Raw genomic sequence first — 72,089 nt, forward strand, 5'->3', positions numbered from 1 at the left:
TGACCTCCTTCCTGAATGAAGAAAGAGTGGGAACCTGTCATAACTCCAGAGGGTGTGTATTCCAGAGTTTGGGAGAAACGTACGGGAAAACCCTTTTCCCATGTGCCTGAGGAGCAGGGCTCTGTATGTGCGGGTATCTTCCAAGGGCCTCTCCTGCTGGTCTGAATAACTGTACAGATGTAATTAGCCAGGATAGGCAAGGTTTGAGCAGACAGCTGGTAGCCCTCACCTCTCCAGACACCTTATCTCTGTGAGAAGCAAATGCCACTACTGGGAAACATGCTTCAGTGCGTCGATGGGTCTCTGAATGCTGACCACTGAGACCAGCCTTAGTGATGGGAGCAGGTATACTCACCCCACTCGACCCCCTTTAGGACTACTACTCCCCAGGAAGGTACTTGGCTCATTATTCACATTCCTTATTTCCCATTGCTACAAAGGTATGTCTGTTTTGAAACTTCAGTGAGTTGGCTTCCTCTTCCCCATGGCATCCCCTGGGATGATGCCATCAGCTGGTTTAGTGTTAAATTGTTTTCATTCATTTATATAGCTCTCATTAAGCTATGTCCTGAAGGATCCCTTTGTATTATTTGAATCACTTGTGTCTAAATAACCTCGCTTCTTATCGAGATAAATGTTTATAACAACATACAGATAAGAACATTTCAGAATCCCATGAAATGTAATGGGTATGTTTGTGACACAGGAATTACTACTTCCTTACCTTCATCCGCTCTTGTGAGTAGGTGTTCCCAAAACATATATTTAGAATCTCGGAAGATCCCTCCCGTTGCCTTATCCTATTATCAAGCCAATCTCTTTATGGTTATATCCATGCTCCTCTGTGAGAGACATTACAGAGCTTTAGCATGGGCACTGACCCTTGGTGCCCTGAGTATAAAACCTGGCACTTGCATTCGTTTCTTAGTAGTAAGGAATACCAATGAGCCAATCATCAGTTACTAATTGCTTGGCATCTCTGTCTCCCACGTATACATTTCTAAGTCAGTGTGGGGAAAATTATGTTGATTTGGTCCCATTGCTTTCCCTCTTTTCATGGGGGGAACTCAAGTGGAATGCAGAGGGGTAATTTGATAGCTCATGATCTGCCATCTATTTAAAAATGGAACAAAGGGCATTAAGTGCAGGAGAGGCCGTGCAGGTTCATGGCACCATCTCAAGAGCCCGCAAATGTCTGCGAAGGACTCGTAGGGATGTACGAAAGTCACTTACCTTTTAACGAAATGTGATTCGAGGTGGGGGGAGGCCCTCCGTCCCTCCTCCCCGAATCCTGGCTGGCTGGGTCCACGTAAAAACATTACGTGGATTTATGTACGTAAAAACATTTACGTAGCCTATCACGGTATTTTTAAAAAAATCTAGCCGTGATAGGCTACATAAATCTTTACGTAGCCTATCACTTTTTTTTTTTTTAACTGGAAATGGTGGCGGTGGCAGCTGGTCGGAAGACCGGCCGCCACAGCTGCCACCACCCAACCACCGCCGAAGTCGCCACCGCCAGGAAGATTCACCCAAGGTAAGTCCCGTCCCAGGGAGGCAGGGGGGCAGACCGTTTCGCCACTGATTTCGGGGGGCCAAATGTGCTGGCATTGTGCCTCCCTGAGATTCGTGGCAAAATCCTCTGACATCCCTACGAAGGAGCCATCTCAATTCCAGGATAAAAGCTCCATGTGAAGAAAGCCAAAGTCATGTGGATTGTACGAGTGCTTGTACGCAACCTCAAGCTGAGTCTTGAAGTCCGTTGGATAGCCATCTGAGCTTGGGACTCAGGTGAGTGTTATGCACATAGCAGATTCGACCCACAAGCCACTGAATCTCAGTGGCATCAGTAGTTTTGGGATCTGGCTCTCCAGGTCTCTGAAGGCCACTTTGAACTCCTCAGGAATTTAATGTGTTCCTTTATATCTTGAGATTTGTTTTTAAAAAAACAGGATGTTAATAATAAAGTCTAACATACACTGCTTCCTTTGTGGACCCCCACCCCCCAAATATTAATCATTTGCATATCTAACCTATACTTGAGTAGGGAAGGATGCACTTGGCACTGAAATAAAATATATCAATAACTTACCATATTACCTAAAAGGAAGCTGTCCATAGCAATGGCCCCTCGCTGCACATGGCCATAATATTTGGACGTCCGTCTGAAAGGCCATAGATTCCATTGGGCTGCGATGAGAAGCACTACTGGAAAGAGCAGGACCCCCAAACTGCTCACAGGTGATAAAGGTAGTGTGTCCAAGCATCCCATAAGTCACTGCTTGGTGCACCCTCCACAGGAATGCCTTTTGCATGGCCACGATCTTCAGGCGTCTGTCAGAATGGCCATAGGAGTGCATTGGATGCATATTAGCAGCCCTGCAGGAAACAGCAGGGGCCCTGGTGCAGCTCATGGGTGCCCCAAGGGAGTCCCCCCACCCCATATGCCAGGAAACACATTACCACACATGAATCACAGCAATGTCTTTTCCTTCCAAATGGCCACCAAGTTCAGCTGGAGTGATAAAAGGATCCCCACGGGAAATATCCCGGAATTCCTTATGGGAGTACTGAGGGTGAACACTCAAACTATCTAACGGGTTCCAATGTCACAACTCCTCTATAGCAATGGCCTTTCTTTGGCAGAGGCAGAGGAATAAGCTGTCCTTCCCATAATGGCCACAGGAATACATTGGACTGAATAAAGACCATCAAGAAGTAAAGAAATATGTATTTAATCACACTGAATCAGATAATCTAGTCAGGCAGTAGCATATGTTTTTGACTGAGAAATGCAGTTTTTGACCTTGTGTTTTTTCTTCATTTAAGCTGCATTGTGACACAGCTTCTCACACTTGCACTGAATGCAGGAAATGATAGAGCATTGCTTGCATTTGCCTGTTTTTGTGTGGCATGGTTTGCAGCTGCAATGTGGGGGCTACTAGGGATGTACGAAAGGGACTTACCTTGTCCCGCAGCTTTTTTTGCGGTGGGGGGGAGGCGCTTCGCTTCTCCCCCCGAAGTTCATGCGAGCGGGGGGTGTCTTTCCGCCTCGCCTGGCTGAAATTCGGGCCGAGGGGGAGGCTTCCCGCCTCGCCCCAGGCCAAAATTCAGGCCGGGGAGAAGTGCCCCATCTCCCTGGCCGCGAACGTCAACAGAAAAGTAAAAAAACAAAACAAAAATCCCCCCGTGATAGGCTACGTAACGATTTAGCATTACCCTTATTTTAGCGTTAATAGCTAAAACCTTATTAAACCCTTAATAGCGTTGCCCTTATTTTCGCCATAGTCTACGTAACCTTTACGTAGACTACAGAGACCAAATAAGGAACACAAATGGCGGCTCCCTATGGGGGCCGCCATTTGCGTACGTGCTTTTTTTTTTTTTAAAGTCACCCGTGTTAGGCTACGTGACGATTTACATAGCCTATCACGGCTGACTTTGCAAATCTAGCTGTGATAGGCTACGTTAATCGTCACGTAGCCTATCACGGGGGCGTTTTTTTTTTTTACTTTTCTTGGAATGGTGGCGGCGGCAGCCGGTCAAAAGACCGGCTGCTGCCCCCGCCCCTGTCGAAGCCCTGCCGAACCACCGCTTCGACCCGCTGCCGGGAGCGACATTCGGGAAAGGTAAGTCCCATCCCGGGGGGGGGGGCGGGGGGGGGGGCAGAGAATTTCTCCCCGAAACTACTTCGGGGGGCCGAATACGTTGGCACTCGGCCCCCCGAAGTTTCGGCGAGAAATTCTCTGACACCCTAGGGGCTACTCCTACCACGTGTGAGAGAGCAGAGACCCTTTCACTCCACCTTCCTCAGCATACGGGAGGTAGGATGCTATGAATGTGATGCCGTTTTATTGCTATAAGCCATGGCCTTATGGAGATAGACACTGCACTGCCCCCACCACATCTGCACTGTGGAGGACGGAGGCCAGCCTGCCAACACAGCTGATGTTGTTGCCTTTGCAGTCAGTGGGAGCACAACCACCCCACCCAAGCCCTTAGATAACAAGAAGGAAGCTGTGCTACAACCCCTGCAGGTGTGGTGAGCCCTACCTGTGAGAGACTGTTAGAGGACTTCTGCTCCCCCGGGAGAAATTCGGTGAAAAAGTTCTCCCAATTCCTGTGGCCACAAAAAGGTTGGAGAATTCTGAGAGGCCAGTTGCCCACAGCTCTCATTTTTTTTCCTGCCTGCCTGAGAGTATGAAACCTGGAAATTGCCATGCACCGTTCAGACTGGAATCATAGCTTATGAGCCCTGTTCGCCTACCCCGGATACAAGTTGTGCAGACCTGGGCAAGGTTATTGGTTATTTGAGCAATAAAACCCAAGATGGTGTCACCTACGTTCCAAGCCCTGAAGCATCAAGCACCAGCCATGCATTGTGGCCTTCAAAATGCTTGAAGCTCCAACCTCCTGTTAGGGAGGGGGAACCATAGGTTAGTGGTAGACCACATGCTTTATGGATGGAGATTTCCATGTTCAACCACCGTATGTGCAATCATGTGCAGCCAGAGGAGACAATACTGGATGAGATAGATGAATAGCCTGGCCTGTTTAAGGTAGATTCCATTGTGCTCAAGCATAGCAGCCTGGTGAACTGTTTTCATCCCAGTGCATTCCTACACATGCTGGCCTGATATGGGGCAGCTGGTAGGATGACTACAAATCATATTAATGGAGGAGGAGGTCCAGTGAGTGGAAAACAAAGAGACTGGTGGCAAGAGAGGCTGCAATGTTCCAGAGGCTGCAATGTGTGGCATAGCATCCTACACTTCCTCAAAGACTTGACTGAGATACATGATGCTTGTGATGCTGCTGAGGGAGGAGTTACTGCACCTCTGCAATGGGAGGTGACAGACAATATGCTCTGACTGCTCTATGCCAGGGATGGGAGCAGGAAGCTGCTGCAGCTTTTACACCGAGATGCGTACAGGAAGGCTGAGTGAGAGATCCAATCACATGTCAGTGTGAACTTACCGAATTCACACTTCCTAAAACGTCACAGGAATGGGGATGCTGTTACATGTCGAAACCTATGTTTCTGTCTCTTCTTCACTTTCTCAGCATCAGCCAAGCCCACACATTTCCGTTTCCATGTTTTCCATTTCAGACCATATTAATTGAGTGGCTAACAACTGTCTCCTGACATCCATTTTTGGAAGCAGCAGCAGTGAAATCCATAGTTGTGTCACTGAAGAATCAATCCCCAATGATAATGGTCTGAAATAAATACAGCAAACACAAACACATTTGACATTTCTCTCTTTCCTTATTGCAATTGTTTCCCCTTTTATCCTAATTATTGATTGATTTGATATGTACTCCACCTTTCCACCATCACCTGGCCACCATCCTGTCATGGACCTTAAGGCACCGGTGTTCACAGGGGCCAGGTGATGGCCTAGCATCCCTGTCTGCCTGTCCAGAAGGCACCACCCCTGAGGTCCCTGGACCATCTTGGGTAGTTCCAGGGTCTTCTGAGTCACCAGCTGGATATAAAGGTTTGGAGTCCTCCTCTGAAGATGATAGCAGTGGTGGCAGAACACCTGGGACCATGATAGTTGCCACTTTTCAAGGGTCCCTTCAAGGTGGACTTAGACGATGAGCATAGGGTAAGGGTAGGTACATGATGGACAGGCACTCCATCAATTACTGTGGTCCCAAGCTATGTAAAGTCAAAACCAGCACCTTGAATTGGGCTTGGGAACATACAGGTAGCCAGTGCAAGCAGGCCAGAATTGGTGTTAAATGTTCAGAATTTCCTGTCCCCATTTTGAACAAGCTGCAGCAGTCTGAACCTGTGCTGTGCCCAAAATTTTTCTGAATTTTCCCCCCCGACCATTCTCATTCAATTTGATAGAAGGGAATTGCTTTTGAAAAGATATTTAGTTCTGAAGAAATTTTGGAGAAATTCTGAAGGGTTGGGGATGGGTTTCTTGGGCTTACCTTACTTTGGTGGTGAATGAGGAATGAGCAAGAAGAAAACTTTCTGGAAATTGGAGGATAGAGCACACAGCTCTAGTCTGAACAGTCTTCAAAGGCAGCCTCATGTAGGGGGCATTGCAGGAATCTAACTTAGAGGTTACAAGAGCATAGATCACCAAAGTCAGCTTAACATTCTCCAGACAAGGAGGCAGCTGGGCCACCAAACTGCATCAGTAGAAGGCACTCCAGGAACATGAGTCCACCTGAGCCTCAAGTAGGGATGTACGAAAGTCACTTACCTTTTACGAAATTTGATTCGCGGTGGGGTGGAGGCACTCTGTCTCTCCCCTCGAAATTCTGGCCAGGGGGGAGGCACCCCATCCCTCCCGCCATGAATCCTGCCGTTTGCATCCCTGCGGTCAGCTGCGATAGGTAGCCTATCACGGCTGAGTTAAAACAAACAAAAAAAACCTGCATGTACGCAAATGGCGGCGCCCATGGGCGCCGCCATTTGCATTCCTTATTTTGGCACGTCTAGTCTACGTAAACATTTACGTAGACTATGGTGAAAATAAGGGGAACGCTATTTCCCCATGGGCGCCGCCATTTGCGTACACGCGGGTGTTTTTTTTTTTAAACTCAGCCGTGATAGGCTATGTAAACATTTAGGTAGCCTATCATGGTATTTTTTTAAATTCTAGCTGTGATAGGCTACGTAAATCTTTACGTAGCCTATCACGATTTTTTTTTTTTTAAACTTGGAAATGGCGGTGGCAGCAGCCGGTCGGAAGACCGGCCGCCGCAGCTGCCGCCGCCGAACCACCACTGAACCGCTGCCCCCGCCGCCAGGGAGATTTGCCCAAGGTAAGTCCCATCCCAGGGGGTGGCGGAGGGGTGGCGGAGGGGTGGTAGACCATTTCGCCACCGATTTGGGGGGGCTGAATGCTCTGGCATTCGGCCTCCCCAAGATTCGTGGCAAAATTCTCTGACATCCCTAGCCTCAAGTGACAAAGATGGCTACAGAAGAACCCAAACTCCATAAGCCTGCTCATTCAGGGGGAGTGCGACCCCATCCAGAAAACGTTGAGCACCCTCAATCAGCTGGTCTCTTGGCAGCTGAACCTGAGGGCTCTGGTGCTTAAAGTAGTCTGCTGAAATGTAGGGATGTTAGGGAATTCCTCCACGGACCTCAGAGTCTGTGGTGGAACAGACAACCCACCCCCACCACTCTGTGAAGTTGCTGCAGAACGGATCCTACCTGCTACCACCAGCCAGTCTGGTTCATCCACTGCCGTCCTGTCCAGGGGAAGAAAATGGCATCCAGTGTAGGGAACGCCATTTGCGTCCCTGTTCTTTGGAGTGCAGTAATAGGCTACATAAAGATTTACATAGCCTATTACTGCAAAGAACAGGGATGCAAATGGCATCCCCTACACCGGACGCCACTTGCGTCCCAGTGGCTGGAAGTCCTCCAGTGGCCGGAGTTGGCTGGCGGCTCTGCAGACTTGCCACAGAGCAGAGGTGGCCAGGGAGGATTCTGGGGGGCGGGGAGGATGGCCTTCTCCCCATGGACCACTGCGGACTCTAGGTAAGGGGGTTTCTCACATCCCTACTGAAATGCATGAACAGTCTGGGCTAATGAGGGATGGGGTTCTGAAGAGGTCAATACATGTTGTGAACTGCCCAGACAACTTTGGCTAGTCAGCTGTACAGAAATGTATTAAAATAAATGAGTTGATCAGAGTCTGTTTCCTGCCTCCCAGCTGCACAGAGCAGAGCAGAGCAGAGGAAGCTGCTCCAGCTGGTCCAGGGAATACAGAAGCAAGCAAGCTCCCAGAGAGCGAGCAATCAGAGCGAGCAAACAGGGGGAGCAAAAAGGAGTTGGCCAGGGGACTTTGGCAGGGGAGGTCAAGGGGGAGGCCCCAACACTTTTTTAAAATGTATTTGTCTTGTTTCACACACTTCCATACCAGTGGGACTCTGTGGTGGTTCCATACCTCCTCACTGGTATGGAAGTTCATACCAGTGAGGAGCCTGGTATGGAGGAACCACCATACTCAGTGGTGGTTCCATACCTCCTCACTGGAGGTTTTTTACCTCCAGTGAGGAGAGGACCAGGTGCAGGCTACTCTAGAACAACCAGGAAGCTGACTATGAGACTATGAGCTGACTAAAGAGCCTATGGAAGGAAAGGCTCTCCAGTGGTGGTGACCTACAAGGTGTGTGCCATGTTTGTTTTCTTGCCTGAGAACAACATGGGCTACACGTGCAACAAGTGCAAGTTGATCACGCTGCTGGAAGGAAAAGTAAGAGGACTGGAGTAGTGAGTCTCCACCCTCCAGGGAATAAGAGAACACATAGAATCATAGAATCATAGAATGGTAGGGTTGGAAGGGGCCTACAACTACAAGGCCATCGAGTCCAACCCCCTGCTCAATGCAGGAATCCAAGTCAGAGCATCCCTGACAGATGGCTGTCCAGTCTCATCTTGAAGGCCTCCAGTGTGGGAGAGCCCGCTACCTCCCTAGGGAATTGGTTCCATTCTCGTATTGCTCTTGCAGTCAGGAAGTTTTTCCTGATGTTCAGCCGGAATCTGGCTTCCTGTCACTTGAGCCCATTCTTCCATGTCCTGCACTCTGGGATGATGGAGAAGAGATCCTGGCCTTCCTGTCTGTGACAACCTTTCAAGTACTTGAAGAGTGCTATCATATCTCCCGTCAGTCTTCTCTTCTCAAGGCTAAACATGCCCAGTTCTTTCTGTCTTTCCTCATAGGGCTTTGTTTCCAGTCCCCCGATCATCTTCGTTGCCTTCCTCTGAACCCTCTCCAGTTTGTCTGCATCCTTCTTAAATTGTGGTGCCCAGAACTGGACACAGTACTCCAGATGAGGCCTAAGCAGCGCTGAGTAGGGGGGAACTTGTACTTCCTTGGATTTGGAAGCTCTGCTTCTATTAATGCAGCCCAAAATAGCATTTGCCTTTTTTGCAGCCACATCACATTTTTGGCTCATGTTCAGCTTGTGTTCGAGAACAATTCCAAGATCCTTCTCGCTTGCAGTGTTGTTGAGCCACATATTCCCCATCTTTTAACTGTGCATTTGGTTTCTTTTTCCTTGGTGCAGAACTTGGCATTTATCCCTATTAAATGTCATGCTGTTGTTTTCTGCCCAGCACTCCAGTCTATCAAGGTCACTTAGAATTTTGTTTCTGTCTTCCAAAGTATTAGCTATTTATTTATTTATTTATTTATTTTAAAATTTATTAAGCACCCATCTGGCTGGTCACCCAGCCACTCAGGGCGATGTACAACATACAATAAAAACAGTTTAAAACAATAAAATTCTACAATAAAAACATTTTCTAAAATACCCTAACCCACCCCAAATGCCTGCCTGAACAACAACGTTTTTAATGCATGTCGGAAGCTCGTTAAAGAGGGGGCATGATGGAGTTCCCTAGGGAGGGAGTTCCACAGAGTGGGGGCCACCAAAGAAAAGGCCCTCTCCCTCGTCTTCACCAGTCTAGCTGTCCTGGCTGATGGGGCAGAGAGAAGGCCATCCGAGGCTGATCTTGTTAAACGGCCTGTCTGGTGCTGCTGGAGGCGCTCCTTAAGATAGGCTGGGCCGGAACAATATAGGGTTTTAAAGGTCAAAACCAACACCTTGAATTTGGCCCGGAAAACAACTGGTAACCAGTGCAACTCCTTCAGCACTAGAGTGATGTGATCTTGCCGGCGGCTGCCTTTAATCAGGTGAGCCGCCGCGTTCTGTACCAGCTACAGTTTCTGAACCATCTTCAAGGGTAACCTCACGTAGAGCGCATTACAGTAGTCTAAACGAGAGGAGACCAGGGCATGTACTACCGATGGGAACAGATGGTCGGGAAGGAAGGGGCGCAGCCGCCGTATCAGATGGAGTTGATACAGCGCTGTCCAGCTCACAGCTGCCACCTGAGCCTCCATGGACAGCTGGGAGTCCAAAATGACCCCCAGGCTGTGGACCTGGTCTTTCAAGGGTAGCCGTACCCCATTCAACACCAGGTCAACATCCCCTAGCCTCCTCTTGTATCCCACCAAAAGTACCTCGGTCTTGTCAGGGTTCAGCTTCAGCCTATTCCTCCCCATCCAGCCACTCACCGTCTCCAGACATTTCGACAGGGATTCTACGGCCAACCTTGGTGAAGATTTAAATGAGAGGTAGAGCTGTGTGTCATCCGCATATTGATGACACTGCACCCCAAACCTCCTGATGATAGCCCCCAGCGGCTTCACATAGATGTTAAATTGCATCGGGGAGGGGATGGAACCCTGTGGCACCCCACAAGTAAGTGGCCACGGGTCCAAAACCTCCTCTCCCAGAGCTACCCTCTGGTACCTGCAGGAGAGGAAGGACCGGAACCACTGCAATACGGTGTCCCCAATGCCCAACCCCTCCAGGCGGTCCAGGAGGATACCGTGGTCAACGGTATCGAAAGCTGCTGAGAGGTCGAGGAGAACAAGGAAGGAGCATTCACCCCTATCCAGAGCCCTCCTCATATCATCTACCAAGGCGACCAAGGCCGTTTCTGTCCCATGCCCAGGCCTGAAGCCCGACTGAAATGGGTCTAGATAATCAGTTTCTTCCAAGTGTGCCTTCAACTGCACCGCCACCACCCGCTCAATCACCTTGCCCCCAAATGGCAGATTTGAGACTGGGCGAAAGTTGTTCAAAACTTGAGGATCCAAGGAAGGCTTCTTTAAGAGTGGTCTTATCACTGCCTCCTTGAGGGCTGATGGCATCACTCCCTCCTCAAGGGAGGCGTTCACCACCGCCTTGATCCCCTCACCCAGTCTCTCTCTGCAGCTCATAATGAGCCAAGATGGGCAAGGATCAAGTAAGCAGGTGGTCGGCCGTACCGATGAAAGCACCTTGTCCACTTAATCAGGAGGAAGAAGCTGGAACCGATCCCACAAAACCAGTTTGCCACAGGCCACCTCTTGCTCACTAACTGTATCCACAGTGTGCAGAGTAACACACCTAATCTGATCAATTTTATCTGCAAAGTGTCTTGCCAAGGCCTCACAGGAGGCCTTAGAATGCTCCAGTGGTTCCGGAGCCACAGGACCGACCAGGCTCCAGACTACTTGGAACAGCCTCCTGGGACAGCACTCTGCAGACGCGATGGAGGCAGCATAATATTCCTTTTTTGCTGCCTTCACCGCCACGTGAAGATACAGCTCTAGCCCGTGTCTGATCGTCTTTGGAGCGAGACTTCCGCCACCGGCGCTCTAGCCGTCTCACCTCCTGTTTCAGAGCTCGTAACCGCGGATTGAACCATGGTGCAGTCCGAGCCCTGTTCAGGGGGAGAGGGCGTTTCGGAGCCACCTGATCTAATGCCCCAGTGATTGCGGCATTCCAGCCACCCACCAGGGTCTCGACCGAGTGGCCGTTGGCATGCCCCAGAGAATCCCCAAGCACGTTCAGGAATCCATTTGGATCCATAAGATGCCTGGGGCGGACCATTTTAATGGGTCCTCCACCCCTGCAGAGGGGTTGTGGAACCGAGAAGTCCAACGTCACCAGATAGTGATCTGACCATGACAAGGGGGTGGTGGATATACCCCCGACTTCCAGATCACTCCCCACTTCTCCAGAAACAAACACAAGGTCTAGTGCATGACCGGCTACATAGGTGGGCCCAGTTAGAATATGGTGCAGCTCCTAGGAGGCCATGGTCTCCATGAAGTCCCGAGGTGCTCCTGTGAGGATGGCCTCCAAATGTACATTGAAGTCCCCCAACACCAGTAAGTTAGGGGACTGTACAAGCACATCAGAGACCACCTCAAGCACCTCGGCCAGGGAGTCAGTCGTGCAGCGGGGTGGACGGTACACGAGCAGAATCCCCAGACTGCCCTTCGGGCCCAACCTCCAGTACATGCACTCAGCAACCTTGGTCTCCCGGAGAGGGGGTCTGGTGAAGACCAAGGACTCTCGGTATATAACAGCCACTCCCCCTCCCCAATCCCCAGCCCTCGGCTGCTGTGCATACGAAAATCCAGCTGGACACATGGCTGCAAGGGTTGGAGCAGCAGCCTCGGCCAGCCAGGTCTCCGTAGTACAAGCCAGGTCTGCATCCTCATCCAGGATCATGTCATGGATGAGGGAGGTTTTCTGGGTAACAGACCTGGCATTGCAGAGCAGCAAACGAAGGCCAGAAGATGGGGTCATGCCTCCCCCAGCCATCCTTTGGCTCTGGACAGGCCCAGAGCAGGGGACAGATACTACACATCTCTCCTTGTTCCCCTTACCTGGCATGGCCTGCCCCTAGTGATCCGCCAGCGCCTGCCACCCAGCCTCGGTATCTTCTGGCCCCCAACATTCCCCCCACTGCCTCCATCTGTTGCACAAAATGCTAGTTTCGCCCCCTGGAGGCTAGTCCAATTTGCCCCAAAGAGGAGAGTCAACTTCAGGCTGGGTTCAACTCGATTTTATTGTTTGCAAACAGTTCGACAAAGGAGCTCACGCTCAAAGCAGAGTCGACCCTGGGCAACCTCCGCGCTACAGTTTTATCACTTAGCTTGCATTCCTCAGCCAGCGTGTTACTTTTGATTGGTTGCCAGCGGTTTGCTTAGCAACCTTATCTTAGGGTTACTGTCTGCTCATTCCAGGCATGCGCAGCTCTTACAGTACTACGTGCTGCTTAAGACACATACAATGGCTTTTAGGTTACATTTTTACTACAATTCCCCCCTCAAAAGGCTTTTCTCAAATTTATACTCTCTTTGGTCCAGTGGTGGACTACGCACTTAAAGGCGCAAACTATTATCGCTGTGGCATTGACGGTTTTCTCTAAACAGCAAGTGAGGCCTGGGACGCCCTTGTTCTAGCTACTAGAATGTTGACAACAAAAACACTTTTTTTTTGAACTTTTGGAACTCAGTTTTGTTCCGTTCATCAGGAACCCTTGAAACGAGAGCGCCCCCTTTCTGTAGAGCTACTTGAGTCCTTTTAGGGGTTCATTATTCCAACAGTGACCTTCAGGTGGGTCAGCTTCCGGTGTGACCCTCTCTGGTGCAGGTGATGCCTTTATTCAGTGTGATGAATCCACTTCTTTTCTTTGGCGACTTTCATAGCAATGGGAGTGGTAAGTAGGATCTGAAACAGACCCTTCTGCTTCTTGGTAGGTGGTTCATCTTTCTAGGACTGGATTAGCACCCAATCGCTGGGATTGAGATTATGCACTGGAGCATCTAAAGGCCAGGATTGGTGCGGTGTCGCAAACCTGTGAAAACAAAACAGACTGCAAAGCAGTAACATAACCTTGAATCTTAAAACTTTTACTTTTAAATTCACATTTAAGCTATCAGCCATAGGTAATATCCGAGGTGGGCACTTGTGGAACGTTTAAAAGGTGTCAATTTAATACTTCCCTTGGGGGCGCACCATACTCGAGTCAAGGTGATTGGCAAGGCCTGTGGCCTTTCAACTTAATCTTTAAACAAATTTTAATGAGCATTGTCTTTAAGGTGCGGTTCATCTTCTCAACTTGACTTGTAGATTGAGGTTTCCAAGGGGGGTGTAGCTTCTAGTTAGTTTGTTATGCCTGGGCCACTACTTGCGTCACTTGTCCAACAAAATGGGGCCCCTGATTTGATTCACTCTCTTTAGTAACAAGAGCTTAGGGATTACTTTTTAACAGGATCTTGGCTACTGTCTGAGCGATGCAGTCAATTGCTTTTATCATTACTAGCAGGTACCGATAGCCATGAGTCTGGGGCAACTCTGAAAAGTCAATTTGAAATCTCTGAAAAGGATAGTAAGCGCATGGGCGACTTCTCATTTGAGCTGGGGGCTCAAGCATCTTTGAATCATTTTTGAGGCACAAAGGGCAGTCAGCCACTGTTCTCAGGTCTTGATCCAACCTGAAGGAGGTGCTATCTGCCTCAGGCGCACTCAAAATTGGGGTGCTAAAGGGGGATGATCCCTTTATTAGCTAACCATAATTTTTGAACTTCTCAATGAGCAGCTTCAAGCCTGCACAGGTGGCTTTTTTCAGAGGATACTGCCTCACGCACACAGGGCTCTCCCTTTTTAAAGAAGATTTTAATTTGTGTTATGCATTTGGTCGGGCAGGGGTTCTGTCTGCCCACACACATGGATCAACATTCTCTAAAATCTCAGTCCCTTTGGCCTCTGACACAATCTTGATTGCTTGAAGGGCCATTCGATAATTTGAGCCCTGCATTGCTGGCAGCTGTACTACAATCTGATTATCACGGAAGAAGATTTTAGCTTGCAGTTTTGTTAACAAGTCCCGCCCCAAGAGGGCAACCAGGTATGCAGATGAAACTACAAAGGCATGTTCCAGTATGTTATTTCCAGTCTTCGTGAGGAGGGGCTTACACAGGGGCAATTTAGTTTTTTTTTTTTCCCCTTTAATTTCTTCTATAGTTACATGCTTTCCACTTTCTCTTGCTGGGGGGCTTCACAGGGATCATAGAAAATGTGGCTCCAGTATCTACTAGGGCTTTACAGTCCTCGCCACCAACCCTTACTTTTACCTTGGGATTCTCCCGAGCGTTTGTTCGTAGGGTGGTGGCCCTTCAGCTAGACTCCCCCCCACTGGAGGACCCTGCCAGCATTTGGCAGCCTTCAGGGTGAGTCTCTTTTCTCTTTTCTTTCAGCTCTGGACAATCTTTCTTCCAATGTCTCTTCTCTTGGCAATACGCATATTTATTGAGCCCCGGTTGGCCCTTTCCTTTTCTGCCCCCCCCCCTCTGGTCACTTCTGTGCTCTCAAGCTGCTGTTTATATCTCCGCCCATGGTGGCTGCCAGCATTGCCTTTTCCTTTTTCCAGGAATGGCACTTTTTTATGTGCTCTCATGTGCACCATAGCTCTAAAAACTTCATGATCTGGGGTCTGATAAGGCTAAAGCAGGCGGTGATATTAAGGCTTGCTTCAATTTAAGAAAAGCCTTTTTTATTTTAATTGTCCACTTCTAGTGGGTAATATTTTTGTTAAAGCTTCATACAGGGACTTCACCCCTTTTTATGGCTACTATAGCCTCCCTCTTGTAACAGGCACACTTATCTTTTGGCTTGCCTGTTCTGCAAATCATGTTTCAAATTCTCTGTGCCATGCACCAGTTTTAACTCTTTGTTTTCTCTGCAAGTTAGGCTGTTTGCCATTGCTTCGACAGAGACTCGCTTGCTTAGATCTTCAACGACACACATTTGGGATAAGCTTTCTTTCTTTTTTTAAGCCTTTTTGTCTGCTACTTTCTTCTGCCTTCTTTTATACATTTTTCATATCATTAAAATCTAACACCATGACTGGAAAACATTTGTTTTGTATAGTAGGGCATGGTGGAGCAGATCTAACCATTATACTCCTCCTCTGACTGCATGGTCAGGGCCCATCAAAATCAAGGGAAGGGCGTTCTCATATGTGGAAAGAATTCTAAGCCACCATTTTTGCATCGGCAACTCCACACTGCATGAGTTTTGGCAGAGTGTCAGGTTTGCCTCTGAGCAAATGGAACGTCAGAACAGTTCAGATTTTGAGAAAAAGCTGGAACACATGGGGCAGGAACTTTCTTAGGCTTCAGAAACACAGCTGGGCTTAGAAGTATCACGGGAGAGTGGGGGACTCTCTCTCTCTCACCTCTTAAGTTAAGAGAATTTGCTGCCCCCTTTTTAAAGGGAAACTAACTTTCGTAGTTTCTCTTTGAACTTTTTGAAGGCTGTTTCCTTTGTAGTCTATGAATCTTTAGCAGTTTGTATCTGTATGCTTCATTAGGGTAAATGAAATTAAAGCCTTGGAAATCATAGAATCATAGAATAGTAGGGTTGGAAGGGGCTTACAAGGCCATCGAGTCCAACCCCTTGCCCAGTGCAGGAATCTAAATCAGAGCATCCCTGACAGATGGCTGTCTAGCCTCGTCTTGAATGCCTGCAGGGTGGGAGAGCCCACCACCTCCCCAGGTAATTGGTTCCATTGTCGTATTGCTCTAACAGTTAGGACATTTCTCCTGACGTTCAGCTGGAATCCAGCTTCCTGTCACTTGAGCCCATTATTCCGTGTCCTGCACTCTGGGATTATTGAGAAGAGATCCTGGCCTTCCTCTCTGGGACAACCTTTTAAGTACTTGAAGAGTGCTATCAGATCTCCTCTCAGTCTTCTCTTCTCAAGGCTAAATATACCCAGTTCTTTCAGTCAAATGCAGCTTTTTATCTGAGTGTTGAAATCACAAATCAAACTGTACACTGAGCTGATCACAAACAAACACACAATCTACAACAACGGGAGTTTAAGGCTATGACAAGCCTCACAGTACTTTTTACGGCAAGTCTTTAACTGGCCAAAGTTCCAGTCCATGTGCAGAGTGCCTCTAACAAAGAAGGCTTTGGGCCATAAAGAAGGGATGCGTTTTAACAAAAGCTCTGTGTCTCTTCATCAGTTCGAATGGGGAAGGTGTAACCTTACACCTCTTCTAGATTCCTCCACAGATAAGAACAGAGCAGTGCTGCTCAGCTTTCCAGCTGTGATGCTTTTCTTGTTTGTTTTTTTTTTTTGCAAATCTCACTCTTTTGTCAGGTCCTCACAGACACCTTCCAGCCTCTCTGCTTGCTAAGGCTAAACCAGCCGCGGCGAAGGGGGGTTAGGCAAGTCTCCCTTGGCTCTGCTCTGAGCAGGCTGACAGAGATAAGCTCACACAGACCCTGATATTTTAAGAACTTGCTCTGTCTTTGTTTCTTGATTTTGCCACAGTCTTTAAGTCGTCAAACAAATCTCTTTCTTCAGAAGTTGCAACTTTTTCAACTGCTTTTGCTTCTTCTAACAAACTTGGATACGGTGGCAGACAAACTGTCTCTGGCGGGCCCCCTCCCTCCCCCAACAACCTCTCCTCCCAACCTAACAGACGGAATCAGACTGGGGGGAGCTCAGGGCACCTTGGGCAGGGTCTCCCAGTCTTCAAGCTCCTTCCGTGGGGCTTGAATCGGGGGGAACAGGGGCTTTGGGTTTCACCTCGGAGCATACCATCATGACTTTACAATATTGAACTTTATATTCAACCTTTTCTCACCTTCAGTGGATTTTGGTTGGCACTCATCCAAATGCTGATAACCTCACCTTCCCTGAGGCAAATTTATCTCTTACTACTTGATTCAGACACCACCCGGGGTCTCTTGCCCCTGTGGTCCTTTGCCAGTAACACATTTACACATTTACACTTCTGTAACTAAGGGGGATTCTTTCCGCACCAATTTAACCAACTATCAATATAGGCGAATTGATCCCATTGCCCATTATTCACCACATTTTTATATACAGCATTTACAAGATTTACACCAAAGGATCCTATGTCTGGCCAACTAATTCCAAATGCTGGCCATTCCAATTGACAGAGTGTAACCAGCTTGCCTTTCGACATCTTAGTACACGGAGTCTGACAAACCTCAGGCGCTTGACTTTGCTAAAGTTCTTTAGCATGCATCCCAAGGGAGTGGCAGAGCTTTCTAAACGGGAGCTACCCGCCTCCATTGTGCCTACCTCTGTTTGAAACCATACACGGAGCCTGACAAACCTCCGACACTTACACGGAGCCTGACAAACCTCCGACGTTTACACAGAGTCTGACAAACCTCAGACGCTCCGAAGGCAACTCAAACAGAAAGACAGAAGGGAAATCAAGTACTTACTCCGCCCAGCACCCTGGCGCTGTCTCTTCAGACCCATTCAGCCTGGTTGACTCAATCAATGGAGTCCACGCCTTTAACCTCCTGGGTGTCCCGACCCCCGTTCTCTGGTGCCGTGGCAGACCTCAAAGGCGGTCCGGCGCGCCCCACAGGCACCTTTGCCGGTTCTGTCGTTTGACCCCAGGGTGGTCCAAGGGACTCCTGCCAGCTCGCCAGTTTGTTGCACAAAATGCTAGTTTCTCCCCCTGGAGGCTAGTCCAATTTGCCCCAAAGAGGAGAGTCAACTTCAGGCTGGGTCCAACTCGATTTTATTGTTTGCAAACAGTTCGACAAAGGAGCTCACGCTCAAAGCAGAGTCGACCCTGGGCAACCTCCGCGCTACAGTTTTATCACTTAGCTTGCATTCCTCAGCCAGCGTGTTACTTTTGATTGGTTGCCAGCGGTTTGCTTAGCAACCTTATCTTAGGGTTACTGTCTGCTCATTCCAGGCATGCGTAGCTCTTACAGTACTACGTGCTGCTTAAGACACATACAATGGCTTTTAGGTTACATTTTTACTACACATCAGGTGGACACATGCCCCCTCACTCCCGCCTATCAGGCAGGCTACCCACCCCTAAAACCACACCAAAATCCCCCAGGAAAAAGAAAACACGCACACACACAAAAGAATTAAAAATCCCCTTAAAAATAATGCCAGGCCGGAGTCCACAGGGAAGGCCAGGTGGTGGTGGTGGTGGCGGCAGCGGTGGCAGCAGCAGCAGCTGCCACCGCCGCGGGCCCAGCAGCAGCAGGCCCGCCTCTTCCCCGGTGATGGTGATGATGGTGGTGGTGGTGGTGGTGGTGGTGGCCTCTCCTGCAGGCCCTGGCTCTCCCAGGCCACCTCAGCCAGCCAGCTTATGTAGCCCCCCCAGGGAGGGGCAGGTGGAGCAGCACAGCTGGCTCGGTACCTGGGGGCCTGGTCCTGCAGGGCCTGGCGGTCTGCCAGGCAGAAGTCTCCAGGGAAGGCCTGGTGGTGGTGGCAGCGGCGGCAGCGGCAGCAGCAGCAGCAGCAGGCCCAGCAGCAGCAGGCCCGGCAGCAGCAGGCCCGCCTCTTCCCCAGTGGTGGTGGTGGTCTCTCCTGCAGGCCCTGGCTCTCCCACCAATTTTGTGTCATCTGCAAATTTGATCAGCATTCCCTGCACCTCTTCCTCCAAGTCATTAATAAAAATGTGGAAGAGCACTGGGCCCAGGACTGAACCCTGCGGTACCCCACTCTTTTCCTCTCCCCAGTTTGAGAAGGTCCCATTGATAAGCACTCTTTGAGTCCGATTCTGTAGCCAACTGTGGATCCACCGGATCGTTGTTTCATCTAGCCCACTTTGAGCTAGTTTGCTCATCAGGAGATCATGGGGCACTTTGTCAAAAGCTTTGCTGAAGTCGAGGTATATGATGTCTACAGCATTCCCATGGTCCACAAGGGAGGTGGCTTGATCAAAAAATGAGATCAGATTCATCTGGCAGGATTTGTTCTTGACAAATCCATGTTGGCTTGGAGTAATCACTGCATTGTTTTCAAGGTGCTTACAGATGGATTGCTTTATCATCTGCTCCAGAATTTTCCCAGGGATGGATGTCAGACTGACTGGTCTGTAGTTCCCAGGTTCCTCCTTTTTACTGTTTTTGAAGATAGGGACAACATTGGCCCTCCTCCAGTCATCTGGCACTTCACCCATCCTCAATGATTTCTCAAAGAGAATAGACAGTGGTTCTGAAAGTTCTTCTGCCAGTTCCTTTATTACTCTAGGATGCAATTGATCTGGCCCTGGAGATTTGAACTCAAATCTCCAGGGCTCTTCAACATGAAGTTCTTGGACAGAACAGTAGAACTACAGCAGCAAAGCGAAGAACAGAAGCTAGAAGAGCAAGAGCAAGCTGAGGCAGAAGAGGAAACTGCTGAGGTAAGAAAAAATGTAGAGGATACTCCTTGGAAAAGGGTGACAGTTAGGAGCAGAAGACCTAGAAGCCACTGGGCACCAGTGGTGGCAGTGGAACTAGGGAACCGTTTCCAGGTACTTGAGGATGAGACTGGAGGACAGCCTGCAGAGGAAGAATTACAGGGGAACCTGCATGAGAGCGAGCAAAAGGCTGAAGGTCAGTCAAGAAGAGGTGATGAAATCAAGGCCTACAGCTACATGAAGGGAAGAGTAGTAGTAGAGGGATACTTGTTGCTGCGTGGGATCAAAACCCAAGTACATTGCGATTCCATTTCGAAGAGAAATTGCTTTTGAAAAGATATTTAGTTCTGAAGAAATTTTGGAGAAATTCTGAAGGGTTGGGGATGGGTTTCTTGGGCTTACCTTTCTTCGGGGGAGGATGAGGAGTGAGCACAAGAAGAAAACTTTCTGGAAATTGGAGGATAATTTTTGGCAAAGCACTAACTCCACCTCATCCCTGGAGCTTGAGACAATACTGCCCCCCCCCCCCGAGACACAAGTGCATTTTGCTGGATGCAAAATGGGGGCCAGCCTGCCAACACAGTTGATGCTGTTGCAGCACAACCCCCCGCCAACCCTTACCCCAAACAGAAGAAGCTGTGCTTCAAGCTCTACAAATGGGGAGCCCTACTTGTGAGAAACTGCTGAGAATTTCTCCTTCCCCTGGACAAATTTGGTGAAATTATCTCCCAAATTTCTCAACCCTCAAACAAGGTGGAGAATTTTGAGAGGCCATCCACACACAGCTCTAGTATGAACAGTCTTCAAAGGCAGGCTCACGTAGGGGGCACTGCAGGAATCTAACTTAGAGGTTACAAGAGCATAGATCACCGAAGTCAGCTTAACACTGTCCAGACAAGGAGGTGGCTGGGCCACCAAACTACATCAGTAGAAGGCACTCCAGGAACATGAGTCCACCTGAGCCTCAAGTGACAAAGATGGCTACAGAAGAACCCAAACTCCATAGACCTGCTCATTCAGGGGGAGTGCGACCCCACACAGAAAAGATTGAGCACCCTCCATCAGCTGGTCTCTTGGCAGCTGAACCTGAGGGCTCTGGTGCTTAAAGTAGTCTGCTGAAATGTAGGGATGTTAGAGAATTCCTCCACAGACTTCAATGAGGCCGGATTCTAAAGAATCTGGCCCCTCAGAGTCTGTGGCGGAACGGACCATCCACCCCTGCCACCCTGCGAAGTTGCCGTAGAATGGATCCTACCTGCTGCCACCAGCCAGTCTGGTCCGTACGCTGCCGTACTATTGTGCAGGAGAAATTGGTGTCCGGTGTAGGGGACACCATTTGCATCCCTGTTCTTTGGAGTGCAGTAATAGGTTACATAAAGATTTATGTAGCCTATCATAACAAAGAGCAGGGACGCAAATGGCGTCCCCTACATTTGCGTTCCTTCTTTTTGGCCGTCTTAATCTAGGTAAATATTTATGTAGACTATGATGGCAAAAATCAAGGGGAACGTAAATAGAGTAGTGGGTGCTATTTGCTTCCCTTTTTCATTCACCATTTTAGCCTACGTAAATCTTTATCTCAGAATGCAGGACGTGGAAGAATGGGCTCAAGTGACAGGAAGCCAGATTCTGGCTGAACATCAGGAAAAACTTCCTGACGGTGAAAGCAATATGACAATGGAACCAATTCCCTAGGGAGGTGGTGGGCTCTCCCCCCACTGGAGGCATTCAAGATGAGTCTGGACAGCTATCTGTTGGGGATGCTCTGACTTGGATTCCTGCATTGAGCAGGGGGTTGGACTCAACAGCCTTGTAGGCCCCTTCCAACCCTACTATTCTATGATTCTATGAGTCCCTTAGACACTTGGGAAATCGAAAAAGGTTGCAATGAGCTTGTAAGAGTGGGGAGGAAAGAGAGGATTTGTGAGAGGTTTCTCCTAACAAGGGGCAGTGCAAACAGGGTACTCCTTATGTATGGACACACACATGCACACACACACTCACCATAGAAAAGAGTGCCCAGAGGAGGTGGCTACTATTTGCACCTTTTACCTTTTGAAAATTGGATAGGAATTCAAAGATACTTCTCCCTGGGTCCATGTGACCTGTTCATGTAGCTGAAGTTCATGGGGGGGGAGGCGCTCCGTCCCTTCCCCCGGAGACCTGCCTGGCCGGCTCTGCTCTGCGGGGATTCCGCAGAGCCACCGGCCTGCTCCGCCCGCAGCCGGACATCCGGCTGCTGGGCAGCAGGGACGCAAATGGTGGCCGCCGTAGCCTGTACTTAACCATCATAGGCGACATAAATATTTATGTAGCCTATCACGGCAAAGTAAAAAAAAAAGTGCGCATGCAAATGGTGGCGGCTACACTGTCGAGGATTCCGGGGGCTGCCTCCCCCCCCACCGCGAAGCACATCCACGAAATGGTAAGTGACTTTCGTACATCCCTAGATCCTAGCAAGTTGGAAAAATGGGATATAAATATAACAACAAATAGTAAAATAAAAATACAAGCACAGATATCCATTCATATATTACAAATTCTTGTAGAATTTTTGTAAGACCGAGAGTCGATATAATTGTGCATGCATACTAGGTTTTGATTGTGGCTGTATTGTGCTTGAGAATACTCTTATTTTGGTAAGACTTGTGATGACAATGATCAAACACACGTAAGAGTTCAGAATCACACCCACCACATGGCAGTGAAGGCCATAAATGTTAAATGTTGCATAAATGGTGCTATTTACGGCCACCATTATGCGCAAAATCGCAATTTATGTATAGAGCTTACCCGTGTTTTTCTGCAAAATGGTGGCTCATGGGGCAGCAGGATGCTGTGCGTCACTCGTCGGGAAACCAATGGACTGTCTGGCAGCTCACCGTATATGCCACACAGGGTTGGGCAGCCAGCGGGGTCCTGCTTGCCCAGGCAAGGAGGGTATTCCAGTCAGCCAAAGAGGGCCTGAGGTCATCCAGTGTGAAGCCGAATTCCAGGGGAGTACCAGGGGAGAGGGGTTATGTTGCTTTATTTTGCACTTCAAAAAAACCTACGCCTGTGACCCCTTCACCCATACTTTGAATACTGAGTATTTTATATGAGCCATGGCAACAGGCACAGCAGAGACCAGCAATGAGAAGAAAAATAGAGTGCAGACACCAACAACCTGGTTCATGGCCAGCCCAGCCCAGCAGGCAGAGACAAAGGCTGCCTGGCCTGGCAGGCAGGTGCTGGGATGCTGGAAGCAGGCAGGCGCAGGGACGGGGTGTGAAGAAATGCCACAGATATAGCTGTTGTGTAATGTTTATTGTGCCTGGCCTCTGAGAGGCTGCAATGTCTCTGTGCAGACCTGAGGCTTAGCCTTGTTGCTGTGCTGAAGGCCTGTTTTGGTTAGAGTCCTATTGCTGGCATTCTGAAGCAGGGAGAGAGAGAGAGTCACTTATACAATTATAGATGGATGCTGGATCACGTAAATTTAATTCTGATTGGCTGAGGTTTCATTTAGGTGGAAAAATATGTTTGGGAAGTGACAGTTGACATTTATGGATTTGACAGTTTGGGATGTAGAGAGTCAGAGAGGGAGAAGGTCTGTTGCTTGGTTTTATGGAGGGACTAGGAGAATGCTGAGGAGAAAGGATGGAATATTAAGCTATTCCTTCCCTGTGGATAACCACTTGTGGGTGGTGAAGATCAGGAGTAGGGAGCAGGTGGTTGTGATACGCCAGGAGGCTGCCCTAAGATCTTGCCAGAAGGTTACCCAACAGGCATTAAAACCCAGAGAAACTGCCCAAGCATCCGGGAATATAACAGAAGGTGCTTTGGGAGTCTGAGGAAGATGGTATCCAAGAGCTGGACCTGGCTGTGTGTGTTGGCTGAGGTGGAATTCGGCCTGATGAAAAAGAAGTCATTAAGAGATTTGTAGTAGGAAGAGTCTCTCTTGAGTCCTTCAGAATTGTCACTCAGCAGTCTTTTGAAAATCCCTAAGTAAATATTAGTATTCCCTCACATATAAATTATTAGTTCAGTAAATTATCTTGCTTAATAGTCCATCTGTTCTTTAATGTTGGTGCCCATCTCTCATACCAAGCTCCTAAGACATTTTAAAGTATTCTAAGAGAATTGGTGGCAACAGAAAAGGGTCGGCTTGTGGAATTCTGAATTAGAGTGACAGAGAGTTCTTCAGGCCCTGAAATATAAGCATAAAAAAAAAAAAATTCAACAAATTGCAAAAGAAAAGAAAGACACCCCATAGGTGGGATTTCCCAGTGAAGGGGCGGTTTCCCCGCAGGTGATGGCAGCAGTGTGAGAGAAACCCCCATCTGGGCAGCTCCGCAGAGCTAAGCGCCACCCTTGCCAGGCAGCATTGTCCCGCTCATGACTGGCAGCAGCAGCAGGCAAGGGAACAAGGGAAGGAAGGAGCGGTGGCTGGAGAGGAGGCCGTCAGAGGCAGGGGGCAGTGAGAGTTACGAATATTTGTGGGGAGCTGTCTGCTCCATGCAGATCCCTCTAAGTTATATGAAAATCTCTCCCCCCAGTTTTCTGCTCTACATTTGTAGTAAATTGAGTCAACTCAGCTCAGCTCATGTATTCATTTTACCCATTGTCAATAGCACCAAACACTGGAAACCACAGAGATTCAGACCATGTTTTCCATCCACAAAAAGCATTGAACCATTGGGTAGGGGCCGTAGTTAAGTGGCAGAGCACACGCTCTCCATGCAGCAGGCCCCAATTCCTATCCTTGCCATCTCCATGTAGGGCAGGAAAAGTCCTGCCAAATCCCTGGCGTGCTGCTGCCAGTCATCGTGAACAACGCTGGGCCAGGCGGACCAAGGGCCTGACTCAGTGGCAGGCGGCTTCCTTGGTTCCTATGTTCAAGCGAACCCTGAAGATATTCTGCTGCCAACGCCCTGTGTCTTCTTGAGGAATAACATGCCAGGAGTTTCTGCCACCTGATATATTGCATCACCATGGTTAATGAACGGGGCTTATGTGTCAGTGTACCACAGCGGTTGTGAACTTCCTCTCTCTTGCGCCCTGTGACTTCTTGGGGAATACCATGCCAAGAGTTTCTGCCGCTTGGCATATTGCATAAGGATCATTAGTGCCCAGGGCTGACGTGTCGGTGTATTCCAGAGCTGTATAAGTAGGTGGCCATCCAGCCCTTCGGAAGACCCAGAACCTTCAGAGGTCTCTGCCGCCAACTTCTTCTCTGGTGCGGAACTTGAGATCGTAGTCAACCTTCAGCAATGCAGATGGACTGGCTCTTCATTGCTGTCGTCTCAGCGATAGGCTTGCTTTCTTCAGGTAAGGCCGCCGTTCATCAACATTGCAAAAATGTGGACTTATTAACTTGTCGATATGTATTCTGAGTATAATTTTTGTATGTTACCTTGAGAGGGCTCGTATGCCCAATTACCTGGGACTAAGCCCCATTGAACTCAGTGGGACTGACTTCTGAGTAGACATGCATAGAATCAAACTGAGAATTATGACCCCAATTACTGTAATTCTTCATAATTGCTTGCACTTCAGCTCCTGCAGAGATGAAGCCTGTTTGCCGATGTTCAGAACCCTTCCATCTACCACCACGAGGTGCAAAGGGAATTCTTTAGCTTCCACCTACCTCGGTTCTAAATCTACACTCTCTGTGTAGTCTATGCAGACCCAGAATTGGGGTGTCTGATTGTGATTGCAGATGAACCCACAACAGAAGTGACACTTCATCAATATTAGGAGGGAGGAAGAGCTTTATAGGACCACAGGGATTTCGAGGAGGGATACTGGAGAAATGCGAGGTGGACTAAAATGAGTTTGGATTTCCAAGGATCCATCCTGTGGAATCTGCTGTGGAGTGACCCTCTCAGGACACACAGAATCCGTGAAGTTTCAGATGGAGTTTTTTTTTTTTTTTAAACCTTCCCGAAGTTTATGCGGATTTATTTGTAGGAAAATAAATACTTTTCTGCTGAATAAAATTTGACTGGAATGGGGGACAATACGCTAAATGTTACGTACTAAGGCAAATTACGCAAATTCTTAGCAAACCGCTAACAAACTTATTTGTGTGTTTTTGCGCATGACGAAAAAGAGAATTTGCATCCATCTGTGAGGATGAGGGGAGAAAAGACAGAAGAAAAGTACTTGCTGCTAGAGAACAGGAAAATATGGTATTTGGAACAAGCTCAGTTTTGGCTGTCTCACTGCTCACACACAGCAGAGACCCTGCACGGCCAGTTCTGCTGTGAAATGGGGGTCTCTCCAGTGGAGGCACGGCGGCTGCTGCAGCCCCCTCCTCCCCTGAGTCCTCTGTGGCACAGCTGCTGCTTGCACATTCCCCTTCCCCCTGTCCCAGCCGACCTCCCCACATCCCCTGTTGGTGAGAGAACAGCACAGGGGAATATGCCTCTGCGTGGCTACAGAGCGGATAGGCGGACATCATCATCAGACACTGAATGAGACCCAGCTATCTTCGTCTGTGTCTAGGGATGTCTAGGGACATGTATGGAAGCATTTTGAGCCACATGCTACCCTCTGGGCTCCCACAGCCCACCATGAATCAAAAATACCCAACACCCACTCACCCTCCCATCCATTCACACATCAACATCCAATGTTGTACTCTCACGCATACACACGGTATCCATGCACTGCAGGGGAAGACACAGTCCCCTCCAAGCCTGAGCGTGGAGATGGAGGCTGGATCTGCACTTTCTAGCAGATTTTATCTCTTTCCTCGAGGAGGGGCAAAGACAGTTCACACACCCCTTCAGCTGACAGACGCAGGCCCTCGTCACAGCTGGCTGTGTGCCTGGGTTGCCACAGTATGCAGGGTCACCACCATCCAATTGGAGTGAGAGGAGAACTAAAGGAAAACAAGGAGACTGCAGAGAAGATGAAGGAAGTATCCTCATTTGTCTTCCCTGCAGAAGAGATAGGACAAATATCTGTGCCTGAAGTGATGTTTTCTGGAAGGGAGTCTGAGGAACCGAAGCAAAGAGTGGTGAAAAAAGATGAGGTTCTCCACATGATGGACAAACAGAAAGTTAATAAATCAGCAGGCCCAGATGATATCCATCCTAGAGTTCTTAAAACCCCCTCAAATATGAAATTGCTGATCTTCTAACTGAAATATGCAACATGTCCTAAGATCAGCCTCTCTACCAGAAGTTCTGGAAGATGGCCCATGTAACAACATTAAAAAGGGATCCAGGGGGATCTGGGAAAATTACAGGTCACCTAATGTCTATTCCAGATAAATTGGTTGAAAGCATTATCAAAGATAACATTAGTAAGCATATAGAGGGACAAGCCCTGGTGAAAAAAAAATAGCATGGCTTCTGCAAAAGGAAGTGCTGTCTCATTAACCTTTTAGAGTTCTTTGAGAGTGTAAAAAAACATCCAGACAGGGGTGACCCAGTTAACATGTTTTCCTTGGACTTCCAAAAGGCCTTTGACAGAGTTCCTTACCAAAGAGTCCTCAACAAACATAGTGGTCATGGAATGAGAAGAGAGGTCCACTTATGGATCTGTAACTGCTTAAAGAACAGAAAGCCGAGAGTAGGAATAAGTGGGAAATTGTCCCAATGGTGGGATTTAATAGTGAGGTCCAGCAGGGAACTGCATTAGGGCCATTCTGCCTATTAGCTACTCAATCATTGTCAAGAGTTTTTTGCTGGCATATCAGTGCAACACACAGGGGGATGCTCTGAATCTTTGCCATAGTCGTAGATCATGAAAACAAAGAATGCATCAGAGTGGATAGAACACAGATGAAGACAGTTAAGTCTCATGAAGTGTTGCATTGACAGCTTCTTTGTGCTTTCACAGGAGTCCCAGGAACCCAAGGAGCATACACAACTGAGCAATGTCGAGCCTTGAATGGTACATGCAGGTTTTATGCATGTTTCCCGAAGAATGTGGTAATTGGAAAATGTGATTGGTTGGGATGGGGTTGCTGTGCACGGTAAGTCCACAAAGATGGTGATCTAAGAACAACATAGTGTGGCCCAGATTCGAATTTAATTTCTCAATGTGGTGTCTTTAAATACGGGCAGGTGCCCATAGAAAAACTGCAATTTGGGAAAAGGTGTGTGTGTGTGTGTGGGGGGGTCAGTGATGGGAGGGGCCAAATGTGCCAAAATATTATAGGGCCATTCTTGTAGGGGGCAGCAGTAGCAGTTATTTTTTTTTTAAGTGCATGCCACTGTGGAGCTCCTATCGGCAGTGCTCTGCCAGGGATATCATGCCTCCCCTTAATGCCCCTTAAATAATTCTACAGCTTCTAGACCTGATCATAGAGTCATGCTGTTGAGAAGGACCTTAGAGGGCATCTAGCGCAACCCGCTGCTGAATGCTCATGCCAGAGCATCTATACAAGGGCTGTTGGATGTGGGATGACACCTTCTGGTCAGTGAAGGAGGAGGAGATACCTACAGGTCAGGTTTGCCTAAGCTGGAGTGCATGGAGTTTCGACATCTGGGCTGCAAAGCCCCCTTAGGTTCCCGCACGTGGCAGGACTTGGCCTGAAAGCCCCAGTCTCTGGAAGAATGTCCCCTGTTGGAATCCCCATTGTCTTCTCTGGTATCAGATCAGGGGGAACAGGGGGGACGAAGGTGGTGTTGGGGGACTGTGTCAGCACTAGGGGATTGACTGCTCCTCCCACTGCCGGCAGTCTTCCTTCACCTGCGTCCTGCAGCCCCCAATGGGAGGGGCTGTAGCTCAGTGGTAGAGCACAAGCTTTGCATGCAGAAAGTCCCAGGTTCAATCCCCGGTAGCTCCAGGTAGGCTGAGGAAAGAATCCTGCCTGAACCCCTGGACAGCAGCTGGCAGTCATTGTCGACGATACCAGGCTAGATGGAGTGATGGTCTGGCTCAGTATAAAGCTGCTTTTGATATTCCTCTGGCTGGCATGGGGAGGATCTGCTCCTCTCAGCACTGGCCGGATCCTTTCATGTGCCACACGCCATCCCCACCAGGATAACAAGCAGTGCGAAGAGCCGTGGACTCAGCCAGTGGTGGGAAGATCCCCTCCTCCCAGTGACACCTCATACATCTGTTGCTGCCCACAAGGGGTTCAGAAGGCTCAGCGCAGCACCAGCTGGGTCCCGCCCTTCATGCCGAGAGAGGCACAGAACTCCAGAACTCCCTGGCACAGAGAAGATTAAAATGGTCAAGAGGACATCAGTGGGAGTGGCCATGTCCTCTCAGGTCATCCAGCTCTTGGAGAGCCCAGTGGCGGGCAATTTGCCCCCTCCCCACTCTTAGTTCTGCACCATTGCGGTAGGTGCAGAGAAGCGTGCATGATGAGGTGCAATGTTTCCCTGGTTAAGAGCTTCAAAGACACTGTACAGCAGAATAGAACAAAGTGTTGTGGAAACTGCATTGATATGTTCGTCGGTACCATGATTAGTGGCAGCGCAATGAACACAAATCAGGAGAAGAAGAACTGCATTATAGTTGGCTTTTTGCTACAAAAGGTGTAAGAATAGAACATTGCAAAGAACTTAACAATATAATTGTTTCTGAAGCACTGTGGTCCATCTGTCTTTTCCCAGCAATTCTCTGAGATGGATTCTGTATGTAACTGGCCATAGGCCAACAATTTAACTGAACAGAGTTGATTTTCCCAGAGCCAAGTGTCTTCAAGGGGCAGTATCCAATGGGGCAATTGCGCAAAAAAGGCCCCTCCCACCGATTCCATTGCTTAAGCAGGACACATCACTTGTGCAATGGAGATTGAGGGCTTCCTGGACGAAGACCTGGAATAAGCAGACAGACCCGTTTCTGTATTGAGACAGGCTGTGGTATGAGAGTGTATTATATGTATGTGTGTGTATGTATGTATGTATGTATGTATATGTATATATATAAAATATTCAACCAAAAGTATTAAAATCAGGCCAGGTATCCAGCACACAGCCTTGTCCAGGTTTTTGGGGATGAGTTTCCATTGGTATAGCTCAAGGACATTGACCAGTTGCTTGGACGGTTCATGAAACAACTTCCATATTGGATCCTTGCTTCTCTTGGCTTTTACATCTTGGCATGGAGGGAACAGCCACCTAGGCCAGAGAGGTGATCAATACCTCGTTCTGAGAGGGAGTCATCCTGGGCGACTGGAAAGGGGCTGCGATGGGACCATTCATGAAGAATCCCTTCCTGGATCTGGGAAATCTTAATAACTTTAGGCTGGTGGCACATATTCTTTCATGGGCAAGGCACTTCAGTGCATGGTTGCCAACCATCTCCAGATGTTCATGGATGAGATCAATTCTCTGGATCCATTTCTGCTGGGGTTGAGGCTGGGCTCGTCATGGAACAGGGCAACTTGCTGCCCCTCACCTACCTGCTGCCACTGCCACCACCCCTGTGGCCAGCCACTGCCATCCGTGCTCCTGCATGTGCTCCCCCCCTGGCTGGCCAGCCCACTGGCTGGCCTCTCCCTCCCTTGCTTGGCCACCTGGTTGCTTGCTCTTGCCGCCATGGCTGCTGCTCCTGCCTTGTGCCCCAGCTATCGCAAGAGGTCTGGTGAACTGCTGTGAGAGGTCGGCCAGGTAGCCTCTCAGGACAGGTCCGATGTGCCCTGCAGGCAGCTGGGGCACAAGGCAGGAGTGACCAGGCAGGCAGGAGCCAGTGGCCAGCTGGCTACCCAAGCAAGTGAAGAAGCGGCTGGCAAAGTGGGTTGGGTGGGTGGGTGGGCAGGCAGGTGGGTAAGCTGTGACCCCAGCCATAGCTGCCGACAGCCACCCATGGTAGGAATAAGAGGTGGACTCTCCTGCAGGGCAGGGCAGGGCAGGGCAGGGCAGGGCAGGGAGAGCAGCACTCTGTCCTGTTCCTCCACCTGATATGGGTGCCTGACTCCGTGTAATAGAAGGCCTGGCCCTGAACGTGACATGGAATCCATGTTTTTTTCTAATATTCTTGACAGCATACACTGAAGATAAAGGCAACACCAAACATTATCACTTCTAAGTAAATAGAGGTGGCACCAGGAGTTCAAAATCTAAAAGGAGAACAAACAAAACATTAGGGTTGTCAGAGAATTCCGTGACGGAACTCGGTGAGGCTGAATGCCAGGGCATTTGGCCCCCTGAAATCCATCATGGAATGAAGCCCCTGCCCCCCCACCCCACAAAAGGCGTGCAAAACAGAGTACTTATCTGCTCCCGTCTGTGCTGCTTTGTGGATGGCAGCCGTTCTACGGCTGCCATTCACTTCCTCCTCTTCAGCCGTGATAGGCTATGTAAATACTTACGTAGCCTATCATGGCTAATGCAGGGATGCCATTTGTGTCCCTGCAGAGGCTGTGATAGGCTATGTAAGTATTTACGCAGCCTATCATGGCGGGGAGGGGGGAAACCCCATCGTACGCAAATGGCGGCGGCTACTGCTATTTGTGTACCCTGGGGTTTTTCCCCCTGCCGTGATAGGCTATGTAAATATTTACGTAGCCTATCATGGCTCAATACAGTGACGCAAATGGCGGCGGCTATGACAGCCGCCATTTGCGTCCCTCCAGGGCTGCCCGGTGGCCGGATGTCTGGCTGTGGGTGGCTGGAGAAGGCCGGCAGCTCTGCAGCTTGGCCGTGGAGCGGAGCTGGCTGGGCAGGATTCCAGGGGGATGGACGGAGCACCTCCCCCCTGTGAAGGATTCGGGGGAAGGGACGGAGCGCCTCCCCCCCACCACGGATGCCCCTGCCCGGAGTCAGGTAGCTGTTTTGTACATCCCTACAAAATATCCCCAAAGAGGAAGAAGAAAAAGGTCTTCACTTTTTAATCTGAAGTACGTTAGTGTCCACGGTGTTCTCCAAACGCCAGCTTTTCCCATTCACCTATGTGCTAGGCTTCCACTCTGGTCTAGTGACCCATGAGCTTCCTTGGCTTCCTGGGATGCCTTTCACCTGCTGTAATTTCTGTTTCTCCAGCACTCCATTAGAACGTTGTACAGCTAAAAAAGGCACATGCACTGCATCCGGCTGTACCGAAACTGATACCGACCATGGACCCTGTGACGGAGGAGCCCAATGCTGCCAAAGGTGAGACCCCAAGCCTGACCAGTTGATATCCCTAAGGAAAGATATCCTGCAGGTGCTTTTGTAGTGTAAGTAGGGGCCTAGAAATGGTATGTTGCCAACAGACTTCTTAGAATCACAGAATAGTAGGGTTGGACGGCGCCGATAAGGCCATCGAGCACAACGCCCTGCTCAGTGCAGGAATCCAAGGCAACGCTTGTGCATATAGCAAGCGCAGCCGCAGGATAATAATGGTGGGGGAAGGGAATGATTTCAGCTGTAAAGTAAATTACAGTAAATTTTTGGCACCAGGTGAAGCAATATTTATTTTCCCAGGCATTTTACTTTTGTCAGTTCCTGTTTTACATGTGGTGTTTTAAATCTTTGCACTGCAGCTAGGTTCTATGTGGTTACTTGAAATGAACAATACCAAAGTTACCAAAAACCTAATCAATACTTCAATTTCCCAACAGTACAATATTCTGATGAGGAAACCACTATAACAAAGAGAGAAGAAAAAAGAGAAAAAAAAGAAAAAAAGGGAAAAGAGAGGAGGAAAGGAAGTGAAGAAATAAAAATTTCCCTCCCCTCCCCTCCCCTTCCCTCCCCCTCTCCCTCTCCCCCCCCTTAAAGAATTGAGTTTAAACTCCAACACCCCCTGGCCTCTGATGCCATTCAGTTTTAAAAACTGTATCTATAACATTAACAATCTTACAGTTTAATAAACAACCTTACATTTCTATATCATATCATCAATCTTATATCAAAGAAACAGGTCTACAATTAATTCCCAAAAGCCTATATTATTAGTAGGGATGTCGGAGAATTTCTCCACGAATCTCTGGGAGGCCGAATGCCAACGCATTCGGCCCCCTGAAATTGGTGGGGAAATTCTCCGATGGCCCCCCGCCCCCCCCGAGGCGAGACTTACCATGGCCGAATGTCCCTCGCAGTGGTGGGTCCCGGCAGCGGTTCGGCGGTGTTTCGGCAGCGGCGGCGGCCAGTCTTCCGACCGGCTGCCGCCACCACAATTTCCTAGTAAACTGTAAAAAAAAAAAAGAACCAAAACGTGATAGGCTACGTAAAGATTTATGTAGCCTATCATGGCTAGATTTTCAAATTCAGCCGTGATAAGCTACGTAAAGATTTATGTAGCCTATCACGGCTGACTTAAAAAAAAAAAAAAGCGCGTACGCAAATGCCATTTGCCTTCCTTATTTGGGCATGGGTAGTCTACGTAAAGATTTACATAGACTACAGCAAAAATAAGGGCAACGCTGCCCTTACACACACACACACACACACACAGTATTATATAATAATAAAACTTAATATAAACCTTCAAACATCAGTAATATATTTTATACTAGATATATTATCTATTTTAAAATAAAAAATATAAAGAAAAGCAAGAAAAAATGAAAGATGAAAGAGAGTAAACCAATATAAATATAATCATTTATCTTCTGAATTAGCCTGGATCATATAGACTAAACACAAACAGTTAACAAAGCTTGTTTAAAGATTCCAGTTCATGGGGTTGTAACAGAATTCTCATGGCTTTTTACGTTGCCTCTGCCATTTCATGATTTAGAAACTTCTTCATCTGACCTTCAGACACAATACAAAGTGTAGCAGGATATTTTAAGTAATAATGTAAGTTCATTTGTTTTGCCATATTCTTTGCTTTGATAAATTGTCTTCTTTTATTCACCTCCTCTTTGATGTAGTCTGGAAATAACATAACTTTATCTTGTTTCCAGGAAAGGCTTCCAGCCTCCCTTGCCAAATGCAGGATATAATTATTTGTGGAGACTTTTGCAAATTGAGCTATGATCGTGTAATCAGTCCCTTTAGCATTTGGCACAGGAAGTGCCTGCTCAATATCAAGTAAATAATCAGATGGAATAGAGAGTATCTCATGCAAAAATTTATCCACAAAAATAGGCAATTTTACATCATTAGGCAGATTTTTAAGCCTGATGATATGTACATTGGATCTTTTTGTGAAGGCCTCCAGCTGAGAGATAATATCAGAGATATTTCTGAATCAAATTTGTGTCGTTATTTCATTTCCTGCCACTTGGTCTTCAAGCTCATTAATTTTCGTCTCCATTTTTTGCCATGATGCATTAATTAAATCCACAGCTCCTTGCAGGGTGGTTTTGGAATTTTGGATTAAATCCAACCTTTTGACTTGTTCCGTAAATTGCAAAGATAGTCTTTATCAGTGTAAATAACTCCCCTATATCTTATGTTTTCAACACTTTTGACACAGAGGATGCAGGGGGAGTAGATGCCAGCTCCCTTCTCCTTGGCAGAGACATGTTTCTCTCAAGGTCCTCAGATGTTCTCAAATATTGTTAACATGTCTTAAATCATCCCTCAGAGGTTGTTGATATTTCTTAAAGCATCTATTATTATGGAACACATCAGCCCTGTTTTCTCCTATAAAATAGGAGTCCCAGTACAACTTTTTGTGTTGGTAAAGCTCTCGGAAGATATTCCTGGAATCCAGCCCCCCACTATCTCGTGGGGTTACTTTCCTCCAAGATGTTGTCCAGAGCATGCCTTGCCTCCCCTTTCCATTGCAGGGGGGAGATGAAAAGGTCTTTCAACCTTTTAAAAAGCTGTTTGAGAAAGCTCCCATGGAGATCCGTGGGAAGCTGCCAGAGTGACATCGGTCCCAGCCGGAAGTCGCATTTTATGGTTTTAATTGTTGTGAACTGGCCAGAGAGCATTGGCTATTGGGCAGTATAGAAATGTAATAGATAGATAGAAAATAATAATAATAATAATAATAATAATAATAATAATAATAATAATAATAAAAAACCGGGACTAGCTGATGCTCTACGTATCTCTACTAATGTTCCGTTAATTGTGAAATACAGTCCAATAGCCAAAGCTCTCCATACAATATTTCACTAGTATATGCTTGCTGATATGGAGGTGATGTGAAGTGATGTGAACCACCTATCTGGAGAATGATATCTGAAGAATCAGTCCAGATGGATAACTCCTCACTTGACATTACAGCCATCAAGTCATGAGTGTGCATGTGTGAGCCTAGCTGAGGAATTTGAAAAGGACCCTGCTGCCCCTACTGGGCTAGTGACCGATAAGCTTCAATTTCTCTGCTTGCTGGCAGGGATTTCACTTTCTGTATTTTCTCTCTCTACAGAGATCCAGTAAAATACTGTAAATTTCATGGGAATGTGTGCGGCCGAGGCAAATGTCCTATGGATCATATACCAATTGGAGAGCAGTGCATGCCAGGATATCCATGCTGCAAAAGGTGATCCCCAAAGCCTGACCAAAGCCTGAAAAATATCATGTAGCTGCATTGATATCTTAAGCAGGGGCCTATCAATGATGTATTGCATGTGCATTTAGCAACATGTACGTTTAGCAAGCATATTATAGTTATGTAAGATATATTGTATTACTCTTATCATATGGTGGGGAAAACATTTTAGGATGATTGTATTAGCAGAATAACAACTTAATAAAAAGGGGGGGATGTAAAAAAAACACCCCTAAAAAAACGTAACAGCAATTGGAAAAGCCACATTAAAAAGATGTGTTTTGACCCCCTTCCTGAATGCAGATAAAGTGGGAACCAGTTGTAACTCCAGAGCGTGTGTGTTTCAGAGTCTGGGAGAAACGTATGGGACAACACTTTTCCCACGTACCTGACGAGCAGGGCTCTGTATGTGAGGGTATCTTCCAAGGGCCCCTCCTGCTGGTCTTAGTGACTGAACAGATTCAACTGGCCAGGATAGGCAAGGTTCGAGCAGACAACTGGTAGCCCTCACCTCTCCAGATACCTTATCCCCGTGAGAAGCAAATGCAATTACTGGGAAACATGCTTCAGTGGATTGATGGGTCCCTGAAGCCTGACCACCGAGATCAGCCTCAGAGATGGGAGCAGGTATACTCACCTCGCTCGACCCCATGTAGGGCTACTACTGCCCAAGAAGGCCCTTGGTTTATCTTTCACACTCCTTATGTCCCTTTGGTACAAAAGGTATGTCTATTTTTAAATTTCAGTGAGTTGGCTTCCCCTGTGATGATGTCATCAGCTGGTTTCTTGTTAAATTGTTTTTCCTTTATTTAAGCCCCATTAAGGTACATTCTGAAGGATACATTTGTATTGTTTAAATCATTTGTGTCTAAATAACATCACTTCTTATCGAGATAAAAGTTTATAGCAACATACACATAAGAACATTTCAGAATAGGGATGTACAAAAGTCACTTACCTTTTCACGGATGTGATTCGTGTGGGGGGGAGGCGCTCCTTCCCTCCCCTCAGAATCCTCAATGGGGGGGAGGAAATCTGGTCCTCCCCCCCGGAATCCTGCCCGGCTAGCTCCGCTCTGCGGCGGCTCCATGGAGCAGTCGGCCAGGGCCGTCCGCAGCCGGAGTTCTGGCCGCAGATGGGCTGCTGTGATAGGTTACGTAAGTATTTACCTAGCCTATCACGGCAGGCCAAAAAAACCCACAACAGCGTACGCAAATGGCGGCGGCTACGGCTGCCGCCCTTTGCGTTCCCTACTCTTCGCCATTTTAGCTTACATAAATATTTACGTAAGCTATTATGGTGAAAAAAAAGGGGAACGCAAATAGCGTAGTGGGCGCTATTTGTGTTTCTCTTTTCTTTTTTGCCATAATAGCCTACGTAAATATTCACGTAAGATAAAACGGCGAAAAATAGGGAACGCAAATGGCGACCGTCATAGCCGCCGCCATTTGCGTACGCTTTTTTTTTGCTTGCTGTGATAGGCTATGTGAATACTTACGTAGCCTATCATGGCCTCCGCAGGGACGCAAAAGGCATCCCTGAGTTAGCTGTGATAGGCTATGTAAGTAGTTACGTAGCCTATCACAGCTATGAAGAAGAAACGAATGGCGGCCGCCATTCGCCAGTCAGCATGGATGGCAGCAGGTAAGTGCTCCGTTTCACGTGCCTTTCGTGGGTTGGGGCAGGCTACGTAAAGATTTACGTAGCCTATCACGGCTAGATTTTCAGTCAGCCGTGATAGGCTACGTAAATCTTTACGTAGCCTATCATGGCTGACTATGCAGAAAAAAAAAAGCATGTGTGCAAATAGCGTTGCCCTTATTTTCGCCGTAGTCTACGTAAATCTTTACGTAGACTTCCCATGCCCAAATAAGGAACGCAAATGGCGGCGCCCATGGTCGCCACCATTTGCGTTCACGCTTTTTTTTTTCGAAGTCAGCCGTGATAGGCTACGTAACGATTTACGTAGCCTATCACGACAGACTTTGAAAATCTAGCCATGATAGGCTACGTAAATCATTGCATAGCCTATCACTTTTTTTTACTTTACTTTACTGGGAAATGGCGGTGGCGGCAGCTGGTCGGAAGGCCGGCTGCCGCCACCACAATGCTGCCGAACTGCCACTGGGACCCGCCGCCGAGAGGGACATTCGTACGAAGTAAGTACCATCCCGGGGGGGTGGGAGTGGAGAATTTCCCCACCAATTTCGGGGGGCTGAATGCGTTGGCATTTGGCCTCCCGGAGATTCGTGGAGAAATTCTCAGACATCCCTAGTTGGGGGCTCTGTTCCGCGTGCCTTTCATGGGTTGGGGGGGTGGGGGCTTCGTTACACCATGGGTTTCGGGGGGCCAAATGCCAGTGCATTCGGCCTCATTGACATCCGTGGCGGAATTCTCCGCCATCCAGAAATCCCATGACATGTGACAGGTGTATTTGTGACACCAGAATTATTTCTTCATCTTCATCCTGCTTCGTGAGCATCAGTTCCCAAAGCATGTATTTACAGTCTGGGAAGCTCCCTCTTGTCGTTCCGCCCTTCTTGCCCTGGAATGCCCCCAGACATGCCCGTTTTTGGCCACTTCACACTCCTCTTGTGAACGTGGAGGGTGGCATTGTTCTGTGCTGCCTCAGAGGCACCGCGGAAGTGGGGGGAGGTTGTTTCCCAGAAAACCAGATATCCTATGGCCGTCTAGCCACTGTGTAGTGGCCATGGGATTGCCCCCTCCCTGACTTACATATTCATCGCATTTCTATACTGCTATTGCATTTCTATACTGCTATAAGCAGCTCCATTTCTTGGCTTGCTGGCATGGATTTCACTTTCCATATTTTCTGTTTCTCCAGAGATGGACCAGCGTATTGTAAATCAAAAGGAGGCAAGTGCCTTAGAAGATGTTCTCAGATTGTACCAACCGATATCATTGGAGTGTGTGCAGACGGAGTTCCATGCTGCAAGAGGTGAGCCACAAAGCCTGACTAGTTCATATGCAAAATGAAAAGCAGCATGCAGAAGCATAGATAGCTTAAGTAGGAGACTATAAATGACATGTTGCCAGCAGACAAAAGAAATGCTTATAGCAAGCCTATATATAGGAAAGTGATATTAGGGGATGGGAATGAGTTCAGCTGTAAAGTACACATTCCATAAGCTAGTATGCTTCAGTTCTGCCAGCCAGTTACCACTCATTGAGGTAACCTGATATTCTCTTAGGATGGGGCCCTCCTCACAGTTGCCCCCAGGCACTGCTGGAGCTACCAACCCGCCAAACGTGTTTTTTTTTTTTTAATCATTATATTTCCTGCCTCTCCATAATCTCTTAACAACTCATCACCAAGTCCTGAAACAACAATAACTAATTAAATAATTTTAAATAATTAAAACCAATTGGGTTTTGGTAGTGATGGACAAACTTATCCCAAGTGAGTTTGTTCTTTCCTCAGAATGTTAAAATTGTCATCTATGCAAACTTGGATGAGAGTTCTCCTTTAATCGGAGGTCTCCTGTTGTGTGTATGAGTTTTTGCACATGTGTAACATCAAACTGCATCTTAGGAGCTGTATTCTCAAATCATGGAATGAGTCATTATACACATACACACACACACACACACCCGTACACTCATGCACAGCTCCCTGCTATGGGACCAATCCAGTGCCCCATCCCCCCCTACACACACACATGCCTGCAACTTCTAATATAAACTGGAGACCCTTAGAATTTCGATGCTACAATAGCATGGCAGGATGCTACCGTAATTTTTTTCAGGCCTGCTACCATGTAGGCAGATTACACATTGGACTTCCCCAAGTTTGGAAGAATCCCTGTTCAAGATGGGGCTAGGAAGGCAGGTAACAGGGCCTTATGAACCTATTTTTAGTGGTGTAGCGACGAAAAAAATTCTCACATTTTTCAACTACTCTCATTCAATTTCATAGAAAAGAAATAGCTTTGGAAAGGAAATTCAGTGGCAAACAAAATTTGGAGAAATTCTCACAGGTTGAGTTTGGGTTTCTTGTGCCTGCCTTACTAATGAGGTGGTCAAGGGGTGCGCACAAGTGAGCTGTCTTTCGTTGTACAAACATCTCTCCAGCAGCCTGTAGCCTCCTCGGTGTCGTGTACTTCCATTAAAGCTGAGCAGAAGACATCACAGGGTAATTCCTCCCATGGGGCTTTTTCAGGTCAGAAAATGTAGGCAGCCTGGGAGGCTGCAGAACAATGGAGAGATGTGTAATAGAAAACACACACACTCAGCGCACCCTGGCCATCTCACTGTGATTAGGTGATCGTGAGAACACCACAAAAATAATTTATATAACAGCATGAGAATGAGACAGAGCAAAGGAAGGCTCTTATCAGGGTGGAAGAAGCATTCAGCTATTTGGAAAACAGATTTTGGCTCACCACTACCTCCACCTCTTCCCTGGAGCTAGATACAACACTGCCCCCTTCACACTTGCATTGTGGTGGATACAAAATGCAGGCCAGCCTGCCAGAACAATTGGTGCTGTTGCCATTTGCAGTGGCACACAACCCCCCAAAAAACCCTTAGATAAAAAGAAAGAAGTTGTGCTACAACCCCTGCCAATGGTGAGTCCTACCTGTGAACAACTGTTGAAGGATTTCTCCCACCCAGGGAGAAGTACGGTGAAATAGTATGCCCAGTTCCTGGGATGAAGAATTTGGGAGGCCATTTGCCCACAGCTCTAATTTTTACTTCTTGCCTGGGAGTATGGAAACAGGAAGTCTGCTTGACCTGCTGGGTTGCAACCAGTGCAGACCTGGTCCAAAATTACTGGTTATTTGAGAGCAATGAAAACTGAGATGGTGTCACCCACATTATAAGCCCTAAAGCATCAAGCCATTTATAGCCCACCAACCATGTATTGTGGCCTTCGAAATGCTTGACCTTCCCAAACTCCTGTTAGGGAGGGGGAACCATAGGTTAGTGGTAGGCCACATGCTTTACAGTGGAACTTCCCATGTTCAATCACCATTTGTTTCATCATGTCCAGTTAGAGGATACAGTACTGGACTAGATGGATGAATAGCCTGGCCTGGTAGAAGGCCGATTCCCTTCTGGTCAAGTGTATAAGGCTGGCAATCTGTTTGCATCTTAGTGCAATACTACACATGCAGGACTGAGACAGGGCTGGTAGGATGACTACAAATCATGTTAATGGTGGAGGAGTTCCAGCGAGTGGAAGAGATTAGCTGCAAAAGCAAGGCTGTGCCTGTGCCAGAGGCTCCATGTATGGCATAGCATCCTAAACTTCTTCAGAGACATGACTGAGATTCGAGAAGCTTGGGATGCTGATCGGGGAGGAGTTACTACAGCTCTGCATTAGAAGATGGCACACAACGTGCTATGATTGCTCTATGCTGGGGGTGGGAGAAGGAAGCTGCTACAGCTTTTACACTGAGATCCTTACAGTAATGATGAGTGAGAAAGTTGTTCCATTCACATTTAAGTGTGAATTTACCAAATTTACACTTCCTAAACCCACACACGAGTCGGGATGGAGTTAGCTGTCAGAATCCATACTTTTCAGAAATTTATGTTCTATGTAAGCTGCCATGGAAGGACGTCTGCCCTGAAAGGCGGCCAAGAAATATTTTCACATAAATAAATAAATAAAATGGTTAGAAATAAAAATGCACACAAAAAATCATATATTTTGTAAGGATGGCGGAGAATTTCTCCACGAATCTTCGGGAGGCTGAGTGCCGAGGCATTCGGCCCCCTGAAAGTGTTGGGGAAATTCTCCGCCGGCCCCCCGCCCCCCCGGGATGGGACGTACCGTGGCCTAATGTCCCTCTCGGCGGCGGGTCCCGGCGGCGTTTCGGTGGCGTTTTGTCGGGGGCGGGGGCGGCGGCTGGTCTCCCGACCGGCTGCCGCTGCCACCATTACAAAATAAAAAAGTAACCCCCCCAAAAAAACACACACACCCGTGATAGGCTACGTGACAATTTACGTAGCCTATCACGGCTAGATTTCCAAAGTCAGCCGTGATAGGCTACGTAAATAGTCACGTAGCTTATCCCGGGTGACTGTGGAAAAAAAAAAAAAAAGCACGTACGCAAATGGCGGTGGCCCATGGGTGCCGCCATTTGCGTTCCTTATTTTGGCATGTCTAGTCTATGTAAAGATTTACGTAGACTACGGCGAAAATAAGGGCAATGCAAATAGTGTTCCCTTATTTTCGCCGTAGTCTACGTAAATCTTTAGGTAGACTAGACGTGCCAAAATAAGGAACGCAAATGGCGGTGCCCATGGGCCGCCGCCATTTGCATACGAGCTTTTTTTCCCCCCAAAGTCACCCATGATAGGCTACGTGATGATTTACGTAGCCTATCACGGCTGACTTTGGAAATCTAGCCGTGATAGGCTACGGTAATCGTCACGTAGCCTATCACAGGTTTTTTTGTTTTTTTTCACTTTTTCTTTCGCGGCCGGGGAGACGGGGCGCTTCTCCCTGGCCTGAATTTCAGCCGGGCGAGGCGGGGCGCCTCCCCCCCGGCCTGAATTTCGGCCGGGCGAGGCAGGGTGCCTCCCCCCCCTCGCCTGAACTTCGGGGGGAGAAGCAAAGTGCTTCCCCCCCACCGCGAATCACCCCTGCGAAAAGGTAAGTGACTTTCGTACATCCCTAATTTGGGGGGGGGGGAATGCATGAGAAAAGAAGTATGCATTTTGAAAAAAAGTGCAATCCAGTGTAGAGGCAAGATGGAACCAATTTAAAAGTGGACAAATGAGAACCTGAGTGAAATCAAACTTGGCATATTTACCCATCCCTAGATTGCAGGGAAGCTTCTCCCAGCTTCTTCAGGAGCTTCTCATTCCACTAGCTTGACAGCATTCTCTTCTTCACCTCTTCAGCATTGGCCAGGCTCCCACATTTCAGTTCCCATGTTTTCCATTTCAGTCGTCAGTCAACTGGCTAGCAACGATCTCCTGACATCCATCTTTGAAAGCAGCAATTGCAGCAGCAGCAGCACCAATGAAATCCATAGCTCTGTCATTGAAGAATCAACCACCAATGATAAAGATGTGAAATAAATGCAGGAAACTCAATAGCATTTGACTTTTCTCTTGCCTTATTGCTCTTGTTTCCCCCTTTATCCTATTAATTTCTTCATTTGATTTGTACTCCACCTTTCCACCATCACCTGGCCACCATTCTATCATGGATCTTAAAGCACCGGTGCTCTCAGGGGCCAGGTGGTGGCCCAGCAACGCCCTCTGCCCCAGAAGGTGAGCTCTCTGCCTCTCCAGGAGGCAGATTTGGATGTATTACCCCAGGGGACCCCAGACCGTCTTGGTCCCTCAGAAGACCTCAGGTTTTTTGAGGGGCCAGCTGGCTCTGAACATTGTGGATCCTACTCTGCAGATGATTCCAGTGGCAGGATATTTATTTATTTATTTATTTATTTATTTATTTCATTTCTATACCACCCAATAGGGGAAGCTCTCTGGGTGATTCACAGAAATTAAACCCCAAAAGCACACAGTAAAACAATATAAAATATAAAAACATTAAAATATAAAAACATTTAAATCACAATATAATAATACAACCAGAATGAAACCAGAATTAAACCTAGCAACAATGCAGAGATTTAAAATACAGATTCAAAACAGCAAAGCTAAAAGTCTAGAAAGCTGAAATGCTCAAATGCTATGAAATGCCCATAGGGAGCCACCATTTGCGTTCCTTATTTGGTCCCTGTAGTCTACGTAAAGATTTACGTAGACTATGGCGAAAATAAGGGCAACGCAAATAGCGTTCCCTTATTTTCGCCGTAGTCTACGTAAATCTTTACGTAGACTACAGGGACCAAATAAGGAACGCGAATGGCAGCTCCCTATGGGGGCCGCCATTTGCGTACGCGCTTTTTTTTTTTTCAAAGTCACCCGTGATAGGCTATGTGACGATTAACGTAGCCTATCACGGCTGACTTTGGAGATCTAGCCGTGATAGGCTACGTTAATCGTTACGTAGCCTATCATGGTTTTCTTTTTTTTTACTGCACTTGTAATGGCTAAGGCAGCAGCCGGTTGAAAGACCGGCTGCCGCCCCCGCCCTGACGAAGACCCGACGAACCGCTGCCGGGACCAGCTGCCGGGAGGGACATTCGTGAAAGGTAAGTCCCATCCCGGGGGGGGGGCGGGTGGTGGTGGAGAATTTCACTGCCAATTTCGGGGGGCCGAATGCGTTGGTACTCAGCCCCCCGAAGTTTCAGGGAGAAATTCTCTCCCATCCCTACTACCTTTCCCCCAGCAAGCTGGGTCCTCATTTTACCGACCTTGGAAGGATGGAGGGCTGAGGTGACCTGAGCCGGCTACCCGAGACCCAGCTTCCTCTGGGATCGAACTCAGGTCATGGGGGGAGTTTCAGTTGCAATACTGCCACCTACCACTCTGCACCACACGAGGCTCTCTTGTGGGTGGAGTTCTGTTGTGTGGTGGTGCTCCTGTGTTTGTGGTGGTGCTTAGTGGATTTCCTTGTGTCAGTGTTCTTTGTGCACTGTGGTGTTTTTGTCTGGTTTGGTCTGTGTGTGTGTGTAGTTAAGTGGTGGTTGTGCTTGGCTGTCTGGGGTGTGTGTATTTGTGTGTGTAGTAGTGTGGCTGCTCTAAAATGGCTGCACCAGTGCTTGGCAGGAGGTGGGACCATGAGGAGACCAAGGTCTTCCTCATTAACATTAAGAGCAGCTAGGCAGTGGCAGCGCTGTTTGGCAGCTGCTCCTGCCGCAGTGAAGTTTATTGGGCCCGGATAAAGAGGAGGATGGAGCGAGCAGGCCACCATCGCATGACAGGACCATTGTGGTCCAAATGGAAGGCGCTGAAGCAGTCCTTTATCAGGGAGGGGATGGCTACTGCTGAGAGGAGGGCACCACTGTCCAACCCCCCCACCTACTACTGGCACATCCACAGAGTGTGGGTCAAGGTAGGCCAGCCCCCATTTTCGCAGAGGGATATGCCTGGTAAGTTATAGTTATCCCATCCCATCATCAAGTTTAACTAAATATGAAAACAAGGATGTGTACCGAAAATGAAGCTATCTCTTTGTGGTCTTATGTGGAAACAAACAAATCCTGACATTTAGCCTGCCATCCTATTCTTGTTGAACTTGGACAGAAAAAGGTCTCATCATCTTCTGGCCACTTTGGCTGGTTGAAGGGATGCTGGGAACTGCATTGCTTTATCCTGTACAACATGCATAGGATTATGAGGGCCTGGCTATAACTCATATTACACACTGACACGCTGTCCATTTCCAGGGAAATGCTGCTGCTGCCAGTCTCTGCACAGTGCACACAGGGGGACTGGCACCAGCCCAGCAGGGCCAGCCTCTCAGTGTGTGCACGTCATCCTTCTTCATGTAGTCATTGCTGAATTTTTGCACCCCACCCACCCCACCTTTCTACCAAGACATTGGCACTCAAGTCAACTCATGAGCAAGTGTTCATCTGAGAGCTTGGAGATCTGGGTATAGTCCACTCAGCCATGGAAGCTCTCTGGGTGACTTTGGCCCAGTCAGAAAACTCCAGCCTACCTCAATGTTGTTGTTGTGAGAATTAAATGGAGAGGAAGAGGCTAATGTGAGCAGCCTTGGGTTCCTTGTGCTACGAAAAAAGGTGGCATTTATGCAATGCATCAATAGAATGAATAAATACCATGGCATTGCAAATGTAGAAATGGGGTGAGTAGAAGTGCAATCCTGTGCATGTTTTCAGATGTCCAACAGTCCCCATCATGCCAAAACTGTCAGTACTGTATAATCTGCCTCCCTAATTATCCCCTCATCATTAGACGAAGCCCTCTTTAATGAGCTTCCGTCATGCATTAAAAACGTGGTTGTTCAGGCAGGCATTTGGGGTGGGTTAGGGTATTTAAAAAAAAAATTATGGTAAAATTTTATTGTTTTAAATTGTTTTATGGTGGGTTGTACGTCGCCCAGAGTGGCTGGGTGACCAGTCAGATGGGCGATCAATAAATTTAATAAATAAATAAATAAAATAGACCTTGTGGTGAGAGGACAGAATCAGTGGTTCTTATAGTAGTAGGGATGGTGACAGACAGATCAATCAATGACTGTGGTTTTGTAGGGATGTATGAAAGTCACTTACCTTTTTGAAGGGTAATTCCCACACTACACATTCATGGTGGAGGGGAGGCGCTCCGTCCCTCCCACCGAAATTCTGGCCGGGGGGGAGGCGCTCCGTCCCTCCCCCCCCGAATCCTGGCCTGCCGGCTCTGCTCCGCAGGGATTCTGTAGAGCCGCCAGCCGGCTCCGCCAGTGGCCGGACATCTGGCCGCTGGCTAGCAGGGACGCAAATGGTGGCGGCCGTAGCCGCCACCATTTGCGTCCCTGCAGTAAGCCATGATAGGCTATGTAAATGTTTACGTAGCCTATCATGGCTGATTTAAAAGAAAAAAAAATGCACGTACGCAAATGCTATTAAATGCTATTAATAAATCTACGCTATTTGCGTTCCCCTTATTTTCACCGTCTTAGTCTACGTAAATGTTTACATAGACTAAGACATGCCAAAATGAGGAACGGAAATGGCGGTGCCCATGGGCGCCGTCATTTGCGTATGCACATTTTTCTTCTTCTTTTAAATCAGCCGTGATAGGCTCTGTAAACATTTATGTAGCCTATCACAGTGTTTTTTAAAAATCTAGCTGTGATAGGCCACGTAAATCTTTACGTAGCCTATCACGTTTTTTTTTTTAATTGGAAATGGTGGCGGCAACAGCCGGTCGGAAGACCGGCCGCCGCTGCCACCACCTCTGAACCGCCGCCGAACCGCCACTGGAGCCGCCGCTGCCAGGAAGATCTGCCCAAGGTAAGTCCCATCCCGGGGGGGGTGGGGGGCAGACCATTCCGCCACCAATTTTGGGGAGCCCGAATGCGCTGGCATTCGGCCTCCCCGAGATCTGTGGCGGAATTCTCTGACATCCCTATAGTTTTGTTCACTCACTGCATATATAAATGCATTCATTCTGTTACTGTGACATCCCACAGCTGTGCATCGTGTCTTGCTGGCGGAGGAGGCACTGAGGGCTGCAGAGAGGGAGAGGAGAGAGGAGGAAGAGGAAGAGGAAGAAGAGGAGGAGAAAGAGGAGGAGAAGGAGACTCAGGAGGAGATCCAAGAGCCCGAACTGCAGCCAGAGCCAGCAGCAAGAGGAGCAGCATCTGTGGAGGAAGGCCACTCTTCTTCCACAGATGAAGCCCCTCCTCTTGTGCTCCTGAGGCGTCTCTTGACAGATGTCCAGAGGCTCAGCAGGACCTGTAAGTAGTACTACAGAATGGCACCTGAGCTAACAACTCTGCCTGCAAGATGCATATTACCATTGTGCTTTATACTTCTCTTTCTACACACAGGTGATGACCTTCAAAGAAGGGTGGAGGCCACAGAGCGGGAACTGCATCCTCCTATGAACTGAGGCCTGCAGCCAGCCAGTGCCCAGCCCAATGTTACAATTGTTTCTGTGTTTTGTTTTGATCTGTTCTGTTTGCTTTATTTTACGTGGAGGTGCATATCACATACATGTAAACTAGACGCATACCAGAGGGATCTTTTCACATAGAACTCTCGGTGCTTAGGAAAACCCAAAAGCTGAGGGAATCCAGAGAGAGACCACAACAAGGTCTTTGAAAGCAATTCCTTGATTTATGAAAGAAGAATTTAAAATGAATTAAAAGCACACATCAAGACAATTAGAACTATACATACATTTGGGGAATCAGAATCATACTAACATTCAGAGGGGTAAAGATACACATATACAGTCGATAGTGAAGTACACTGGGATGCATAGAAAACTCTATGTGTGTGTAGTAGGGATGTACGCTGTTGCATAGTCCGCCACACACAGTGGGGCAGTGCAACTGGACTCTGCATGTGAGTTATTATAAAACTCCGCCACATATCGCCAGTGCTTTGGGCTCTGCCCAGGCCAGACAGGGACTGCTTGTTTGGACAAAGTTCTGAGGAACACCTCAGTGTGACCACACTCACAATTATATGATTCAGAACTTTGGCTCACATTAGCAGCAGTATCATCATCCCAGGGGTCCTCCTCGTCACTTGATGACTGCTCTACTCTGCTGACAGCTGGTGGTGGTGGAGGGAGGTGCTCCTCAGGAATCCATCCCCTGCTGGAGCATATGAAGGCAAGGGTGGAGTAGGGGTGGACGAAAGTCACTTACCTTTTCTCGCAGCTTGTTCGCGGTGGGGGGAGCGCTTTGCTGCTCCCCCCGCGAAGTTCAGGCCGGGGGGGGAGGCTTCCTGCCTTGCCCGGCCGAAATTCAGGCCGGGGAGGAGGCTTCCCGCCTCGCCCGGCCGCGAACACGAAAGTAAAAAAAAAAAAAAAAGTCCCCTGATAGGCTACGTGACGATTCACGTAGCCTATCATGGCTAGATCTGCAAAGTCAGCTGTGATAGGCTACGTGAATCGTCACGTAGCCTATCACGGGTGACTTAAAAAAAAAAAAGCGCGTACGCGAATGGTGGCCCCCATAGGGAGCCACCATTCGCGTTCCTTATTTAGTTGCTGTAGTCTACGTAAATCTTTATGTAGACTACGGAGAAAATAAGGGCAACGCAAATAGCGTTGCCCTTATTTTCGCCGTAGTCTACGTAAACATTTACGTAGACTACAGCGACCAAATAAGGAACGGGAATGGCGGCTCCCTATGGGGGCCGCCATTATCCGTACACACTTTTTTTTTTTTTTAAAGTCACCTGCGATAGGCTACGTGACGATTCACGTAGCCTATCACGGATGACTTTGCAAATCTAGCCGTGATAGGCTACGTGAATGGTCACGTAGGCTATCAGGGGACTTTTTTTTTTTTTTTTTACTTTCGTGTTCGCGGCCGGGCGAGGCGGGAAGCCTTTCTTTTATTGCAATGGCGGAGGCGGCAGCCGGTTGAAAGACCGGCTGCCTCTCCCGCCCTGCTCGAACACCCGACGAACCGCCAGCCGGACCCGCCGCCGGGAGGGACATTCAGGGAAGGTAAGTCCCATCCCGGGGGGGGTGCGGGGTGCGGGGGGGGGTGCGGAGGATTTCTCCCCGAAACTTGTTCGGGGGGCCGAACACGTTGGCGCTCGGCCCCCCGAAGTTTCGGGGAGAAATTCTCCGCCATCCCTAGGGTGGAGACATGTTCTGATGTGAGTCTGCTTCGGCGGGTGGTGACAATGTTGCCAGTGGTGGAGAAAAGCCTTTCAGAGGACACACTCGAGGGAGGGCAAGATATATGCCAAATGGCGACTTTGGTCAGATTTGGCCAAACGCCACGTTTTGTCTCCCAGTATAGGAGAGGATCACTCTCTGGGCTGCTCTGCGTTCCCGAGAAACTCTCTCTGGCATAAGCTTCCAGTTCCTGGATAGCCACATCATAAGCTGATGCTTTCCTGGCTGCTTTGGCACATTCCCCCTGCCTGCTCCCACTTACACCGAGCTCCACTACCATTGAGGAGTACAAGTAGAACTTTCGACAAGATGCCCCTGTGTCTGTATGTTGTGTTGGTGGTGCAGCTGCTGTGGCGTCATCATCGCCCCTCCTGCTGGTGATGGTGCTACTGCTGCAGATATTATCTTCAGGGGAGGTAGTAGTCCTACTAGCCTCACTCTTCCCCAGCTCCTTCTCATCCAGCACATCTCTCTGGCACCACTCCATGACTTTCTCTATCAAATAGGTTTTTACACTTTGGAAGTCAGGGTTCTGGTTTGGCAGCACCGCCCTTGTTGTGCTATCCTGGAACCATGGTTCAAGGAACACAGCAGCAACGTATTTCATGTCCCCCCTCATCAAAGTGATGTGTTTGTTGGTGCCCAGCTCCTGCAGAAGGAATTCAGCACGTCTAACTGCAGGATTGGGGACTTGACTGCCTACAGCACTGGTGTGCTCACAAGCTCAGCATGGTGTTTTCTCAGCACCCCCTCTATAATCTTCAGCACAGGTAGAACTTGGCCCAGTGTGGCATAGTCTGCACTCAGTAGCATTGTGCATTCATCGAAAATGTTTAAAATGTCCACCAGGTCTTGCATCCAGAGCCACGGATGTGGTGTGACAAAAAATTTGGAGTGGTGTTGTTTCTCAGTAATGTAGTCATTTATAGCTGATCTCTGCTCACAGAGTCTCTGAAGCAGATGCAATGTGCTGTTCCAGCGTGTGCATACATCCAAAATGAATTTGTGTTCTGGAAGGCCATGGCTACGTTGGAAGGCGCCGATTGCCCAGTTGGCGCTCAAAGAACGGTTGGCGCTCAAAGGAGGCGTATTGCCCAGTTGGCGCTCAAAGAACGGTTGCGTCCAGAGGATCCAGGGAAAAGGGAAGGGATTCCCCCTAGTCCTTATATTCAGGGGTCTGCCAGTAATTGCCTTTCAAACGGGGACCAAGTGTTCCAACTTAGGGCATAGGGATGCTGCTGCTCAGATCTAGTTGCTACCTGTAGAGTTATTAAGTTGTAAAAGAAGAATAAAGCTTTGAAAAGAATCCCTTTGTCTGTGTCTGGACTTGGCTACTAGTTTAGACTGAGAGAGCCCTCCAAGGAACCCTTAACATGCGTTGACACACAGATAAGACTTTCTTTGGTTACTTGTCCATGTGTCACTCATTAAATGTACACTTCCTCCAACTGCACATTTCAAATCCTGTTGGAGTACCCTTCTGATTTCTGAAGCCAGGGCTGGAATGGCAACACCACTAATGTGGTGACGAGAGGGGACATCCCACCGAGGGCACAATCTCTTCATGAAGCACACAAAGACATCATCTTCCACCAGGGAGAAGGGAAGCATACATTTTGCAGTTAGCTCTGTCAGGTCCTGATTCAACCTTTGTGCCTGGACGCTGTCAGAGGGGAATTTCTGTGTCAGCGTGAGGCATTTCTCCATTGAGGCCTGCCTCTTAGCGAAGCTGCCTTCTGTGCCCTTCTCACCTGGACCACTTTGCGTGAGGTCTTTGGAAGATGAGGCAAAGAAGGTGGTACTGTTCTTTTTGGATGGTTGTGGCTTCCTGTTGCTCTCTTTGGGCACAAGAAGTGCATGATGCACCTCCATGTGTCGCCTCATGGCAGACGTGCCCACTTGTCCACAGCCCCCTTCTTTTCCTAGCCACGCAGGGCTTCTACAAATATTGCAAAGCATGACATAGCGGTCGTTCTCTGCATATTTGAAGAAGCGCCACACATAGGAGCTCACCCTGCCGCCACCATTTCTTCTGTGGGGAATGGGGGTATCGGTTTCAGATGAGGTGGCATCTGGAGCTGCACGTTTCCACTCATCTGTGGATGGTGTTGTTGTTGGTGTTGTTGATGGTGCTGACCAGTGCTTAGCAGGGGACATTTGTTCCTGAGGTTTGGGATTGCTCCCGCAGAACCCAGAAGGCTGGAAGTGGAGAACAGAGTCAGACCCAGTCTCAGCAGGGACATTGATATAGAAGGGCTCCTCATCATCTTCACTGTCCGGATCACTGATGACACTAAGTCCTCCAGCCTTTTTTTCAAAATCACCTGAGCCGCCACCCATGAGGTGATTATCAGCTGGCAGTTGTGGACCTGGTTCACCTGTCCCACTTCTGCTCTCTGATGCAGGGAGGACGGTTGTGGGCGTCTCTGTAAAGATTCAAAATAGATAGAAGCAGAGTTTCATCAGAAATGCAACTTTTACACATGAGTAATAGCCAAGAGAATAAAACTGTGTAGTTGTAGAAATCTATGAAACATAGCTTGGAATTGCGATCAGTCAACATGACAGAAGGTGCAGATGTAAGCTACTACTGCACTAGCTAGCACTGCGAAAACACATGACACAAGGTGCAAAAAAAATGTACTGTACAGACTTCGAAACTCCACGAGAATTATCTAAATGTGTCCTCACTGGTGAAAGTCTGAAAAGCATGGGGGAGGAGATATCTGGTTCCCTTGCAAGGTCCACTCCTTTGCATCAGCTCTATTATACCACTGTGTGGGACTCAGCACCTACAGGGCTGGCCCAAAGCATTTTGCTTCCTGAGGCAAAGGATAAAATGGCACCCCTCCATCCTACATAGAGCGATAGCTGAATCTTACTCCAATAGTGACAATGGGAGAGCCTCTTCCACCACACCAGAGGACAACAAGCTGTCTGAGGAGGTACAAGGCAGTCTGAGGAGCACCCACAGTTCTGTGCCCCAACACCTCGCTGCTACCAAATGATAGGGCTGGTCCTGAGCACATACTTGGCAAATCTCACCGCCTTTTTCAGGGGTGCATTTGTGGTCCCCCAGGAGCAGTGCCTGATTAGTCAGGCCCTGTTTTAAAAGCCATCCTCAGAAATGTAATTGCTTAATCAATTCACATTGCAGCTCTAGTTGAAAGAGATCAAGGCCAAACATGAGAGCAAACTATGATGAATGGCTTTGGAAACAAAGCAAGAACCAAACACTGAAGTGTTTTCCCACCAGAAAGGTGTATCGTTTGAGAAATTATTGCAGTTCTTTTAAAGAGTTGGGGTTTTCTTTAGTACTGGAGTACCATATAACATTTTAATAATATGAATTATGTTCACAGCAATGAATACGAATGAATGTAAAACAGTCGTGTATGTTTTGTGGTATTGAAGAAGAAGATCCCTTCCCCAAATGGTGCCCTCCAAAGGTTTTGGACTTCAACTCCCATCAGGCCCAGCCGGCATGACCAATGGTAAAAAATGCTGGGAGTTGTAGCCCAAAACATCTGGAAGGCTGCAGGTTGCAGAAGGCTAATGTAGGGACTATTCAAATATTCGAAGATATTTATTTGTATCCAGATATTTACAAGCACTTGTGATGACAGATTCTTACCAGAGGCATCCTTTGGAATGATTCATTCCGCCGCTGCACAGTCTCCTTGGGAACATTTTCATCCGCTTTGGAGACACTGTCCTTCCGCTCACCATCCATGAACTTTCTTCCTTTTCCTCTGGAGTTGTGGCTGGCTGTGCCTGTGCCACTAGGGATGGCGGAGAATTTATCCACGAATCTCTGGGAGGCCGAATGCCAATGCATTCAGCCCCCTGAAATTGGTGGGGAAATTCTCTGCCCCCCCGCCCCCCCCGGGATGGGACTTACCTCTGTTGAATGTCCTTCTCGGCGGCAGGTCCCGGCGGCATTTCGGCGGCGTTTCGGCAGGGGTGGGGGCGGCGGCTGGTCTTCCGACTGGCTGCCGCCGCCGCCATTTCCCCATAAAGTTAAAAACAAAACAAAACGTGATAGGCTATGTAACGATTTATGTAGCCTATCACGGCTAGATTTTCAAAGTCAGCCATTATAGGCTACGTAAATCGTTAAAGAGCCTATCATGGGTGACTTTGGAAAAAAAAAAGCACGTACGCAAATGGCGGCGCCCATGGGTGCTGCCATTTGCGTTCCTTATTTGGGCCTGGGTAGTCTTCGTAAAGATTTACGTAGACTACGGCGAAAATAAGGGCAATGCTATTTCTTTTAAAAAAACTTTTTTATTTCGCGGCCAGGGAGATGGGGTGCACCCCCCCGGCCAAAATTTTGGCGGCGAGGGATGGGGCGCCTCCCCCCCATCCTGAATTTCGGCTGGGAGGGGTGGGGCACCTCTCCCTCCACCAAGAATTTCGGGGGAAGAACCGAAGCGCCTCCCCCTTCACCGAAAACAGCTGCGGGACCAGGTGAAGGACTTTCGTCCATCCTTATGTGCCACTTTCTTTGACGGTAATTGGTATTGTGCGCTGCTTACGGTTGGAACGTATAATAAGGAACGCAAATAAGGAACGCAAATGGTGGTGCCCGTGGGTGCCGCCATTTGCGTACGTGCTTCCCCCCCCCTAAAGTCAGCCGTCATAGGCTACATGACGATTTACGTAGCCTATCACGGCTGACTTTGGAAATCTAGCCATGATAGGCTACGTTAATCATTACGTAGCCTATCACAGGTGTGTGTGTTTTTTTTTTCATTCACCTTGTAATGGCGGCAGCGGCAGCTGGTCGGAAGACCGGCCGCCGCTCCCGCCCCCGCCGAAACGCCACCGAAACGCCGCTGGGACCCGCCGCCGAGAGGGACATTCGGGGGAGGTAAGTCCCATCCCGGGGGGGGGCAGGGGGTGGTGGAGAATTTCACCAACAATTTTGGGGGGCCGAATACGTTGGCATTCGGCCTCCCCGAGATTCATGGAGAAATTCACGGCCATCCCTAGATCAGGATTTCGGCGGGAGGTGCTCTGCAAACGCGAATCACCCCATCAAAAAGGTAAGTGACTTTGGTACATCCCTAATTGCATCTGAGTCTATATTCAGTCCAGAAAGTGTGAATTGGGTAAATCCTGATCAAAAATGAATTCAAACTAATTTTTCATACATTCCTACTGCACCTAGGGATGGTGGAGAATTTCACCACGGAACAAAATGAGGCTGGATTCTTTTGAATCTGGCTTCCAGAATCCACGGCAGAATGGATCACTTACTTCTGCCTCCCAAGGATTCCCTCCGGAACGGCACACCGGCTCTGGACTGCTGGTGATACGGTAATGGCAGCTGCCATTACCGTATCGCTGTGAGGAATACAGCTGCAAATGGCATAGTGGAGATCACTTGGGGCCGTAAAGCAGCTAGTTTAACCTAAATGCAGCCGTAAATGGCTGCAATTAGGTTAAACTAAAGGCTTTACCCCTTCATGGATCACTGCCTTGTTGTGGCGAAGGGGCTTGCGTAACTCAGTGAAGCCATAAGCTATGCCGTGCAGGGCCACCCAATACGGACAGGTCATGGCAGACAGTTCTGACAAAATGCGGTCCACTGGAGAAGGAAATGGCAACCCACTCCAGTATTCTTGCCAAGAAAACCCCATGGAACATATCACAAGGCTAAAAGATATGACGCCAGAAGATGAGCCCCTCAGGTCGGAAGGTGTCCAATATGCTACTGGGGAAGAGCAGAGGGTATTTCCAAGTAGCGCCAGAAAGAGTGAAGCGGCTGGGCCAAACCCGAAAGGACACTCAGCTGTGGAGGTGTCTGGTGGTGAAAAGAAAATCCGATGCTGTAAAGAACAATATTGTTTAGGAACCTGGAATGTCAGATCAATGAATCGAGGTAAGCTGGAGGTGGTCAAACATGAGATGGCAAGATTGAACATGGACATCTTGGGAATCAGCGAACTAAAATGGACAAGCATGGGCGAATTTAATTCAGGTGACCATCATATCTACTATTGTGGGCAAGAATCCCTTAGAAGAAATGGAGTAGCACTCATAGTCAACAAAAGGGTGGGAAAAGCAGTACTGGGGTACAATCTTAAAAAGGATAGAATGATCTCAGTACGAATCCAAGGCAAACGATTCAACATCACATTAATTCAAGTCTATGCCCCAACCACTGAGGCCGAAGAAGCTGAGGTTGATCGGTTCTATGAAGACCTACAACACCTTCTAGAACTAACACCAAAAAAAGATGTCCTCTTCATCATAGGGGATTGGAATGCTAAAGTAGGAAGTCAAGAAATCACCGGGATAACAGGCAGGCATGGCCTTGGTGTACAAAATGAAGCAGGACAAAAGCTAATAGAGTTTTGCCAAGAGAACATGCTGATCATAGCAAACACTCTTTTCCAACAGCACAAGAGGCGACTCTACACATGGACGTCACCAGATGGTCAATATCGAAATCAGATTGATTATGTCCTTTGCAGCCAAAGATGGAGAAGCTCCATACAGTCAGTAAAAACAAGACCTGGAGCTGACTGTGGCTCAGATCATGAGCTGCTTCTTGCAAAATTTCGGCTGAAATTGAAGAACGTCGGGAAAACCACTAAACCATTCAGGTATGACCTAAATCATATCCCTGATGAATATACAGTGGAGGTGAGGAATAGATTTCAGGGATTAGACCTAATAGACAGAGTGCCTGAGGAACTATGGATGGAGGTCCGTAACATTGTTCAGGAGACAGCAACTCAATCCATCCCAAAGAAAAAGAAATGCAAGAAAGCAAAGTGGCTGTCTGATGAGGCTTTACAAGTAGCTGAGGAAAGAAGGGAAGCGAAAAGCAAGGGAGAAAGGGGAAGATATACCCAACTGAATGCAGAGTTCCAGAGAATAGCAAGGAGAGACAAGAAGGCCTTCTTAAATGAACAATGCAAAGAAATCGAGGAAAACAACAGAATGGGAAAGACTAGAGATCTCTTCAAGAAAATTGGAGATCTCAAGGGAACGTTTTGTGCAAAGACGGGCATGATAAAGGACAAAGAAGGCAGGGACCTAACAGAAGCAGATGAGATTAAGAAGAGGTGGCAAGAATACACAGAAGAACTATACAGGAAAGATCTGAATGTCCCTGATAGCCATAATAATGCGGTCACTGAACTTGAGCTGGACATCCTAGAGAGTATAGTCAAGTGGGCCTTAGGAAGCATTACTAACAACAAAGCTAGCGGAGATGACAGTATTCCAGCCGAGCTATTTAAAATCCTAAAAGATGATGCTGTTAAAGTGCTGCATTCAATATGCCAACAAATCTGGAACACTCAACAGCGGCCACAAGACTGGAAAAGGTCAGTTTACATTCCAATTCCAAAGAAGGGCAACGCCAAAGAGTGTTCAAACTACCGCACAATTGCGCTCATTTCACATGCCAGCAAGGTGATGCTCAAAATCCTACAAGCTAGGCTTCAGCAGTATGCGAACCGAAAACTACCGGAAGTACAAGCTGGGTTTCGAAGAGGCAGAGGAACTAGAGATCAAATCGCCAACATTCGCTGCATCATGGAGAAAGCAAGAGAATTCCAGAAAAAGTCTATTTCTGCTTCATTGACTACGCTAAAGCCTTTGATTGTGTGGATCACAACAAACTGTGGCAAATTCTTAAAGTGATGGGAGTACCAGACCACCTTACCTGTCTCCTGAGAGACCTGTACGAGGGTCAAGAAGCAACAGTAAGAACCAGACATGGAACAACCGATTGGTTCAAAATTGGGAAAGGAGTACGACAAGGCTGCATATTGTCACCCTGCTTATTTAACTTATATGCAGAGTACATCATGAGAAATGCCGGGTTGGATGAATCAGAGGTCGCAATTAAGATTGCTGGGAGAATTATCAACAACCTCCGATATGCAGACGATACCACCCTAATGGCAGAAAGCAAAGAGGATCTCAAGAGCCTCTTGTTGAGGGTGAAAGAGGAGAGTGCAAAAGCTGGTTTGAAACTCAACATTAAAAAAACGAAGATCATGGCATCTGGCCCCATCACTTCCTGGCATATAGAAGGGGAAGAAATGGAAGCAGTGACAGATTTTACTTTCTTGGGCTCCAAGATCACCGCAGACGGTGACTGTAGCCATGAAATTAAAAGACGCTTGCTCCTTGGGAGGAAAGCTATGGCCAACCTAGACAGCATAGTAAGAAGCAGAGACATCACCTTGCCGACAAAGGTCCGTCTAATCAAAGCTATGGTTTTCCCAGTAGTAATGTATGGCTGTGAGAGCTGGACTATAAGGAAGGCTGAGTGCCGAAGAATTGATGCTTTGTGGTGCTGGAGAAGACTCTTACGAGTCCCCTGGACTGCAAGGAGGTCAAATCAGTCCATCCTAAAGGAAATCAACCCTGAGTGCTTATTGGAAGGACAGATAATGAAGCTGAAGCTCCAATATTTTGGCCACCTAATGCGAAGAGAAAACTCCCTGGAAAAGACCCTGATGCTGGGAAAGACTGAAGGCCAAAGGAGAAGGGGACGGCAGAGGATGAGATGGCTAGATAGCATCACGGATGCAATGAATATGAACTTGAGCACGCTCCGGGAGAGAGCGCAGGACAGGAAGGCCTGGCGTGCTATGGTCCATGGGGTCACGAAGAGTCGGACACGACTGAACGACTGAACAACAACAACAAGGGCTTTACGGTTGCAAGTGGCATGCACTACGCCATTTGCGGCTGTGTTTTTTTCCGCAGTAGGGATGGCGGAGAATTTCTCCATGAATCTCAGGGAGGCCAAATGCCAATGCATTCAGCCCCCCAAAATTGGTGGTGAAATTCCCCGCTGGCTCCCCGCCCCCCCCCCGGGATGGGACTTACCTCGTTTGAATGTCCCTCTCAGCCGCGGGTCCCGGGGGCGTTTCGGCGGCGATTCAGCAGGGGCGGTGGCGGCAGCCGGTCTTCTGACTGGCTGCCGCCGCCGCCATTGCAAAATAAAAAAGCAAAGTAAAAAACAACAACAACACACCCGTGATAGGCTACGTAATGATTTACGTAGCCTATCACGGCTAGATTTCCAAAGTCACGTAGCCTATCATGGGTGACTTTGAAAAAAAAAAAAACGCGTACGCAAAAGTGGCACTGCCATTTGCATTCCTTAGTTTGGCACTTCTAGTCTACGTAAAGATTTACGTAGACTACAGTGAAAATAAGGGCAATGCAAATAGCGTTCCCTTATTTTCGCTGTAGTCTACATAAATCTTTATGTAGACAAGACGTGCCAAAGTAAGGAATGCAAATGGCGGCGCCCCATGGGCGCCGCCATTTGAGTACGTGCTTTTTTTCCCCCCAAAGTCACCCGTGATAGGCTACGTGACGATTTACATAGCCTATCACAGCTGACTTTGGAAATCTAGCTGTGATAGGCTACGTAAATCGTTACGTAGGCTATCACGGGTGTTTTTTTTTTTTACTTTACTTTTTTTTTCACAGCCGGGTAGATGGGGCGCTCCTCCCCGGCCTTAATTTCGGCGGCGAGAGATGGGGCGCTTCCCCCCCTTGCCTGAACTTCGGGGGGAGAACCGAAGCGCCTCCCCCCCACTGTGAAGCAAGCTGCGGGACCAGGTAAGTCCTATTCGTCCATCCCTATCCCGTGGTAGGCTACCATTTTTTCATGTGGATTTTTCAAATGTACGCTAGGGATGGACGAAAGTCCCTTACCTGTTCCCACAGCTTGCTTCGCGGTGGGGGGGAGGCGCTTCAGTTCTCACCCCAAAGTTCTTGGCAGGGGGGAGGCGCCCTGCCCCTCCCGGCCGAAATTCAGGCCTGGGGGGAGCACCCCATCTCCCCGGCCGTGAAATAAAAAAAGGTAATTTGGGGGAAAAAAAACACGTGATAGGCTACGTAGTGATTTACGTAGCCTATCACGGCTAGATTTTCAAAGTCAGCTGTGATAGGCTACCTAAATCTTTATGTAGCCTATCATGGGTGACTTTGAAAAAGAAAAAAAGAAAAGCGCAAATAGCGTTGCCCTTATTTTCCCTGTAGTCTACGTAAAACTTTACGTAGACTACCCGTGCCCAAACAAGGAACGCAAATGGTGGTGCCCATGGGTGCCGCCATTTGTGTACGTGCTTTTTTTTTTCAAAGTCACATGTGATAGGCTTCATAAAGATTTATGTAGCCTATCATGGCTGACTTTGAAAATCTAGCCATGATAGGCTATGTAAATCGTTACATAGCCTATCATGTTTTTTTTTTTTTTTACTTTACTTTGTAATGGTGGTGGTGGCAGCTGGTTGAAAGACCGGCCGCTGCCCCCGCCCCCACCGAAACTCCACCAAAATGCCGCCAGGACCTGCCGCCAAGAGGGACATTCGAAGGAGGTAAGTCCCATCCCGGGGGTGGGGGAGGGGGTGAAGAATTTCACCACCAATTTCGGGGGGCCGCATGCATTGGCATTCAGCCTCCCAGAGATTCGTGGAGAAATTCTCCGCCATCCCTAATGTACGCTTGCTATCGAAAGCATATTTTTTTGATTCATATGATCACATTGCAAGCTTGGAAATACATGGAGTTCAACTGAAGATTGCATCTAGGGATGGCGGAGAATTCTGCCACGGATTTCAGTGAGGCCAGATGTACTGGCATTCGGCCCCCTGGAACCCATGGCAGAATGGCCTCCCACCCCCCGCCCCCTCGAGGATTCCCCCCTGGGATGAAACTTACCTGGGGCAGATGTTCTGGAGGTGGCGGCGGCAGTGGACTCAAATGTCTGCTGCGGACTCAAATGGTGGCCACCATGCCATTTGCATAGCTGCCTTTACCATGATAGGCTACGTAAATACTTACGTAGCCTATCACGGCAAGCAAAAAAACCACAACCCCCCCCCGCGTACTTCATCTCCAATTAGTCTTAAGTATTAAAACCATTTGCTCAGCTAATTCCCCAAAATAGCTTGTGCATTTGAATCTTTGTAAACCCCAGTAAATGTGCCATCATGGCATGATACTCTTCAACAGTGTCTGAGTATGAATCTCTTTGGGTGGGAATTGTCTTCTTAGCCATAGACGCTCTATTGCCAATGTCTAAAGATTCCTTATAAGCGGGTGTGCGAGTCTTGTTAGAATGCGTGCAAGACTGTATAAGGGTCTAACTAGAGCACATCAGGTAACAACCAGGAAAGAGCAGCAGCTAGGTAGGGATGTGAGAGAATTCTGCCACGAATCTCGGGGAGGCCGAATGCGAGCACATTTGGCCTCCTGAAATTGGTGACGGAATGGTCTGCCCCCCCGCCCCCCCGGGACGGGACTTAACTTGGGCAGATCTTCCTGGCGGTGGCGGCTGTGGCGGCGGTTCGGCGGCGGTTCGGCAGCAGTTCAGCGGTGGCGGATGCGGCAGCCGGTCTTCTGACTGGCTGCTGCCGCCGTAATTTCCAGTTAAAACAAAACAAAAACAAAAAAAAACGTGATAGGCTACGTAAAGATTTACATAGCCTATCACGGCTAGGTTTTTAAAAAACACCATGATAGGCTACGTAAATGTTTACATAGCCTATCACGGCTGATTTAAAAGAAAAAAAAGACACGCGCGTATGCAAATGGCGGCGCCCATGGACGCCGCCATTTGCGTTCCTTATTTTGGCACGTCTTAGTCTATGTAAACATTTATGTAGACTAAGACGGCAAAAATAAGGGGAAAGCAAATAGCGTAGCGTCTATGCTATTTGCGTTCCCCTTATTTTCACCGTCTTAGTCTACATAAATGTTTACGTAGACTCAGATGTGCCAAAATAAGGAACACAAATGGCGGCGCCCATGGGTGCCGGCATTTGCGTACACACGTTTTTTCTTTTTCTTTTAAATCAGCCGTGATAGGTTACGTAAACATTTACGTAGCCTATCACGGCTGACTGCAGGTTCGCAAACGGCAGCGGCTACGGCCGCTGCCATTTGCGGAGCCGGCTGGCCAGGATTCTGAGGGGAGAGATGGAGCGCCTCCCCCCCGGCAAGAATTTTTTGGGGGAGGTACGGAACGCCTCCCCCCTGGCCAGAATTTCTGGGGGAGGGATGGAGCGCCTCCCCCCCCCACGAATGTCACCCTTCGAAAAGGTAAGTGACTTTCGTACATCCCTACAGCTAGGGTTGGCAGAGAATTCCACCACAGACCTTGGTGAGTCCGAATGCCAGTGCATTCAGCCCCCTGAACTCCGTGGCGGAATGGCCTGCCACCCCACCGCCCCCCCACGGATCCCCCCTGGGACGAGACTCACCTGGGGCGGATCTTCCAGGCAGCGGCAGCTACGTCAGTGGGGGCGGCGGCTGTGGCGGCTGGTCTTCCAACCAGCTGCCGCTGCCACCATTTCCATTCTTGTATATATATATAAAAAAGACGTGATAGGCTATGTAAAGATTTAGGTAGCCTATCATGACTAGGTTTAAAAAAAAAACACAACATGATAGGCTACGTAAATCTTTAAAGCTACGTAGCCTATCATGGCTGGGTGGGTTAAATATTTACTTAGACTATGATGGCAAAAAAAAGGGGAATGCAAATAGCATAGCGGGCGCTATTTGTGTCCCTTTTTGATTCCCTGTTTTAGCCTACGTAAATATTTACGTAGGGTAAAACGGGGAATCAAAAAGGGACACAAATAGCGCCCGCTACACTATTTGCATTCCCCTTTATTTTCGCCGCCATAGTCTACGTAAATATTTACGTAGATTAAGAGGGCAAAAATAAGGAATGCAAATGGCGGCGGCCATAACCGCCACCATTTGCGTACACGTTTTTTTGTTTTTTGTTTTTACCCAGAGCCCTCCGCGGCCCGAAATCCGGTTGCGGACGGCTCTGGCCTGGCTGGGCCTGGCTGGCTGCTCCGCGGAGCTGCCGCAGAGCACAGCCGGCCGTGGTGGATTCCGGGGGGGAGGAACGGAGCGCCTCCCCCCCATCAACATAATCCGCGAAAGTTGAGTGTCTTTCGTACAACCCTAGCAGCAGCAACATGCAGCTTTTCCCCCAGTTACCAGACACCAGGGGATCTATAAGAACATCAGAAGAGCCCTGCTGGATCAGGCCAAGGGTCCATCTAGTCTGTTGACACAGTGGCCAACCAGCTGTCGACGAGGAACCACAAGCAGGACATGAGTGCAACAATACCCTCCCACCCATGTTCCCCAGCAACTGGTGTATACGGGCTCACTTCCTCTGGCCCTGAAGGTAGCACATACCCATCAAGACTGGTAGCCATTGATAGCCTTTTCCTCCAGGAATCTGTCTAACCCCCTTTTAAAGCCATCCAAATTGGTGGCCATCACCACATCCTGTGGTAGCAGATTCCATAGTTTTAACTATGTGCTGTATTGAGAAGTACTTCCTTTTATGTGTCCTGAATCTCCCACCAAACAGCTTCACCTATGGTCAATAACTTAGGCCTAGAGTTACTGCTGAGTCCCAGACTGCAGAGCTACAGAAACAACCTACTTTTATGTAGGGATGTCAGAGAATTCTGCCACAGATCTCGGTGAGGCCGAATGCCAGTGAACTCCATGGTGGAACGGCCTGCCACCCCCCCACACATCCCCCCCAGGATGAGACTTACCTGGGGCAGATGTTCCGGGCGGCGGCGGCAGCTATTTGCGTTGCCCTTATTTTCGCCATAGTCTACATAAAGATTTACGTAGACTACAGCGACCAAATAAGGAACGCGATTGGCGGCTCCCTATGGGGGCCGCCATTTGCGTACACGCTTTTTTTTTTTTAAAGTCACCTGTGATAGGCTACGTGACGATTTAGGTAGCCTATCATGGCTGACTTTGCAGATCTAGCCATGATAGGCTACGTTAATCGTCACGTAGCCTATCACGGGGGCGGTTTTTTTTTTAACTTTTTATTTCGCGGCCGGGCGAGGCGCCTCCTCCCCGGCCTGAATTTCGGCCGGGCGAGGCGGGAAGCCTCCCCCCCGGCCTGAATTTTGGCTGGGCGAGGCGGGAAGCCTCCCCCCCCCAGCCTGAACTTCAGGGGGAGAGCAGCGAAGCGCCTCCCCCCCACCGCGAAAAGCTGCGAGACCAGGTAAGTGACTTTCGTGCACCCCTATTTCTTTTCTTTGTCTTAGTCTACATAAATATTGACATAGACTAAGATGGCAAAAAATAAGGAATGCAAATGGTGGCAGCCGTAGCCGCCACCATTTGTGTATGCATTTTTTTTAAAAAAAAACCCAGACGTGATAGGCTACGTAAGTTTTATGTAGCCTATCACGTCTATGGGGGAAAAAAAGGAAAAAAACACAGACTGCAAATGGCGGCGACGACAGCCGGTCGGAAGACCAGCTGCCGCCGCCGCCACCATCGAAGCTGCCGCTGGAGCCCCCGCCGTCTGGAACATCCACCCCAGGTAAGTCTCGTCCCGGGGGGATCTGCGGGGGGCGGTGGGGTGGCAGACATTCCGCGATGGATTTCAGGGGGCTGCATTTGGCCTCACTGAGATCCGTCGTGGAATTCTCTGACATCCCTACCTCCCCCGTTTTCAGGGAACTGTGGTCCTGGTGTGCTGGAAGCACTGCATGCTGGTTTGTGGTCAGCATGTTTCTCCCTCATCCGCTACTGTACGAATGAACCCAGGTCCCATAGTTCACCCCAGCCCACAAAGTTGCTGCTAGGGAAAGTGACTACCATCTCTGTGGATGCTATCATTTGCCAGTTGGGGACTCGTAATGAGAGCTTCAGTGGCATATCAGCTTCAGTTGTATAGACTCATTGGGGCTGGTGGCTCCAATTTCAGTGGGATGGTGCATCCATCCTCAGTATTAGTCAGAACCAGCCAGCACTCCAAAGGACTCCCTATCCCTAGAATGGGTTCTGCACCTTAGATTGCTCCTTTCGACTTCTCGCTGATTCTCACGAAAACCCGGGATGGATGCACCACCCCTCTTAAATCAAGCACCAGCCTCCACTGCATATACTCAAAGTGTCTCTTCCAACAAACAGACAAATCTGGGACTTTTGGTAAGCATTTTTTGGTGATAAACTGCAGTTTGTTGTTGTTTATTGAATTTTTCCAGTGTAGTGCATCCTGAATATATTTTCAGGTTAATGTACTGTACAGTGCTTCCTCTCTTTTGCACACCATGTCTTCTTATGGAGTAATGAGCCAAGAGTTTTTTCCATCACAGCGATTGCATCAGGATCATTAATGCACAGGGTTTATGTGTCAGTATTTCAAAGAGCCCTATAAACAGGTGGCCATTCAGACTCTCAGAAGGCACTACAGAGAGTTTGAGGAGAAATGTATCAATTTTGGGAGGCACACTGTCTGGGTCTCTGTGGCTCTCTGTGACCAAATTGCTAAAAACTAGGGCTGTGCAAGGACCCCCCAATCCGACTCAGAAGCTGCTTTGCAGCTTCTGAGGTGGGCCTGCTTCGGCTTGGGCAAATTCAAAGCCCCCTCGACCCAACTTGGCCCCAAACCCAAAGTGGGATTCAGGCACCGAGCCCCACTTTGAGTCCCCCCTGACACCCCCACTCAACCCCCCCAGCTCCTTACCTTGGCCGCCTCCTCTTTCGCCGCTGCCATCTCCTGAGGCTCGGACACACAATGACTCTTCATCTTGCAGGGAGTCGCTGTTTTTAAAATGGCGACTCCCTGCAAGAAGAGTCACCACACGTCCAGGCCTAAGGAGATGGTGGTGGAGGTGGCGGGCATCAGTGGAGAAGGCAGCAGCAGCGGTGAAGGCAGTGGCACGGCAGCGGGTGGCGGAGGAAGCGGTGGAGAAGGTGGCTCAGGTAAGGACCTGGAGGCACCAGGGGGGCTAGGCCAGGGGGGGGCGCAGCTCCGAAGGGCACCGAGTGCTTCGGAGAGCCCCCGACCCACTCTGGGCTGCTTCGTGCCCCCTCTGCTGCTCCTTGGAAGGGGCTCAAAGTGACCCGAAGTAGCCAGCTTTGCCTCAGGGTTCAGGCCTCAGGCTGAAGCAGTGCACAGCTCTACTAAAAACCTTTCTGGGGCATTCAGATTCAGACTGTGTCTGCTTTGGAGGAGTGTCACTTTCATTTGGCATCTTCCAAAGCTGGCCAAATATGCCTGATTTGGTGCACAGTTGAGCCAAATCCACAGACCCCACTATCTGGTATTTGAACTGGCAGTAGCTCTCCAAGGTCTTTCCCAGCTCTGGAAATGTGTTGTTGTTCGTTTATGTTTCTCAGCCATAGAAACACAGGAAGCTGCCTTATACCAAGTTGGATCATTGGCCCCTTTAGCCCAATATTGTTGATGCTGTCTGGAGGTAGCTTTGCAGGGTTTCAGCTTCTTTCCTAGACCAACCTGGAGATGCCAGGGATTGAACCTGGGACATTCTGCATGCAAATCACAGAATCTGCCACAGGTCTGCAGCCCTTCTCTGCCTATAACTTTGCTGTCCCTAATGGAATTAAGGAAATGGTAAGAACAGAAGAATATATGAACATAAGAAGAGCCCTGTTGGATCAGACCAAGGGTCCATCTAGTCCAGCATCCTGTTCACACAGTGGCCAACCAGCTGTCGACCAGGAAGCCTCAAGAAGGACAGGAGTGCAACAGCACCCTCCCGCCCATGTTCCCCGGCAACTGGGATACATAGGCTCACTGCCTCTGGTGCTGGAGGTAGCACATAGCCATCAAGACTAGTAGCCATTGATAGCCTTTTCCTCCAGGAATTGGTCCAACCCCCTTTTAAAGCCATCCAAATTGGTGGCCATCACTACATCCTGTGGTAGTGAATTCCATAGTTTATGCGCAGTGTGAAGAAATACTTCCTTTTATCTGTTCTGAATCTCCCACCAATCAGCTTCATGGGATGACACCAGGTTCTAGTTTTTTGAGAGAGGGAGAAAAATGTCTCCCTATCCACATTCTCCACATTCTCCACACCATGCATAATTCTGTAGACCTCCATCATGTCTCCTCTTTATGTTGAGACTGTGGGCATTATTGTTTTCTCAGTTCTGCTCTATCTTGTATTTTTGTGAGAACAGGAGGTGTGTCTGAAAACACTGTTGATCGATATCACAGTTTATCTGGCATTTGCCACTTCCCTTTCATGTTTGCATAAGCTGTTGTTTAGGTGAGATTGGCATTACTTTTGCTGTGTTAGGTGTGTAGGAAGATTCCAAATAAACAGGAAATCAGTGAACAAAAATCTTTCTATTTAACATGGTGGGAAGAGGGTTTCCCATGTTTACTCCAGCTGCAAAATGCTGGGGAATTGCAGCTGTTAAGGGCCCATAACAGAGGCATGATTCAAGCGATATGGGAGGGTATCCTATGCTGTGGCTAGTTCCAGCTTCACCACTACCTTGTAGCTGGATGGCTCTCAGTCATAGAGTGGTGGACCTAAGTCCCAGATTGGTTTGTTCCCTGGAATAAACATATGGAGTCTATGCAATTGAAGCTAGCAAGCTATCATTTCATTTTTACCAATACCCAAAGACAACCAATACCATCCACATATGATGATAAAGTTGGAAGCTGTGCCTTCCATTTATGAGATAGGTGGTTGGAGGGATGGAAAAAGCCAAAGAGCAACACTGAGTCCTAGTGGTTTTGAGATAACAATGAAGCCAAATGAAGGAGAGCAGTCTCAGACAGAAGCAGTCTACTGTAGCCCTATTATACACAAATGCACACAGTAACTCCCTCCTCCCTCTCCTCTCCTTGGATTCCAGCTCCCTGGTAACCAGCTGCACTCACTCTCATTCCACCTAGGGATGGCGGAGAATTCCACCATGGAACCAAATGAGGCTGGATTCTTTTGAATCTGGCCTCCAGAATCCATTGCAGAACGGATCACTTACTTCCACTTCCCAAGGATTCCGTCCAGAACGACACATCAGCTCTGGACCGCTGGCGATATGGTAATGGCAGCTGCCATTACCATATCGCTGTGAGGAATACAGCTGCAAATGGCATAGTGGAGACCACTTGTGGCCGTAAAGCAGCTAGTTTAACCTAAATGCAGCCATAAATGGCTGCAATTGGGTTAAACTAAGGGCTTTACGGCTGCAAGTGGCATGCACTACGCCATTTGTGGCTGTGTTTTTTCCCACAATAGGCTAACATTTTTTCATGTGGATTTTTCAAATGTACGCTTGCTGTCGAAAGCATTTTTTTTGATCCATATTATCACATTGCAAGCTTGGAAATACATGGACTTCAACTAAAGATTGCATCTAGGGATGGCAGAGAATTCTGCCACAGATTTCAGTGAGCCTGAATGCACTGGCATTCGGCCCCCCAAAACCCGTGACGGAATGGACTCCCACCCCCCACCCCCCCGTGGAATCCCCCCCAGGATGAAGGTTACCTGGGGCGGATGTTCCGGTGGCAGCGGCAGCAGCAGCTGGTCTCTTGGCCGGCTGCTGTGGACTCAAATGGTGGCCACCATGCCATTTGTGTAGCTGCCTTTACCATGATAGGCTATGTAAATACTTATGTAAATACTGTCAAAAGCATATTTTTTTGATCCATATTATCACATTGCGAGCTTGGAAATACACGGACTTCAACTGAAGATTGAGTCTGAGTCTGTATTCAGTCCAGAAGGTGTGAATAGGGTAAATCCTGATCAAAAATGAATTCAAACTAATTTTTCATACATTCCTACTGCTCTAGCCTTGCCTATCCCACCCAATTAAATCCACTTTGTTACTAAGTTCAGCTGGAGAGGCCCTTTGGAAGATATTCTCACTTACAGACCCCACATAGATCCCTCATGCGGGGAAAGGGTTTTCACATGTGTTACTTCCAGACTTAGAAACACACTCCCTCCAGAGTGATGTCTGGTCCACAGGCTCTCTGCATTCAGGAATGGAGTCAAGACACCTCTCTTTATTTTGTTTTTTTCAGTCCTTGTTATGGTTATAAAGTTGTTTGACCATTTAATGCTGTCTTTATTTGTTTATCCTTTTTATTGCCTGAAATCTTTGTAAGCTGCCTCCATTGCTTCTACACTGGTGATATAGAAATGCAATAAATACATAAACGGATAATAAATGACCCAAACCAATGGGACCAAGTCAGCATAATGTCCAACATATTAACTTATGGAATGTATAGTGTACAGCTGAAATCATTCCCTTCCCCCACCATTATCTTCCCACAGCTGTGCTTGCTATATGCACTATATGCTTTTGTGTCTGTTGGCAACGTACTATTTTAGGCATATCAACTAGTCAGGCTTTGGGTCTCACCTTTGGCACCAATGGGCTCCGTCTGCAGTTTTGGTACAGCTGGATGCAGTGCACGTGCCTTTTTTAGCTTTACAGTGTGCTAATGGATCGCTGGAGAAACAGAAAATACAGCAGGTGAAAGGCATCCCAGGAAGCCAAGAAAGCTCATAGGTTGCCAGACCAGAGCGGAAGCCTAGTACATAGGTGAAGGGGGAAAGCTGGAGTATGGAGAACTCCATGAATCCCAACTTACTTCAGATTCAAAAATGAACTACTTCTTCCTCCATTTTTTTTACTTTGGGATATTTTGGTTGTTCATCTTTTATATTTTATACTATTCACAACAACAAGAAGTGAAGTGTGGTAGTAGTGGGAGACTCCTTGCTGCGTGGGATTGAAACCCAAGTATGTCATGAAGACTAGTGGACTTGCCAGGTATGCTGTCTCCCAGGAGGATGGATTAGAGACATGACTGAAGGGTTGCCTGCAGTCATAAAGTCCACTGACAGATAGCCCTTTCTTCTCATCCATGTGGGAACAAATGATACCACCAAGCAGAGCTACGAAGAAAAGACATCAGACTTTTTAGCTTTGGGAAGGAAACTCAAGAATTTTGGGCCCAGATAGTTTTCCATCCATCCTTGCAGTAATTAGAAGAGGGCTAGAAAGGTTAAGAAAAATACTCCGGGTGAATGACTGGCTACGAAGGTGGTGCCGACGTGAGAGATTTGGATTCTGGGACCACGGGCTATATTTCCTGGAAGATACAGTTCTGTGGATACAGTTAGCGAGCCTGTGGCAAACTAGTTTTGTGGGATTGGTTCCAGCTTTTTCCTTCTGATGAAGTGGACAAGGTGCTTTCATCTGTAAAGCTGACCTCCTGCATACTTGATCCTTGCCCATCTTGGCTCATTATGAGCTGCAGAGAGAGATTGGGTGAGGGGATCAGGGTGGTGGTGACCGCCTCCCTTGAGGAGGGAGTGATGCCATCAGCTCTCAAGGAGGCAGTGATAAGACCACTCTTAAAGAAGCCCTCCTTGGATCCCCAGGTCTTGAACAACTTTCGCCCAGTCTCAAATCTGCCATTTTGGGGCAAGGTGGTTGAGCAGGTGGTGGTGATGCAGTTGAAGGCACACTTGGAAGAAGTCAATTATCTAGATCCATTTCAAAGGGCTTCAGGCCTGGGCATGGGACAGAAATGGCCTTAGTCGCCTTGGTGGATGATATGTGGAGGGCTTTGGATAGGGGCGAATGCTCCTTCCTTGTTCTCCTCGACCTCTCAGCGGCTTTTGATACCATTGACCACGGTATCCTCCTGGACCGCCTGGAGGGGTTAGGCATTGAAGACATCGTATTACAGTGGTTCCGGTCCTTCCTCTCTGGCAGGTAAAAGTGGGTAGCACTGGGAGAAGATGTTTCACACCTGTGGCCACTCACTTGTGGGGTGCCACAGGGTTCCATCCTCTTCCCGATGCTATTTAACATCTTTGTGAAGCCATTGGGGGCTATCATCATGAGATTCGGGGTGCAGTGTCATCAATATGTGGATGACACGCAGCTCTTCCTCTCGTTCAAATCTTCACCGAGGTTAGGGGTGGACGAAAGTCCCTTACCTTTCGCCGAAGCTTTTTCGCGGTGGGGGGGAGCGCTTCGCTGCTCCCCCCGCGAAGTTCAGGCCGGGGGGGGGAGGCTTCCCGCCTCGCCCGGCCGAAATTCAGGCCGGGGAGGAGGCTTGCCGCCTCGCCCGGCCGCGAACTCGAAAGTTAAAAAAAAAAAAAAAGTCCCCTGATAGGCTACGTGACGATTCACGTAGCCTATCACGGCTAGATCTGGAAAGTCAGCCGTGATAGGCTACGTGAATCGTCACGTAGCCTATCACGGGTGACTTTAAAAAAAAAAAAAAAGCGCGTACGCGAATGGCGGCCCCCATAGGGAGCCGCCATTCGCGTTCCTTATTTAGTTGCTGTAGTCTACGTCAATGTTTACGTAGACTACGGCGAAAATAAGGGCAACGCAAATAGCAACGCAAATGTATGAAAGTCACTTACCTTTTACGAAATTTGATTCGTGGTGGGGGGGAGGCGCTCCGTCCCTCCCTCCCAAAATTCTGGCCGGGGGAGAGGCGCCCCGTCACTCCCCCCCGAAATTCTGGCTGGGGGGGAGGCGCCCCGACCCTCCCACCGCGAATCCAGGCCGGACGGGTCTGCAAATGGCGGCGGCCATAGCCGCCGCCGTTTGCGTCCCTGCAGTCAGCCATGATAGGCTACGTAAATGTTCTCATAAATGTTCAGCCGTGATTTTTTTTAATTCACGGCTGAATTAAAAAAAAAAAACCCGCGCGTACGCAAATGGCGGTGCCCATGGGCGCCACCATTTGCGTTCCTTATTTTGGCAAATGGTGAAAACATTTATGTAGCCTATTACGGTATTTTTTAAAAATCTAGCCATGATAGGCTACGTAAATCTTTAACTTGGAAATGGTGGCAGTGGCAGCTAGTCAGAAGACCGGCTACCGCCACCGCTTCCGCACCGCCACACCGCCGCCGCACTGCCGCCGGAGCCACCGCCACCAGGGACATTCGCGCAAGGTAAGTCCCGTCCCGGCGGGGCGGGGGGGTGGCAGACCATTTCTCCACCAATTTCGGATACGTGGAGAAATTCTCTGACATAGAATAATAATATCGGGGATAGATTTGACAGTGTGGTCAGTGAGCTAGACCAGACATCCTGAAGAGTGAGGTTGAATGGGCCTTAAGAAGCACTGCTAATAACAAGGCAGCCAGAGATGATGGTATCCCAGCTGAACAGTTTAAAATCTTGCAAGAGGATGCTGTCAAGGTGATGCATGCCATATGCCAGCAAATTTGGAAAACACAAGAATGGCCAACAGATTGGAAAAGATCAACTTATATCCCTGTACCAAAAAAGGGAAGCACCAAAGAATGTTCAAACTATAGAGCAGTGGCACTTATTTCACAGGCCAGTAAGGTCATGCTCAAGATCTTGCAAGGTAGACTCCAGCAATTCATGGAACGAGAATTGCCAGATGTACAAGCTGGGTTTAGAAAAGGCAGAGGAACTAGAGACCAAATTGCCAATATCTGCTGGATAATGGAGAAAGGCAGGGAGTTTCAGAAAAAACATCTATTTCTGTTTTATTGACTATTCTAAAGCCTTTGACTGTGTGGATCATCACAAATTGTGGCAAGTTCTTGGTGGTATGGGGATACCAAGTCATCTTGTCTGCCTCCTGAGGAATCTGTATAATGACCAAGTAGCAATGGTAAGAACAGACCATGGAACAATGGACTGGTTTAAGATTGTGAAAGGAGTACGGCAGGGTTGTATACTCTCGCCCTACCTATTCAACCTGTATGCAGAACACATCATGCGATGTGCTGGGCTTGATGAAGCCAAGGCTGGAGTTAAAATTGCTTGGAGAAACGTTAACAATCTCAGATATGCAGATGATACCACTTTGATGGCTGGAAGCGAGGAGGAGCTGAGGAACCTCATGACGAAGGTGAAAGAAGAAAGTGCAAAAGCTGGGTTGCAGTTAAACCTCAAAAAAACCAAGATTATGGCAACCAGCTTGATTGAGAACTGGCAAATAGAGGGAGAAAACGTGGAGGCAGTGACAGAATTTGTCTTTCTAGGCGCAAAGATTACTGCAGATGCTGACTGCAGCCAGGAAATCAGAAGATGTTTACTTCTTGCGAGGACAGCAATGACAAATCTTGATAAAATAGTTAAGAGCAGAGACATCACACTGACAACAAAGGTCCACATAGTGAAAGCAATGGTATTCCCCGTAGTAACCTATGGCTGCGAGAGCTGGACCATAAGGAAGGCTGAGAGAAGGAAGATAGATGCTTTTGAACTGTGGTGCTGGAGGAAAATTCTGAGAGTGCCTTGGACTGCAAGAAGATCAAACCAGTCCGTCCTCCAGGAAATTAAGCCAGACTACTCACATGAGGGAAGGATATTAAAGGCAAAACTGAAGTACTTTGGCCACATAATGAGAAGACAGGATACCTGGAGAAGATGCTGATGCTAGGGAAAGTGGAAGGCCAAAGGAAGTGGGGCCGACCAAGGGCAAGATGGGTGGATGATATTCTGGAGGTGATGGACTCGACCTTGGGGGAGCTAGGGGTGGCGTCAGCTGACAGGAAGCTCTGGCGTGGGCTGGTCCATGAAGTCATGAAGAGTTGGAAGCGACTGAACGAATAAACAACAACAAAGAATAAAAGGAACCTGGTGGTCAGAGTCTACTACCGGCCACCCAATCAAGGAGAAGGTGAGGATGAAACTTTTGAAAAGCAAATAGCCAATGTTTCAAGGAAGCATGATGTAGTAGTAATGGGGGACTTCAATTTCCCCGATATTTGTTGGGAGACAAATTCTGCAAAATGTGGCCCCTCCAAGAAATTCCTGACTTGTGCTGCAGACAACTTCCTCCTACAGAAATTAGAGGAAGGAACTAGAGGATCGGCTATCCTTGACTAGGGATGTATGAAAGTCACTTACCTTTTTGACAGGGCATTTTGCAGTGGGGGGAGGAGCTCCACACCTCCCCCCGAAATCCTTCTTTGGCCAGCTCCGCTCCACGGAGATTCCATGGAGCTGCTGGCCGGGGCTGCCTGCAGCCAGAAATCCGGCCACTGGGCAGCCTTCCGGGGGGGGGGGGAATGCGTATGCAAATGGCGGCGGCTATGGCAGCTGCCATTTGCGTTCCCTTTTTTTCGCTGTTTTAGCCTACGTAAATATTTATGTAAGCTATTATGGCAAAAAAAAAAAACAACGAATGCAAATAGTGCCCACTACGCTATTTGTGTTCCCCTTTTT

The 72,089-nt window shown here is 48.3% G+C and overlaps 1 protein-coding gene across 1 annotated transcript; it reads left to right on the plus strand.

Annotated features, from left to right (window-relative positions):
* Positions 1-24,709: 24,709 nt before the first annotated feature.
* Positions 24,710-41,952, plus strand: LOC146360303 (helofensin-1-like). The gene is made up of 6 exons (XM_084829346.1): positions 24,710-24,845; positions 27,369-27,504; positions 31,466-31,576; positions 34,737-34,850; positions 37,705-37,818; positions 41,782-41,952. The coding sequence occupies exons 1-6, from the start codon at positions 24,788-24,790 to the stop codon at positions 41,798-41,800; spliced, it is 552 nt and encodes a 183-aa protein (XP_084685472.1). The 5' UTR covers positions 24,710-24,787; the 3' UTR covers positions 41,801-41,952.
* Positions 41,953-72,089: the final 30,137 nt, after the last annotated feature.

The sequence above is a fragment of the Heloderma suspectum genome, chromosome 1 (genome assembly GCF_057233095.1).
Source record: "Heloderma suspectum isolate Gila_16-S chromosome 1, 16-S_ref, whole genome shotgun sequence".
In the NCBI taxonomy this organism is placed as follows: Eukaryota; Metazoa; Chordata; class Lepidosauria; order Squamata; family Helodermatidae; genus Heloderma; species Heloderma suspectum.

Coding starts and splice junctions, on each gene's coding strand:
- LOC146360303 (XM_084829346.1), top strand. CDS start 24,788: ATGCAGATGGACTGGCTCTTCATTGCTGTCGTCTCAGCGATAGGCTTG. Junction 31,577..34,736: donor GGAGCCCAATGCTGCCAAAG/GTGAGACCCCAA, acceptor CTCTCTCTACAG/AGATCCAGTAAAATACTGTA. Junction 34,851..37,704: donor GGATATCCATGCTGCAAAAG/GTGATCCCCAAA, acceptor CTGTTTCTCCAG/AGATGGACCAGCGTATTGTA.